This window comes from Phalacrocorax carbo, chromosome 2 (assembly GCF_963921805.1).
Source record: "Phalacrocorax carbo chromosome 2, bPhaCar2.1, whole genome shotgun sequence".
Classification (NCBI taxonomy): Eukaryota; Metazoa; Chordata; class Aves; order Suliformes; family Phalacrocoracidae; genus Phalacrocorax; species Phalacrocorax carbo.
In genome coordinates this window covers 48,448,333-48,520,421 of record NC_087514.1, presented here as the reverse complement: position 1 = coordinate 48,520,421, position 72,089 = coordinate 48,448,333, and the positions used below count along the sequence as shown (strand labels likewise).

Below are 72,089 nucleotides of genomic sequence, written 5' to 3'. Positions count from 1 at the left end.
AATCCAAAACACAGCACTCTACCAGCTACAGTGAAGAAAATTAACTCTATCCCAGCCAAAACCAGGACAGAAACATTAGTGAAAACTGAGATGTGTTTCAAGATACACTACCAGTTACTGCCAAAAAAGTCACAATGGGATTGCAATACAGAAGAGGCCATGCTGGCTAAAAGAAGGCATGGGAGCAGAAACAAGTCGTTCAAAAAGTAATATGGGTGAAAGGAGGATAGGGAGTAGAATGAACATTATACATTATATACTGGCTTCTAGTAAACGAAGATGAAGGAAGAGAAAAGAGCCTAAAATGAAGAAAACAGAGACTGCAAACCTGTGAGTCTATCTGGGTCTTAAGATGGGTACTATTACAGTAATTAAAGACTGTATCAAAATTAGCTTAAGGCTAAAAATACCATGGCTGCTAGTTAATGGGGTTTCCAGGAAGGCAGACCTTGTCAACAATCACAGAATCTGCTTGTAAGCAGAAGGGCCCTGAGGTTGGCATTTTGGCCTGGCACAATGTGATATAACAATTAGTGCCATAGATATGAGCAGAAAACTTCTGCTGATGGCAGTTTTCAGAAGATGCGGACCGGAAGGGTCATAAAGGGGATGCTTCTGAAAGAAGGCTTGATCTGATTAGATAGCCGGTATCCAAGTATGTGGGTGTTTGTATTTTTATATATATTTGTGCATACATGTACACACACAAACATGCACATATTTTTAAATCCAGCCATATGAAAAGACTAGCAGAAGTTTGGAGAAAATCCACAGAAATAACTCAGAGTTCTCAGAAGTTGGATGAGGTGAAGAAACTGTATGTTTTGATCTCAGGCATAGAAAGTTTATTTATACAGTAATTCCAGCTGCATGAATTACTATATATAATGCCAAAAAATTGCCAGTAAATGTCTATTGTATAGCAATCAAAACAAAATTTAATGAAATTGACACTCATGTTAGTAGTATTTGTCTTTGGTTATCAGCTGCCTGTATATCTTAGAATTAAAAAATTTTGGTGCTTTTTCTTGAAAGGAACAGGTTATTAAAGATATAAAAAAATGTAAAACTTTAGCACGTTACCTTGAATCATCTAGCTAATTAATTGCCAATAACCCCATTAAAAGTCAATATGTGTGTTAATAATAAGCAGAGTATTAAGGAGCAAGAGGTTTTATTCTGATGGAAATGTAATTATAGGCAGGGATATGTTTAGAAGACGAATATATAACTCTGGATTATAATCTGAGATCTTCACTGATTTAAACCTAGGATAAGAAAGTGTTGCAAGTCATTTGAGTTAAGATTAGCCTGCCGAAGAAAGGTAATTTTGGCTTAAGTTTTGACCATGGAGGTCAGATACAAGGAAAGTACCAGCCCAGTCACACATGAGGCTACACAGCCTCTATAGGAAAATTTCCTAGCAAAGGCTTTCAACTATAGAGATTTTCTTCATGTGCACATGAAATCCATCCTTCAGGTAGTGGAGTCACACACCTATCAAGAGGGGTTGTCACAGCCAAAAATCATTCAAGAATAATGGCCTCTGTGTAGGATAAGAACTTTCCAAAGATATGGGCTTAACATAAAACCAATTCATCCTCCTTCTCTCCTACCATTTAATGCAAGTTTTAAAAATTCTCTGGGGCAAGTGCAACTTTTCAGTACGCATATAGGCACTATTTTCTGTGGTATCATCAACCAGCTTGTTGGATGAAGTTCATCTGAGTCCTACTGCAGTGAAATCATCGTTGTAGTAGTAAATTAAGAAACTAAAAGGGGAGGGAAGTGAAATATAGAAAAAATCCAATGAAAGGAGAAAGAAAGGAGGTATTTTCACAGTAGATTAATGAAGGCAGAGCAAGAAAAGTCAAGCCTAAATGGAAGTTTAAATCAACCTTTGTTTATAGGAAAATGTGGATCCATGCACAGAAAAGGACACCACCTACCTTCAAGGATTTATCTTCGTTGCCAACCATTGCTCTAATGCTAAAGGCAGTACTCAAAGACATTGGTGAAGGAGTTGAAAACCAAGTACGGTTGCACTGCAGAAATACAGATAGACATGTCTTCCTAAAGATGAAAAAGTGGATGGTTCATACATACTGTGTTTAGGATTTCAAGATCAACATTACATTTACCAGAAATTTTGCTGTCATTCTGAAAGCTCTCTAGGACCAAGCGTCAGGTAAAAAGCATATTCTTAACCACTTTTGGGGTGCAGAGGCTTTGATGAATGCAAGTGCTATGCTAGTATCATATCTAGCATACTAGATATGCTAGTATCTAGCATGCAAGTGCTATGCTAGATACAGATGTGTAACGAACATAAATCAGAAAAGACTGGAAATCAAAGTACAATTTTAAGGTCTTAGGTGTGTGGAGGTAAAAGTGCCAAAACCTGATGTAATTCTTTAATACAGTATATGGATCGGAGAACACACGGTCCTGAATCTGAAACAGTCTGAGGTCAACTGAAGTCTTGCCATTAATTTCTCTGGCTCAGGATAAGACCAATGTCTTCTAACAGCTAAATATTAATTTGGCAAGTAAAAAAAGCAGCCCCCATTATACTTGGCTGTCCCTGTCTACATCTCTTGCCTTGGGGACATGTTTATACATGCGTAATTTTACTCCATGTATTAGCCAATGTAAATTAGGACTGCATTATTTTTGATTGATAGATTTCTGTGCCTCATCCCAAAATCATGAAAGTGATTATAATTGTATTCAATTTTATTTTATTTTTGTAAGTCAGAAAATTATTGTCCCGATTTTATTTAGAGACGGTTGTTTCAATACAAACTCCCAGCCAGTCAGAGACTTTTAACTGCATACTTCTCCCAGACCTTGATCAGCTTAAAAAAACCCAACAGACTTGTTTTTCCCCCTGAAGTCTTTCATTTTCTGATCTGTGTTGGAAAAGGTGAGGGGGTTTTCATACCAACACCACATCAACAGGTTTCTGCATCTCTTTCACGGTATAGGGAATGGGCGTCTCTCTTCATTGCAGTCAACTGCTGTTGTATGAACAAACAGTGCACATAAAGGCTCCCAAGAGAATAGAATCAGTCCATAATGTTTTAGTTTCCAATGTTGCGGCCATCAAGAAAAAACAAAAAACTAGCAAAATTATAAACAAAAAAAGTCCTAGGATTCTTCTTAGTGCTAATATAATACTTCTCAAAAACATTACTTTGCCTCCTTTGTGCAGCTTATTTGCTCTGCATTTACAGGTGATTTGTCATTAGTTCTGGGGTCACATGACATGTAATCCAGAGTTACTTTAAAAGTTATGGATGCTTTTTGTTTATAAACAACAGAATATCCTGTGAAGATTGGTTCAGACATCTTCTAAGATGAGCACTGTTTCTTGAGTTTTTTTCTAGAACACCCTGGATAAAGCAAAACAACATCTCTGATGGTCCTCACCCTTTCATAACTATTGTCTTTCAGGTCTACAAAGACAATGACAGTCTTCCAGTTCGTATTACCGGTCATTTCCCTCCTTCTTTTGTGATCTTAAGGCAAGACAGGATGCTCTGCAGACTGGTGCCATGTTTCACACAGAATAAAGGGAGCAAAACATTGAGTCTTACCAGGGAAGGAGGAAAAATGTCCCAGCTGTGGGGTCAAACTGCTCATCTAAACTGTAGCCAGGAAAACCAGTTATATTTCTGCAAAGAGAGGCTAATGCCAGAACAACAATTAGTGTTATGAGAAAAGGAAGATCTGCTCTGAAACAGCCTCTCTCCTTGCAGGAGCTGAAAGGGAATTATTCTCGGACCAGCTTCAGCTGTCCTCCTTCTATGCTCTATATGCAGCAGAGCAACACCATTTATTATTTTGCTGTCTAGCTCAATATTTTGTGGCATGACAGAAGGGTCAAGAACATTTTTTTCCTCACAAATTTGTTTTCCTGAAGAATAGGGACCCTAGGATTAGGGCATTTTGCACTCACACTGTAATAACCTTTAAGAAGTAAGTTACCATTACAAAACAGCTTCTAAATGATATCCTGCAATGCTGGAAAATGTATTTTTACATAAAAATCGGTGCATCAGAAGGAGACAGAGTAAGAGGGAATACGTATAACATCAGGATCTGTAGGATGTGCCCCTTTGCCACTGAGCTGCTGAGATTGGAAGAGACTTCTGAGGCCCTCTAGTCCAACCTCCTGTTCCAAACAGGGCCAACTTCGAAGTTAGAGCAGCTTGCTCACACCTTGTCCAGTTTGGCTTTGAAAGTCTCCAAGGGTAGAGACTCCAATGACATACTGGTCAACCTCTTGCAGTGATGAACCCCTTTGATGGTGAAGAATTTTTTTCCTTATATCCTACTGGAATTTCCCTAGCGCCTTGCTGCAATGTGTGCTCATTGCACCTTGTCATTTCCTTTTATACTTCCAAGAAGAGTCTGTCTTCACTATAACCCCTCCTTAGGTCGCTGAACGCTGCACTTAAAACCACCTCTCTTTAATTTTCTTCTCTTTAGGATGGACAAACCCAGGGTGGTAGTACAACACCCAGCTTGACATTATAAGCCTTACATGGAGTTAGCAGCTCAGACTCAATACCAGGGTATCAAGGCCACCTACATTATAGATTAGAGCTGGCTTGCATCCTTGTGGTGCAGTCTGCAGGCAGAGCAGGCTCATACCAGCCTGCAGTCCCTCAGGTTGGCAGAGCTGTAAGGATACTACTGAGTTTCTAAGAAATATTTAATCTGGTGGCACTCACTAGAACAGAGAACAGTAATAACTAGTTTTACCAGCTGAGCAGCATTAGCAGGGAGTTAGGGAGTTAGAGTCTAAGCTGCTGGAACTGAGCCCAGACACTCACCTCCTGTAACACTGCTTCAATTTAAAAGGAACTACCATGAATCTTCATAACACTATAACACTGTAGAAAATAAAAAAATCCATTATCATTATGGAGCTGTATTTCTGTAGCAGCTGGATCCCCGCCCCCCCCATTTTAGATGAAGACCAAACGAGCACAGAAGAAAAAGTTGGTCCCCTATCAAACACCTTGCAAGTACTGTATGTTCTAAATCATGTTATAAATGAGAAGAAAATATGTGTTCATCTTCCTTGAAGAGAAAGGTCAGCACATTATAAAATACTGAGACCGATGTGTCAAGAATACTTTGACATTAGAAAACAGGTTACTGATCACTGAAGAGACTAGTTGGTTTTTGTTATTGCTAAAAAAAAGGTTATCATTGCTGCAGGACAAATCAGATAACATCCCTCCTGACTTGTAATACAAGCAATTAAGCAGAACATGTAATTCATCACCTTTCATTCAAAGAAGGACTAACTAGATTCCATCTAATTTTAAAACTTCAGTAGCAACAAATTGTGTAGCTTGATTTTCCTATCACCTCTTTAATCATATCACTACTGCAGGCTTTTCTTGAGGTTATCAGAGGGGGTTAGGTATGATTCTCATCATACGCTTTATTTCCAATTAATTTAATTCAGTTGAAATACTTCCCCACTGTGGTCTGCCATACTTGATAGAGTTTCTGGCACTCCAAGATTTTGTATGTCAAGATTTGCTAATTTCCTAAAACTTTTGTAATATTCAAGGCATAATCAAACTTTTAGGAATGGAGAATGGACAAAGTACCAGGCCGTTGGCTTTTGTAGCTACCATTTTCTATGAAGCTGTGGAGGTGAGTATGCACTGGTGTGGAAAAAATCCACTATTTTTTTCTATCTTGAATTTCATATAGTAAAATGAAATAAGGCAGCATCGTTTCTACACCTGCCCCTCTTTCTGAATCAGTCACTATAGCATTTGATGAATGTGCCACGTAGGTTTGTTGCTTAAGATAGCATAGTATCTCCCAGAGAAATGTCTCCCAAAATTTTCTGTGATCAAGCATAGGTCACTATGTCTGTGTAATTACAGACACTGTACCATAGCAACTTTGGGACGTTCTTCCTGGACTAACTTGACTTGCTTGATGTGTGTTTTTGCACAGACTTAACACTTTTGTTTAGCAGCAAAACATTATGGATCATTCTGTCGCCTTTAACTGACACTAAGACTGCAGTTATGTCTGCAGGTTTGAAGAGTTTATCTATCTCAGCCTATCATCTCTGCCAGGTTCCACATGAATGATTGTTGGATAGACTCTTTGTTTCAGGATGACTGATGTTGAGGGAAGTCATTACATGCATGAGTGCTTCCTCTAAGTGTTTGGTTGGAGGCTTAGTCACAGTGTGTTGGTTCTGGAAGGCATGATTATTAATGGCAACACATCATAAAAATTGGCTTACTAATATGATACAGTGACATAATCATGAAACAGCTATGTCACACATAGCGGATACACACAGATCTCAAATACTTCATCCACTCTTCAGCTGCAGAACATCAAACCCAGCATCAGACTAGAGCTACTTCACGTCAGTACATGAAGATGTGGACTAAACACATTCTTCCTGTGTATTTTCTCTCCCACATATTTTTCCTTCTTCTTCTCACTGCTGCTCTGAATCAATAAATTAATTTCACTTCAAAAATACCACAATTAAAATCTCCTGACTTGATCTATCAAATGCAAGTGCACAGAGCCAATAGTGAATATATCCAAGAGCCAGGAAAGCATTTCCAGCATGCTTTCAGGTATCTGAACACCCATATGCATCTTCACTCTCAGAAATATGTATTTGCTGACATACACAAAAGCTTGTGTCTGCTGCAGTCAGGGTTCCTACACTATTTTCCTAGTCATTGTATTATTACTACATTACTGCACCTGTCTGTTAAGGTGACTAAAATCCTTCTAAAGAAAGGAAAAGAAAGGAAAAGAGAGGCTGGGCTGAGGACTTCACTGTTTGGATTTATTTGAGGAAACATCCCTTTGTAAAGCTGACATGCATATTTCCATCCTCAGCAGACCAGTGCGTGCATTAGGCAGCTAGAGTCCCTTGCTGACCCCATTCAAGCTTCAGGCAGATGAACCAGGCCTGCAGAGGTGTAATTTTCTCATGTTCCCCATCCCAAAATAGCAACAGAAGCACCATTCTTAAGTGGTGTTCTTCCCTTCTTGCCAATGTTATCTACAAAAGTAGCACCATTTGAATGTAAAACTAGTAGGAAAGAAACACTTGAGAATTTAATACGACTACAGTTGCCTAAATATTCCCCAGGCTAAGTAGCGAGATCGGGCCAAGTTGCTATCCATTACTAAGAGATGCAACAAGGGTTTTAAGGCAAAAGTACCTCAGTATTCCTTCTGCCAAAAGAGTGCTTTCCATAATCACTGACTTCAGTGGGTTTGTCCAAAACTTCCCACTGGAGCTCATTTCAGTGTACCAACCCCACACCTTTGCCAGATATTCCCTCCAGGTAAGGAGAATAACACCTCAAAGCAGCACAATGAAATCTCATAGTGCTCATTACTTCAGAGCCTTTAAGCTGCTGCTAGTACTGTAAGGAAAATACCTTATTACTGCACTTCTTGTGATGCATTAAACAACCAAAAGACTGACTGAGATGTTTGGTTCCTCTTTTGTGAAAGGACACCCCCATCCTGTCTCAGACACCAACACCTCACTTGCCTGTGCTAGCAACCCTTCCTCTCACTGCTCATTTCCCTCAGTCTAGAGAATCCTCCAAGGCCCATGGCGGGATTGTTGTTATGACAGCCAATGTCCCTGCCTCCAAAAGCAACTCTCAGACTTGAATATTTATGAATTTGACTGCAAAATATGTTACTGTGTTTATAGGCTACGGGGCACTGGAGAAATCAGTCCTAATTACTCCATTTTGTGAATAAAAAAAATGTTCTTTCATATTATTATGGAGTCATATTCCAGAGGCTCTGTGAAGCCTTGTACTTGATTAGAGACTGGTGTCTCCCAAGCGATCCCTCAATGGGATCTGCCCTACAAATTCTTTTGAACATTGTTGAATGATTTCAAGTTTTAAAGAGACAAAAATGACCTTGTTTGTCTTCAGTGTGAATGACAGACAACACTGCCAAGTGAGGAATGGATGGCAGTGTTTTGCTTTAACTCTGAGAACTCACTGCCACTCAATATGATACATCGAATGATAGATGCTATGGCAGCGAAATCAGAGAGTACATCCCTTGCTCCCAGACACATGTACTCTGCCATAACACCTGCCTATGAATGTATAACTTCCTATAGATTTGTCCCTGTAGCTACAACGATTTTAACGTTATTCATTAAAATAAGAGCTTTTGATATATTCTCAAACTTGAGACCATTGTCCAAATGCTATGCTACCAGTATCCACTAAGGAACGTTTAAATGCAAGAATATGGAAGCAGTTTTTGTAGAGAGTATACATGGTAAAATACTGAGTCATGGCAGAACCATACAAATACAGCAGAGTTTGGGTGCTGACAGAAGTCATTTACCCTGACTGACAAATAGAGCTGTCACTTACTGACATTAAGGAAAGAGGCCTGTTATTTCAAGCCAGGAATATGTGTATTCTAGGGCAAAACTAGCAGCCCAGTCATCAAAGAATGATGGGAAAGACAGTCCTGGAAGTTGCTACCTTAAATCTAATAAGAAAAGTGAAGAATTGAGTTTGTGAGGAAAACATAGAATCATAGAATGTCCTGAGTTGGAAGGGACCCACAAGGATCATCAAGTCCAACTCCTGTCCCTGCAAAGGACAACCCCAAATTCACACCAGATCTCTGAGGGCGTTGTCCAAGTGCTTCCTGAACAGCGTCAGGCTTGGTGCCGTGACTGCCTCCCTGGGGAGCCTGTGCCAGTGCTCCACCACCCTCTGGGTGAAGAACCTTTTCCTAATAGCCAACATAAACCTCCCCTGTCACATCTTGCTGCCATTCCCTCGGGTCCTGTGATCAGTCACCAGAGAGAAGAGATCAGCACCTGCCCCTCCTCCTCCCCTTATGAGGAAGCTGCAGACTGTGATGAGGTCTCCCCTCAGTCTCCTCTTCTCCAGGCTGAACAAACCAAATTACTTTATCTCCTCCTCATACAGTTTCTCCTCTAAACCCTTCACCAACCTCGTGGGTCTCCTCTGGACACCCTCTATATCCTTTATATCCTTAATATACTGTGGCGCCCAACACTGCACACAGCACTCAAGGTGAGGCCGTACCGGCACAGAGTAGAGTGGGACAATCACCTCCCTCAACTGGCTACCAATACAGTGTTTGATGCATCCCAGGACTTGGTTGGGCCTCTTGGCTGTCAGGGCACACTGTTGGCTCATGTTCAATTTGCCGTCAACCAGAACACCCAGGTCCCTCTCTGTGAAGCTGCTCTCCATCCTCTCGTTACCCAGTCTGTATGTACATCCAGGGTTGCCGTGCCCCAGGTGTAAAACCCAGCTCTTGCCCTTGTTAAACTTCATACAGTTGGTGATTGCCCAGCTCGCCAGTCTGTCCAGATCCCTCTGCTGGGCCTCTCTGCCCTCAAGAGTGTCAACAGTTTTTCCCAGTTTTGTGTTACCAGAAAACTTAATTAGTATTCCTTCAAGTCCTGCATCCAAGTCATTTACAAAGAGATTTAAGAATACCGGCCCCGAGATGGATCCCTGTGGAACCCTGCTAGTCACTGGCTGCCAGCCCGATGTCACCCCATTTACTATGACCCCTTGAGCCTGACCCATCAGCCAATTGCTCACCCATTGCATTACGTGTTTATCCAGCTGTCTGCTGGACATTTGTCCAGGAGGATACTGTAAGAGACAGTATTGAAAGTTTACTGAAATCCAAAAAGATCACATCAACTGGCTTTCCTTGGTCAGCTAGGTGGGTGACCTTGTCATAGATGGAAATCAAATTTGTTAGGCAGGCCTTTCCCCTCATGAACGCATGCTGGCTGGGACCAATGACTGCTTTGTCTTTCAGGTGTTTTCCAATATCTCCCAGAATAATCTCCTCTATAATTTGCCAGGCACAGAAGTGAGACTGACAGGCCTGTAGTTACCAGGGTCACCCCGTTGCCCTTCTGAAGATTGGGACATTCGCCAGCTTCCAATCTACTGGGACCTCTCCAGATTCCCAAGAGCATTGAAAAATAATTGAGAGAGGTCTCACTATGACATTGGCCAACTCTTTAGGTACCCTCAGATGAATCCCATCAGACTCCATCAACTTATAGGGATCCAGCTGGAGCAGCAAGTCCTGCACAAGTTCGGGGTTTATTAGGAGTTTATCATTCCCACAGCCATGGTTCTGTAGCCCAGGGCTCTGGCAGTCCCTGAGCCCACCAACAGTGTTGAAGACTGACGTGAAGAAAGCATTAAATATCTCTGCCTTATCTATGTCCCTGCTTGTGAGGTGACCGTTCTCAATGAGCAATGGGCCAATGTTATTTCTAGTCTGCCTTTTGCCATTGATGTGTTTTTAAAAGCCCTTCTTATTGTTCTTCATGGTACTGGCCAGCCCCAACTCTAACTGAGCTTTGGCTGCATGTTTTTCCTCCCTGCGGTAATGGTAAATAATTTACTAATGATAAAGACTGTGAGATTATTGGGTGTCCTTGGTCATAGCCAGTTTAGTCATATAATGGAATGGTCACATTTTAAAACTGGAAGGTGCTCTACATAAATGCAAAGGTGAGTTTGTGCAAGATTGGCAAATCCTGTTGCAGGCATTGTAGTGATTTCATTTAAATCTGAGCTAACATACAGAATTTTTTATGCAGAATAGATCTTGAGGGGTGGTTTGACTTTTTTTAATCTCTTAAGGAATCAGATGGAAAAAGAGAAAGGAAAAACAGGAAGAAAATAAGCTTTGACACAAAACACAACCATCCTTTTTAATCTGTTAGTTAGATCAGGGAAATTGGAGTTTGGGAAGGTGTAGTGTGCCAAATCAGCCTTGCTCTGACCCCTCAGCCTCATAAAAAATCTGAGGTGGGAGGGAGGGAAAAGAGAGTTGGTGACACTTTTCTTGTCTTTTTTAGCTTGCTATAGTTGAACAAAATCCTACCTAGCCAAGCTTTCTACATGTAATCTTCCAGCTCACTTGCAAGTATTCTGATTAGTTAGGAAAGATTCATGCAAAGAATTGCCTATTTTCCTCAAATGCATTTCTGCTAAGTCACTCAGCCTCACTGTTAGGAGTGTTTCAGGGCAGCTCAGTAAAATCTCTTCTCATGTAGAATGCACTGCCTCGAGTCAGCCTGAACAATTCCTTTCTTTTTCAGTACTCAGATGTTTTGACTGTGTTAATCCATGAGCAGTATATATATATAAAAAAAAAAATCTACCTTGCCCCAGAGAATTTACTTGCTCCTATTTCCTTACACCAACCACTGCCATACTATGGTAGATTACGCTATTCTTCTCATATTAAAAGTTCTGATATAGAAGAAGAGCTAGGCAGGATCCAACCACCCATTTTTAACAAATACTCTAAAATTCATGTGGGACATGGAAAAGAAAAAAAATCATACCTATATTTACCTTGATAATTCCCTTGCCTGTGAAAGGCTCACTTTTACACCTGATTTTTTTTTTAAACTTTTATCTGTGTACTGTATCTGCTTATTATGCTTCTAGTAGAGTCTGAGTCCTATATCTTCTTATCCCTGGAAAAGGTCAATGGGACTTTAAGACGAACTGATTCTCTGTTCACTTCAGCTTGTACATCAGAACTCTCAGACAAAGGCACAGTGCAACAAACATGATGGAAATTAGAAGACTTCCTATGTTCCTTGCCAGCTACTGCTCTTTTGAAAAATTCCAATTAGATATTCTACAGCCGTATATTTTTCAAATTGAAGTACCTTATGGAGGATTGTCAACTTCAATTAACTTCAAGGTTAAAAGTCCAGCAGTTTACCAGTGAAAAAGTGTTTTCAAGATATCTTTCATACTCCACCTTCTTTCCTGCTAAGGTACTTGGCAGGGTACTGAATTGCTGAGAGACTGGAAGCTTTCCAAATTTTTATTTCCACGTAAACCAACCATTTGAACTGCCTTGGACCTGAAGCCCTCATAATTTTCTAGTCCCCAACTAGTTATTGGGAATGCATTCTGGAAAACTACCATGAAGGGAAATTAATGTCCTACTTGCTCCATCTTTTATTTTCATCTCTGATACGCATATCTGTTCTTGAACAAGCCATCTGTAGGCCTCCTACATATTAATGTTAAGTATCAAGCTATAAGCTGTTTCAAACTACCTAGCAGAATGCTAAAGAGGTAGATTGGCTGTTTTCATGGTCTTGATAATATATTTAAATGTAAAGTGGTTGGATAAAAAACATCAGGAAACCCATATGAAATAGCTCTCCATTTGAAGACAGTCCATTAAAATCATGCTATAAGGGAACATTAAGCATAAGGAAAAAGTAGAATAACTAGCAAAAAGCAACTAGGACAAAACTCAGCCCAGACTGATTGATATGCAAATGTCCCAGACTGGAGACTTTATTCATGGCCACTGACCTTTTGGATAAAATATGTTTTAGTGGATATCAAAGTATGTGTGTTTCATTCTTTGTGGAAAAAAAAAGTACAAGTTTGACTATTGAAATGAATCAGTAGCCTCTAGATTTAACTGTGATGTTTTAAAACAGTAATGCACATATTTTATAAAGATAATGAGAAAATTTAACTGGTGGCATGATACCAGCTCACTCTTTTTTCAGACTTCAGAGGAGTCAAGAACTCAGTTAACATCTCCACAGAGCTGATAGCTTTCCCAATACCATGTCATCCGTAACTGCTGTACAACCTGTGTATGAAATTACTCAAAACATAAAAATATTTTGACAGGTCTTTCCATATTTGAAATACCTTCCCAGTTTGCTATAAATTCACCATTTCTTTTTGAGCACTATATTCTTCCATACTGTGATCATAAGCTTTGGTGAGTACCTTTTTTATATAGATTGCCTGCTTTTAAGAATGCCTCCTTCTAAGAATGTAATGGAAGATACTGCCAAAAACTCTACTAACTCAAGCCACAGTCCCTCAGTCACATTTTTCTAATTCACCAGGCCAGGCACCTTGTCAGGAAATGAAACTGTTTTATTATGTTCTATTCTCAATAAACCCATTTTATCATCTTGTAAAGTTTAATAACTTGAGCAGAATCTTTCCAGCGATGAAAGTTCAGCTGCCTAAAAAGCAGAAAGCTATGGACCTTCTGCCTTTTAAAAATGCAGAATGTTGATCTTTTTCCAGTCTTCCAAGACCTTCCCTGTCCTCTGTTAATTCTCCAGATAAGTGCTAGTGTTCACAAACTATATTGGTTGCTTCTTTTAGTTAGCATAATAAAATGCTTTTCAATATTACTTTGCCAATAAACTGTAACACATCTACATTAGCTAAATGAACTTGATTCTGCTCTTTAGCCTCCTGTGAACATACCTCCCTTCTATAGCCATTTAGTTAAAAGTATCTGCATTAATTTTTTGTGAAGAATGAAGCGAAGATATCATTTAATTCTTTGCTTCCCCTCTTACCTGTTCTTTTCTTTTGCTCCTCACACTTTTACAGGATTGAGGGATTTATCCCATGAGGGAACTAGGGGACCTGCATGCAATTCCCCTCTACAACCTTCCACCAGTGTTTTAGCCTAGATACATATTTAGCTAACCGTGAAAGAAACAGTGTCTGAGGAAATTATTTTTCACTACATGAGAACATCCAATGTTCAGTATGTTAAACTTACAATGTAGTTGGGACATCTATTATCTTCTAACTTCAACATTTAACAAGGTATTGAGAAAAGTCTGCTTTATAAAGAGCTTAGTGGCCTGGGAGGGGAATCATAGAATCATAGAATGGTTTGGGTTGGAAGAGACCTTAAAGATCATCTAGTTCCAACCCCTCTGCCATGGGCAGGGACACCTTCCACTAGATCAGGTTGCTCAGAGCCTTGTCCAACCTGGCCTTGAACACTTCCAGGAATGGGACACCCACTACTTCTCTGGGCACCCTGATCCAGTGCCTCATTGCCCTCATAGTGAATATTTTCTCCCTTATATCTAATCTAAATCGACCCTCTTTCCATTTAAAGCCATTACCCTTTGTCCTATCACATTTGTAAAAATGCCCATATTGCTTTTTGAGCAAGGCATAAGGGAAACCTGGATGCATGGTGTCTCACAGAGCATGCAAAGTGCCACATGTCGGAGCATTTGCTCTTGCATTAAGGTGCACCAGTAGGGATGTTAGATGGTCTGGACGCTCCCAGAACCGCTCAGCCTGGCCACCTGCAAGTTCTACATGGGCATTTGGGTGAGTAACCATCAAAAAAATAAGGGCAGGTGATGGATGGATCTGAGGCCATATTGTGAAGGCTGCCTTTGCACTCCCAAGGCTGCCACTGAATAGTAGCAGAGAGGTACTCACTGGACCTCAAGTCAGAGGCTGTATCTATGCTAAGGCCAATTTCCTTCTGCAGTGGTATCAGTACACAAAGTGCTGGTGGGGCAGACGTTATATCAGCAAAGCTGAATTTTATATTAGTAAAACCATCCCATGTCTTCCAAGTGATAATCTTCAGTGCAGGTCTTAAGAGAGATCAAAGTCATCTAGCACAAATGGTTTCCAAATTAAGGTTACAAAGATGTAAGAGTAGAGTTACGCATTGTCCGTGCCACAGGAGTGGTTCAACAGCTGCAGTTTCATCAAAGTTAGGTACTTCACCTTTTGCTACCATATCACCTCAGGTGGTGTGCGCTTCTATTCCATCTCCCTCTGCTAAGTTTTCCCAGAAGATGCAAATACCTGTGTGTATTGTGAACAATTTCACACAGACAGTGAATTCTTCAGTAAGAACTTTAAAATGTATTTTTATTATTATACTAATTTAGTACCTGGTAGAAAATTCCACATGATTACAAAGCATTTTGAGAATGATGTTGTAGATCATTGTCTGGTTTTATGTACTCCAAAGACAATTAAAAGCTATTACTTCAGGGCACAACACAGTGCAAGAGGGAGGCCACCAGCTTTCCTAAGGAGACGCATATGCAAACATGCTTTTTTAGAGCAGCTGGGCTCCAGCTATCCTACCTAGAGTAATAGCCCACCTGGTGTAAATCCAATTCCATGCTGCAGAAATTATTGGAGAATTTCTTAACATGCACCATGCAAGCCACATTGTGCATGGCATTACCATAGTTCCTCTCTGGCATCAGGCTCTTGGGAACTTGCTGTCACGGAAGAGAAAGTCTCCAGAGTCCATTTATGCAATTTCCTCCATAAGGCTGCTTAAAATATGAAAGTAAAAATTTCCTAACTTCTAAAAAAACTTTAAAATTTTGAAAATTACATTTTCTTCTGTTGGCAACTGTAGCTGTACGCTTCTACGGGAGAACTTATCTTGGGCCGCATATCCCTGGGACACAGGGCTCTACCCACCCTGGGGACAGTGATGCACAGACATCAATATGATGGATGCAAAATGTCCGTCTATTTAGCTGCGTCACACGCTTATATAGCTCTTGCACTTCCTGTTCCTGCCACTCCTATGGGGAGGAGTCTATCTTTCCGTCACATCCCGTAATCTTCCGGTCGCCGATCCCTGTCTATTCCCCTACAGGCAACAATATGCACAAAGGTTTTTATTAAAATGTCTATGTTAGAAAATACTTAATGTTTTGATTACAGGCAAATAGAAACTGAATATTTACAAGTTTTTAACTTTCATATTTCAATAAAAAACATGACTGAAGACAATAATTTTGCAAAATAATGTTGTCAAATTATTTTGGTTGCTTTAAACATTGGCCAATCAAGCCTATTGGCCAGGAGTCCTGCAAAGGGCAGAGCCTGCCAACATAATTCAGACAAGCTGCCAAGATGCTCCAGGCTCCCTCCAAGCTAAAGAAGATCAGCACAGTCAGAGGGCTAAAAACACAGCCCTCCCTTCCTTAGTTAAGCAGATCCTGATGCCAGAGCCTTGCACCATTCCTGCATACTGGACTAAAGGATTATAATGGATTGGTGAAAATACACATCTCTGAGCCCTCTCTTCTGCCCTACTTTACTGCCAGAGGAATCAGGATGGCCTAAAGACAATATGGAATAATAGGGAGAAAGGTCCCTTCTCTTTATTTGCTTGTAAAATGACATAGAATCATAGAATGGTTTGGGTTAGAAGGGACCTTTAGAGGTCATCTAGTCCAACACCCCTGCAGTGAGCAGGGACATCCCCAACTAGATCAGGTTGCTCAGAGCCCCGTCCAACCTGGCCTTGAATGTTTCTAGGGATGGGGCATCTACCACCTCTCTGGGCAACCTGTGCCAGGGTTTCACCACCCTCATTGTAAAAAATTTTTTCCTTATATCCAGTCTAAATCTACCCTCCTTTAGTTTAAAACCACTGCCCCTTGACTTGTCACAACGGGCCTTGCTAAAGCAATTGCCCCCACCTTTCCTATAGTCCCCCTTTAAGTACTGGAAGGCTGCAATAAGGTCTCCCCACAGCCTTCTCCAGGTTCAACGACCCCAACTCTCTCAGCCTGTCCTCACAGAAGAGGTGCTCCAGCCCTAGGATGATTTTTGTGGCCCTCCTCTGGACCCGCTCCAACAGGTCCATGACCTTCCTGTGCTGAGGACCCCAGAGCTGGACACAGCACTCCAGGTGGGCTCTCACCAGAGCGGAGCAGAGGGGCAGAATCACCTCCCTCGACCTGCTGGCCATGCTGCTTTTGATGCAGCCCAGGATAGGGTTGGCTTTCTGGGCTGTGAGCACACATTGCTGGCTCACGTCCAGTTTTTTGTCCACCAGTACCCCCAAGTCCCTCTCCGCAGGGCTGCTCTGAATCCCTTCATACCCCAGACTGTGTTGATACCACAGGTTGCCCCGAGTCCGGTGCACGACCTTGCACTTGGCCTTGTTGAACCTCATGAGATTCTGACAGGCCCACCTCTCCAGCTTGTCCAGGTCTCTCTGGATGACATCCCATCCTTCTGGTATGTCAACTGCACTGCTCAGCTTGGTGTCATCTGCAAACTTGCTGAGGGTAGACACGATCCTGCTAAGTCATTGATGAAAATGCTAAACAGCACTGGTCCCCGTATGGACCCCTGAGGGACACCACTCATCACCAGTCTCCATCTGGACATCGAGCCGTTAACCACTACCCTCTGGATATGTCCATCCAACCATTTCCATGGTGTGGAAAACAGGATTTTGCAGAGTTTTGAACTGTGGGGGTGATTTAATCTCCAGTGGGCCTATGATAACCTTTGAAATCTCCAGAGTAAATTGTCACTCTGTACATAAAATCTACTCACATACCCAAGAACTACACACTGAATTCATGCTTATTTAATGTAGCAGCCTGAAATAGTCACTCCACACAGAGGTAACCAGTTCAGGAACATGTTTTAGACTGCAGTCCTTGCCAAGATAAAATTCCTGTTGATCTCCTTGCAGATCTCGCATATTCCTTCTTTATATATGAGAACCTGCCCAATAGGATGGAGGTTTTAAATCCTCCATCCATGTCAGAAAACAAGACATTATCTTCACTTCTCTAACAAACACTGAATAGTGAGTCATATTTCCAAAGGAATTCCCTGAGGAAAAACACAGCCTTCTACCTTTTATTCTTTAAGACTAGATAAACAGTGAATACATAACGAAACTGTTTGCTATTTTTGGTCTTGCTGCAGTTTTTAATGTCACTCATAGATCACTCGCAGCTCTACATTTTGCTTCGCCTTTCTAACCAGTCGTTACCACCCTCATATGTTGTAGCTTATACAGTTTTTTACAGTCAGGTGATAATTATGTTCACTGTGGAAACAACCACTAGAAACATTCAGAGGATGCACAGTGTTACAGCAAAAGGAAATAATGGTTTCGTAACATAAGCCACAATGAGGCATCCTATGTCAGACTGTACAGTGAAAACGTTGTTTCCTTTCAGTGCTTTTTTTCCTTTTTTAGCTAAATCCATTGAATACTGGTACGAGAAATCTGGCACCAATGAATGCATCTGGGCCAACACAGCAATATTCCAGTGCAGAGTGAGTTGCAAGAGCAAGACCACAGATGCAGGTGAATAGTTGATAATTGAAAAGCAGAACAAAATCAGCTCCCATTAGCTGGGCTGGGCAGGGTCCAAACTGAAAAGAAAATAGGAGCTAATGGTGTATCTTCTGGGAAATCATTCTGCCTTATGGTTTGATTAACACCTTGGTTTCATTGGCCTGGTGAAACTGGGTTTAGCTGGGGGTGCTGTTTTTTCTGATCTGCCGAGCAGGCAGTGCTCTGGTGCGGACACTGTGAGAGTATAAAGTTTCTGGGTGATTCTTTCTGCCTCAGAAAGCAGCCAGCTGGTGAGGTGAGTGAAATTCACCCAGAAAATCCACATTCAGAGCAGATGGTGCAATGTCACTGCTTCAAGAAAACTGGAAAAAAAACCCTGCATGACAAAACTGTCATGCAGTTTTGATACCACAGATATCCTGACTCAGGACTGTGGATTTTGCAGGAAAAAATGAAGCGAGAAAATCCACTTGTAATTGGGAGTGGAACTTGATCCAACACAGGTCAAAACTGAAAAGAGTAAATTATTTTTGGGAGGAGAAGCCAGCTGAGATATGTCACCTACATCAAGTTGTACAGAATGCTTCCCAATACCTTGGGCCTGGACCAAACTTTCCCTGCAAAAGTATTTAAATGGGATTTTTTGTATTCCAGCTTTCTGGCTCTGCCTCTCTACTGGAGGTGCACCCAGGGCATATTGAAGGAACCCCCTCCCCAGGTTTGGGTCTGTTTGGCGTGGGCCTGACATAAATGGCTATTTAAAACTCAACTGTGGTGAACTGCAGTGGGGGAACCATGGACTGGACAGTGAATAAAAAGCAAAGCATTTTTAAGCTAGTATTTTAAAACAGCATAGATATTTCTGTTGTACACTTCTCTACATCAGAGAGTACACTGGCTGTGACCACAGTCCTTAGAGAAGCTGGCTGTGTTCATGCATGTAGAATTGGAAAAATTGTCTGTAGAAAAAATGTCATTTTCCCTGAACAGCAGGTAATCAGCATTCAGCAACAGCCTTGTCTCAGCATGAAGCCTGATAGGAAGCATAGCAGAGAAATAAGATAATTGAAAAGGAAAATGTTTCAGCACTCAGGACGACTTCTGCCAGTCTCTCTGAACTAAATCTCAACAACTGACTGGCAGACAGTGTCTGCCAGTGTCTTTCTGTCAATGGAATAGGTTGGCCCTGACCCTCTTCAGAAAGTGAGACACATCAAACAAAAGACAACAAGACTCATCCTCATTTCAGCTCACAGCTATTAATTTTATGGTATGACTCCTCCAAATAACAGATGCATAGCCAGAGCTGTTTCCAGATTCCAAGTGATGGGAGACCAATTTCCAGCACCTTGACTCCTCTAATTACACTGACAAGTCTCCTGAAATCTCTGCTGTGGTCCTTCATCTGAAACAAAAATGCAGATGATTCTCAATAGTGTCTGTTGAGCTGAGAGGAATGAGAGGATTAATTAGTTGCAGTTCATAAACAATAAGATTAAAATCCATGAGTAACTGCAAAGTGTAATTGGCAATAACGATGCAATCACCACAGTGCAAGGAGGACAGGATTGGTCCTAGATATTTTACATCTGGAACAAAATATATTGTTGCATTAAGACGATGGACCAGGAAGAAGCCCAGGACACCAGCTGGCTCTTCAGCTCTGCTGGCTTGGGCAGCTGCTTGCTTCTCCTCAAGGCTTGCACACTGGCAGAAGAGCTGTTCTCCAGCATAGGAGCATTGCCTCTAAATCTCCAGATGTCCAATGGTCTCCATGCATCTTACCAAAGGGCTGCACCAGGGCATCCTTCAGCTCGCTGGAGAGGTTTATGGCTAGCTGTGGTCTTGGGGCCTGTGAGGTGTCCTGCAGAGGAGGGGATGTGCAACAGATAGTGCAGTTTTAAGCCTTCCCCTGCCAGCCCCCCAGGAGTGGTGCGGGATGCAGGCTGCTGGATGGTGAGGTCACCGTGCCGCTGCCCCCACCACCCTCCCAGGTGCCCTCAGCAGCTGGGCACCACCCTAGAACAAAGGGCTGGTCTGGTTTGACACCTTCTGAATGGTACCAAAACACCTTATGATTCCAGACTGAGAACATCAAAGGTTTTCACTTCAAAATTGCTGTATTGAACAGTTTTCCTATTTCCAGCAGTTCCCCCCCAACACACACACTCCCCCAAACCACTCAATGCTCTCACATATCTCACAGCTGCATTTTGCAATTCACTGAAAAACATATCCCACACATTATGGTCTTTTTTTTTTTTTTTGGTGGGTGAAGTGCCCTTATGCTGTCCCTTTCAGGGATGTAATACTTTGATTTTGTCCCATCAGTGCACTGCTTCCGCTGCCTGAGCATGCAGAACTGGTCCAAAATATAGGTCCTGCTTGCTTATGCAGTTGACTGTATCCAAAAAGTCTATTTCTAGCCTTCCTTGGGGCACTAAACTTGTAGCATGGTAATCACAGCTTTCCTATCCAAAAAGCCTCTCTTCCTGTTTTTTTTTTTCCAGATGTCCTTTACCCATGACATGACAAGAGGAACATCACTGAGTACTTTGTTAAAAGCCCATCTCTAGGAAAAGGCATATTTCTCTTACAGAGGGACCACAGTATGAGAAGCAGGTACTGCAGTAATGCCTTTACTGCTTCTCTCTACAGAGAGTATTTTTGTCTGAAGGGGAAAAAAAGAGGATATCCCAGTCTCCCTTCCAAACCCATTGCAAGAACATGTCCTCTTGGTAGATGTGCTGGAGAAAAACTGTCTTGGTACCTTGCTAAAATAAAGCCAGAGAGTTAACAGGAAAAAAAAATGAAACACATAGCATGTGCTTCTGGCGTCCACAGACCAGCTCAATTCCGATAGCGATTGGAAAAGCAAAAGCCATCAATCACAAAGGTTTGACATTGGACACAGAAACTGGGCAGTTCACAGCTTTCTACTGCTCTGTTGGGTGTAATGAGTGCCAGGTGCCTACTGCAGAGCTCCCCAGGGGTGCTCTGAGTGCTGGGGAGTGGGGAGGAGGGAAAAAAGGATCAGGAAAAGGAATAGAAAGCTGAGGGAAGGCAGAGCACAGCAGAGAGGAATGAAAGAGCACAGCAGGAAAGGAGAGAGTGTAAAGGAGGAAAAGTGCCACAGGAGGAGCAAGAAGGTGGCAGAAAAGTTATGAAGAGCTATTTCCAGCTCTTCTGTCTGAGATGGGATGTAACCAGCTAGTTCATTTGCTTTCCACAACCTCTGACAGACCCTCCTTTCACTGCAAGGACATCACTGCCCAGCACATGAAATGGCTTAAACAGCAAGCATAATGCTCCCAAAATATGTTATATCAACAGCCTACAGCACACATTGCCTGTCCACTGTGGCTACAGAGCAAAGCCAAGAGCAGCACGAGCCTCTCCAGACTGCATCCAGGCAAGCTCCTCAGCCCTCCTGTGGCAGTGAGAAAAGACTTGGTGTCTCCCACCTGGTTTGAAATCCTTTGCATACACAGGAGAAAGGATTTCCCACCCCAACACTTACCATCTTCTGTAAGACAAAGCCATAAATTAATGCAAGAGGCAAATACAGAAGGGAAGCAAAGGTGCTGTGATCATGGAGTGCAGGCACACACACTTCCAGTTCCTGCTGTTCTGGCCCAAGGAACAACCATCCCCAGCTCAGAGCCACCAGTTCTGTCCTGCTCTCCTCAGCTCAGCCAGCTGCGCCCCTTGCTCCCTTCAGTCCAAGCAAAGAGGGAATATTTTTGCACACTTTCAGAACTAGGTCTCTGCTAAGCTGTGTGTGTGCGATGAAGTCAGTTATCTGTTAGCATGTGAGCTGTGCCTAACTGCATCACCAAGTGTGAACGACTTTCAGTCCCTTCCAGTCAAGAACAGTCTCAGATCAGTGACGTTTCTGAGCAACTGAGTTTTAGAGAAACACTGTTTCCCCTTCAGAAAGCATAGCAGGCAGGCGAGGCCCGCTACATCTTCCATGCTATGCTACACTAGCAATCTTACTGGTTTGCCTTGCCTTTTCTGCCACTTGCACCATAAATGTCATATTCAGTGTACTTAAATACATTGTCAGCAACAAAAATGATAAGTTCTTTTGCCAAGTGAGAATAACTTTTATTGGTTTATCTTCAAAAATAAATATTTTGTTTAAATGTTTTGTTTAAAATTCCAATAATCCTTTGACTCTTTCACCAGAACTTAATACATAATAATAAAGAGCCCCTGCAATTGATGGCATTTGATTTACGCATACACATACTAGCAGTAACTTGCAACTAACCCTGATGAACCACAGGTGGAAAAATCCAAAAATTGGCAGACTTGAAAATTTTTTTCGAGATTGTGGTTGCTACAGAAAAAGCTACCCACACAAGAGGGAAAACTTTCCCCACCACATAGTGGGAACAGGCCTGAGTGCACTGTCATTCTTAATGTCTAATATATGTGGAATTCTCTGCGAAGACACAATGTTTCTCCCATTAACTTATAAAAGGAGCTGGCATGGATTCTACAGTCATTTTTAAAACATTAAATTTTCTACTCAAAGTTGAATGTCACCTTCTACGTAAATGCTTTTCTCTATATTCAGAGCTGACAGACAGGTTCAGACTGTCCAATGCCAATTTGAAGGGACCTAAAAAGACAGAGTGTTTTTTTCATCATATTAACAAAAAGACATTATGTAAATATATGTTCACATATTTTCCACTTTAAAAAAATGTAGCATCTAGTGCAAGTCAGCCTTGGCTTCCACTATAGAGAATGCTAAACTGAAAGTGACTATAAATCCAGGCATGGAGACTCCAAACTTTCTTACTTTCCTAACATGCGTATGTAGAGCTCTTAGAAAAATTATATTTGTGGTTTAGACTAATAGCTCATGGCATTATCTCACCATACAGCTAACAAGCAGTACAGCTCAAAAAGCAGTCACAGCACAAAAACACCCATCATTTTTCTGATAATTTTAAAGAGCTGCATGTTATGGCTGGGATTTCAAACATCTGTGTGGAAGCTGGGCATACACCCCTCCACATGACGCAGATTATAATTTCTTGTCTTTTGATAGTGTGACGGTTTTAGGCTTTGCAATGACATGCCAGTTAAAACCCCCAAACATATGCCTTTGTCAGTGAGTCCTCCAGAGATTTTTTCACATACTCAGCTTTGTGTATTGACATCAATGGGACTTTGAGCAGGAAGGACCAGATGACCTCTGAACGTAGCTTCCACTCCTATTTTTCATTGATTTACCATCTGAAAAGGTCAGCATTGCCTAAAGGTCCTCAAAACCCGATCCCATCTCATCTGAAGTCAGAGACAGCAGTCGCAGTAATTGCAGCCCCGCAGAACAAGGGTCCTGTTTGTGCTGTGCTGCTGACCTATGGGTCTTGGGAAGCCTTTGAGAAAACATGCATTGAAAGGACTTTCTGAGCATTCAAAGTCCAGCTGCCTTTTCTGATTGCTTTTTTAGAGTTCTTGAAGAGACACTGTATTTTTTGCCTTGGGGAGGTTTTCTTTTCTGTAATGCCATGTAAATGTTTTGTACTCTTCATTAGGGCATGTATTTTAAACATATATGCATCATGGAAATCCAGTAAAAAGTATCTTAATGATTGTTCGTATACAAAAACATTGAGGATAGAAGGAGGCTTGGGGCAGCAGGGGTGGGGGTGGGGGGCAGAGCGGTTGGTGAGGGCAGTTTAGAAACAGGACAGAAAACTCTTATGTCCCAAGTAAATATGCCAAATGCACTCCATAACAACTGAAAATCCTGTAAAGTGGCTAACTGGAGACTTTCATAGAGTGTAACATGGCTGTCCCTTTTGCAGTCAGGTACATTTTCTTCAAGTCACCACAGAAATAGCAGCAAAATGTGTTGCTGATGAATAATTATTGTTATAAAGACACCGATATTCTCCTAAGGCTTTGGTAGTGTCTCCTGGGAAGGAGAGGATGAACTGGTCCTGCAGATGGCAAAGTCCTTGGGGGAAGATTGCCTTATCACCCAAAGTAACCCCAGCTGGAAAACAAAGCTATAATCACTTTTAATAACCAAGCTATAGTAATTTTGGCTTTAGCCTGGCCAAAATGAGAGCCTGGCACTTCCAGTGTACCCTTGCTCTCACAGCAGCAGCAGAGGATATGATGCTTCCTGCTGCCAAGTGTGAAACAGAGCAGCAGTTCAACCAAATTCTCCCTAACCAGTAGAAGCAACCATTTCAAAAGCCCATTCTCCAACACCCCTTAATTTTCTTTTCCTTCCTTTTCCAAGGAGAAAAGAAGGAGGCCAACACAAGGGAAAGAAGAGCTCTGCCTATTCTTAGTCTGCAGCGTTGTCCTTGTAAGCCAAATTCAAGAATTCCTGGAGGATTGGAATCTTCACATGGGGTATTTTTCACAGGTTTCAGTGATTTGCATCAGCAGAGACTCTTGCCCCTTACGGTATTTCTGGCCCAGGTCTTCACGCTTCTGATTCCAAGGTCGTATACAGGAAACTAGGAATAATAAATAATGCCCTAGGGCAAGTTCTAAAATTACACCAAAATGTAGGTAAAAGTTACATCCTATCTTGAGCTATCAGGAATATTTTGATTTCATTCATGTGGAATGAGGTCAGAACCTGCCTGTCATCTCAAAGCAAGGAACAAAATCACCTATACCTATACCTATGCAGTCATTCAAGATCAATTCTTGGAGAACAGGCATTTCAGTTAGCATGTATCTTTTCAGTTGCTATAACAATTAAACCAGCACGATCTTGTCCTTTTAAAACTCTACATTGAGTTATTTCTTTTGAACAGACAGAATATAAAACGTACATAGTCTGAAAAGAGTAATAATGCTGTATGGAAAACCTGTCAATTGTTAGTGCATTCTTTTGAAAACAGAGTAAAAGGATGTTACAAAATGCAGAGAGGATTTGTCTGACATAGTTCATGATGTGACCACAGTTAGCACAATGCATTTAAGTTGGTATGGCAAGAGTTATATAGCATTTGTAGCATGCCCATGCTGTAACATGTGTCCCATCAAAGAAGGTGAGAAAAAACAGGAAAATAGTCTAGAAAACAGGGTAGTAGGAGGACTCTTTAGAAAAAGCCACGTTCATAAATCCAGTGTAACGACAGTAATGTCAGAGGGCTTCATGCAAGCAGCTCTAGAGGTCTGTAAATGTACTATGCACAGGTACTGCTTCCAAGGTGATTTCCAAAGTATTGATTTCAGTGCTTTTCTCTCCCTGCGCAACTACCTTTACTGGCTTCTTACTGGCCTGTATCACTTTTGCTTGGAGGTTGCTTTCCAAGGACACAGCTTCTTGAGGAGGGCATTCCATAGCACTTAGCATCTCCTGACAGCATTTTGGATAGCTTTGAAAGCATCTGAGAGTATCGCTGCGCTTTTCATGAGGGAAATAAGAACATTCTTCCACAATTGGCAGAGAATTACAGCTGGATTGATTTTTGTCCTTAAATGTTCTCATGCTGGTGTTCAAAGGTGATCTGTAGTTCTGTGGTGCCTTGACACAAAAACAAGTCCTGATGCATAACTGTCGAAGAACTGTGAAATCTTCGGTGATGGTGTTTCGGAAATTGGGCTTCAGGAGGAGATAGATAACTGGATTGTAGAATGTGGAAGACTTTGCAAAGACAGCGGGCACAGCAAAGGCTAATGGAGGAATCTTATCTATTGATCCAAAAGCTGCCCACATGGCAATAGTGGCATAAGGGCTCCAGGCAGCAAAAAATCCAATGCACACGGCAACACTCAGCTTGCAGAGAAAAAGAGAAAACAGTGAGTTAAAAAATTGCATACATGAAAAAAATAGCCACCAAAATAGTGTGTACCACCTGACTGAAACCCCTTGTTAAAAGTCTTCCCAAGTCGTCCATCATACCTCAACTGCTCTCCAATTGCATATTTTTCTAGCATCTTAATTCTGTCTGAAACTTACTTCAACCTGAAACTTTCAAAGTTAAAATGTATCAGCTCCTACATTTCTCTTCCTCTTCACTAAAGTGCTGTAAAAACTCTTTTTAGACCAAAAAGGAAGCCAACCTAAAGAAAAAGATACCATTCTGGGGGTACACTTGTCTGGATTGCAAAGCTATTCCTATCTACTGTCTAATTCATGAGTCATACCATTTTTCCTGGCTACCGAATGTCTTCCATAACTGTACTGTTGGTGCTCAACTGCAGCCACACACAGGCATCTGACAGCAGAAAACCACATTAATCCTGAAGGTGAATCAGATTAATGAATTGAAGTTAACTCCTACTGCACAAATGTTTCTCCTGATAAACTCTATGAAGAAGGCTTTGGTAGGCCTTTAAAAAAACCAACCAAACAAACAAAAAAAACCCCAAACCCAACCAAACACCAGAGAAAAAGAACAGGTTGGGTTTTTTTAATAAATTATCACACACCTATGTAAAATGCAAGGATAAATATCAGATCTGAAATAAACATAAACCTTGAGAAATCTAAAGTAAACTGTAAGCATCAACATGTATAGGAAGATTAACCTGTGGGGCATCATTCTAAGCACTGTTTATAACTTAAGTGCACATATATTTTAAAGACACAAACAAGAATATTCATGACTTGAGGAAGCTTCACAAGTCCATGCTTGCTGAAAGTATTTATTTCCAAATAAGGAAGACAGTATCAGTTTAGAGTAGTACTGGATCCAAGGGACAGAAGAAAATACATAAGGAAAGTACTTCTGTTATCAGCTGCTAATTGTGCCACCTGCCTGAGCTGCGCTCTGCAAGTGGCATTACAGAGCTGCTAACTAGCTCAGTTAGCTGCAAATCTACCACTTTTCTCAGTGAGGCTCTCGCTATAGATTCAAGGTTGCAAAAATCATGGGGTTTTTTTATTAAGATAGATGACATTGTTGTGTTCAGACTGAGAATGAAAGAGGCCCCAAGCACTAACACCAGAGGAACATACATTAGACTCTTTTAAGGCATAAAGATCTCCTCCAAATGCTATTATTTTCTCCCTGAGTTTAATAGTCTCACAAATTTTATTTTGCAAGAAGACATGCATGGTGATTGCCAAGAAATATATACCATGAATTTTATGAGGAGCGTCTGTGGCATTTAACAGTTTTTCCTGTTAGGCTAAAATCTGTTAATGAATTTGCATATGTCTCTAGAAAGCCATCCACTGTAATAATAGTGGCACAGGAGAAACTTCACATTTATGGGTGATAACCATTTAGAGCTCTAACCTGTTAGAACTCACAGGAAGCCCAAAGTTAAAGTCATTCGACAGAACTGAGAAAAAAGGTATTTTGACAGAATAAGACTAGTCAAGAAATGATGAAGAGGCAAATCCACAAGATGGGGTGAACTTAATTTTTCTCTTTGTTTCCATAGCATTCTATTTCTTTACATCAGCTGAATGTCTGGCTCTATCTATGGATATGCTGGTGCCATATGCATGGGCTTTATAATCTTCAACTGTCCATGGCCAGTATTCAACACTGAAACTAAAAGCGGTCTCCGTGACAAGTAATATGCCTCAGCCCTTCAGAATCACACTAAAAAGAAATGGACATCAGAATAAATTGATGCATTTTCCAGATGGCTTATTTAGGTAGCGATTAATCTTTGGAATTGCAATAGGCTTTACATTGTTCCTATGAAAAGATATTTGGTACATATTTTCAAGGAGCTCTCAGCCAACTTCCCAAACTGCATCAATACAGTTTCTAGAGCAAGGAGGGGATTAAGCTTGCATAACCTGAGCTATCCAAAGATTTATATGCTAAATCTAAGCCAGTCTAGGTTCTTCATAATGTCAAAGGAAAGAGACACATCTCTCCTAAAAGCAATTAATAACATTGAAAGATCTATGTCTAAAACAGATGTGACAGATTGCTCTCAGGTCTTTGTCACTGACAATTTTGAGGAGGTACTTAAGACAACTAACTTTTAGTGGAACACAATTAGGTAAAAGGAACCCCCTTTGAGAAATTTAAGCATATCAACTGTGCATATATGTACATGAATGTAGAAAGAGACTTTGTTATAATTATTTATATTGTCATGCCACATTTTGAAGTCTGGAGTTTAATACAACAGAGCTTGAAAGGACTTAACACTCTCTGTGTATGTTAAGAAGTTTTAAGCCACGTGCTTGATGAAGTATCTCCATCTCCTTAAGATCAACCAAATGACCAACATGATTCCAAGAAGACAGGTTTGAGGAGTGGGCTAACCAGTGATGCCAACACAAGATGGCAAATAACATCAAGATTTTTATATGCACAGCAAAGGAAGAGAATTTTAATGAGGTGGATATGGGGCAACCTTGTGAGCACTCACAAGGAATTCACCAAAGGGCCAAACCAAAGGACATCTTTGCATTTTTGTGGGCAAAGAACAACAGCATAAGGACAACAAATGGGGGAACATTGCATAGGCACACTATGCCTTCAAAGATGTGTCCTTTAGCACACACTCTTAGACACATGGTGTATTTGTGTAATCATAAATTAGCTACCTCTGAAATACTACACCTGCAAGTTGCAGTGGTCAGTTTTCCTAAAATGATCAGAAAAAGATTATTGAATGTACACTGTTCCAGTGAAAATACAAAGGCCACAAAGCATAACGAGTAAGATGTAATAAGGGGTTTCAATTATCTGCATATAAATTGTCAAAGATAGTAAAGTTTTGAAAGCAAAAAAATCTTTTCCACAAGCTCTTTCACTATAAGGAACAGAGTACTTGTGAGTGAGCATTCCTTTTTTCCTGCTGGTTCATATCTCATTTTTGCCAATGATTTTTAAAAACTTTCTTAATTCAGTGCACAATATAATAGCCAAAGGTTACCTAAAAAATGTAAGTAGCAGGACAGAAACAAAGTGACATTGGTCCTGTGATTCGAGCCTCAATAACCAACTAGAATTCTGTGAATATGTAGGTTATTTCCAATGATGAGTTCATTTTACCCCAGAAACCTGTGTTCTGTATGACTGATCTGTACATTTGTTCTTTCATTTCATTTCAATAACTCACAAAGGCCACACATCAGCTACATACGCCAAGGGGAACTGTTCTTAAGTGAATATGACTTTCTATGAGACTATGAGACGGGTCAACTATCCCATTTCATTACATCACTGTGTGATTGATTCAAATACCTCTATGCTATACTTGACAGACAGATGTCAGTTCTGGCCCTGGATTTCCTCCTGTGAAGGTGATATCACCTGAGGCAGCAGTCACCTGTGCATCATTACACAATGAGACCCAGCAAGGACAACAGGCATGCTGAACTGCAGCTGAGCCTTTTCATAATTTCACTCTAGACTTGAGCCCAGCATCTCTCATTAAAGCAAAGAAGAGACATATTGCCTAATTTTAGCCTCAGACTATAATACACAGCATAGAAACAGCAAAATCAGCCTGTACAGAACAAAAGGAAATCCAGCATAATGTTGTGTGGCTGATTAAGGAACAATGTGATTTAGCTAAACTGCTAAATAAAATAAGATCAGGGACCGCTGCCTGGACCTAGCACAGACTAGTCACCTCCACACTGCATCGTGTTGGGCCTTGGGTCTCACCAGCATTCCCTTGTCGTGTCTTGGTGGGCTTAAGACATAATTATTGGGGATTCCGTGTACTTTTTTTCAGTTCAAAGTGCATGAAACAAACTATTTGTTGCATGCCCTAGGAAGGGGTGTTAGGATCACGTTAGAGTACAGATGCTGCTGGGATAATACTAGCAAAGTGTACAAGGGGGAACTGGTACAAGACAAATATGCCACAGTCTTGCCCATATCACCTTTTAGGAACAGTCCCTGGTTTGCGCTATCCCCTGGCCTATGCCCAGGCATGGGTAAAACCACACAAGGGAGCACGCTAACAACTAAGCAACAGGGCAATCAGTGGGCCGGCGCTTATGAGCTTTGGCCTTATTTTCTTTGATGTTGCAGAAATTACCACCATTTCCTGCTACAACTCCCCAGAATCTTATGCTTTTGTGTGCTACCTTTTGCTTCCTAATTCGATGGGCAGACTTTGGGTTCCCAGTTTTCACCTGCACTCCTACAGCATCTAACAATACCAGCTCCTTTGCATTCTACTGACATTTTTTTCCACGACAGAATAATTTTCATATACTCTAAAATTGAAGGAAACAGATATGCACCTTACACCTGTGATACTAGGCTGCTCTAAGGATTCAAGACTGGTTTACATCAACCAGTATTTCAAATAACAAGTGAAGATCTCAATACAGGTAAAAAAATTATGAATGTTAAGATATTAGGCGTCATTGCTGATCATTTTCGTACCTTGCCATAGCCCAGCACAGAGCTATAACTGCCACCTTCTAATAGATACCATGTTTAGATAACAGTATAATAATTACATAGTCGCTTTGCCTTTTAATTATAAACTACATAAATACTGGATTATCCATATATCTGCCATGTAGTGTGTAATTTCAGCAAGCTTTAATGGACACCATGTAGATGCTTTAGATTATTCATTCCTCATGTCACTATTTTAGCACCTGCCTACAATTTTGGACTTGACAGCTGACAGTGTGTAATTATCTGCAAATTCCACTAAATCAGTACAACCTGCTGATCTTCAGCCAGCCTGAAGAATTCCTGTTTAGGTCTCCAAATATAATGCAGTAGCTTCAATGTAACAGCCAACATCTATGTTTAAAAATTTAATCTACAAAAGAATAATATTGTCCAGAAATATGCACAGAATTTGAGAATTTATTGTGAGAGTTGTGTAATATTTTTTTCACTACACTCTACCCTCGCTGTAACAAATTCCCATGGGACTCGGGTGAATGTTTGCTATATCAACATGTAGCAAGCAAGATTTAGCAAATTCTTCTATCTGCATAATAAACTAACTAAAAAATATCCACTTTCAAACAATCGTTACATACCTGTATAGAGACTAGCACATGATTGCTTAAGATTGTCAGGATTGTCAAGAATATCGGTAAGAAGTAGCAATGTACAGAAGATGCAGAAAGAAGAGTCTCTGGTCAAGTTCAGGAAAGATACTTTTGAGTTAGGCCGTGGGCTTATAAAACCCTGTGCCCCCTATGGATCTTTTAGGAAGAACAGAATGATTGTAGCCTGTAAGCACAGATGAGGTCAACCTGCATGCTGCCAGGGCCAGTCCATCCAACCCTGAGGCCAATGCTAGGAACAGGCAGGGAAGCCTCATTTCAGTGTATTCAGCATCTTGCAGGTCTGGACTTGAAGGATCTCTTTGTACAACAGAGAACCTTGCCGGCACATGGATGTTCCTGGTACAAAATTATTAATAAAGGATACTTCACTGTAATAATAAAGAGGGTTTAGAATAGAAAGTTAGAAGTACATTTTCTGCTTCTTAAGAAATATATTGCAAGAAGTTTTTGAATAGAAAGTCTTGAGCATTAATGAATTAGAAGAATCAAGCCCTCCTGAGACGATGTCATTTAAATCAACAGGACTGCATATTGTCCTTCCTATGAATTATAAATGGTCCATCATTTGTCTCTTCTGTAGAACCTTTACCTTCCTTTGGCATGCAAATTCATTCCTGTCTGCAAAACAGAAAAGAAAATTTGCAGAAAGTGCTTAACGTTTTTCAGTTTATGTATGCAATATGCTTATTGCAGCACAGCCTTAAAAGATTTTCATTTCCCAGAGGCTACAAAGAAGGAGAAATGGGCTCTCAGAAGGCAATTAGATAAGGCTATGACAGAGCCAATAAAATTATATTTTCTTCTTTCACTTTTAAAGGAATTACTATGGGTGAAGCTATTCTGCTGAGAATATGAAGTTTTTCCTACAAATTGTTTCTGACAGGGTAAATGCAACTATTTTCAAAATCTGGAGACTTAGTCCAAACGAATGCTTATAAGCAGCAAATTAATTCCACTGGTTTGGTTTTTTTTATGCCTCAAGGGACTATTACAACCTCTACTTTTCTCTTCTGCAAAATAATAAGCCAGTGAGCCAATGCATTGCTAAAATAGAGGAAGAAGTAAAAGAAATTAGAAATTCACGGGCTAAGCTTTGAAAATTCATGGCATGAATTTTACTCCTCCCTTCATTCAACAGCACACAAAGGAGTAAAAAAAGTAAAAACAGTAAACTGCTGTTACAGTACTGTGGTTCAGAAAAAACCACCTGATTCTTACTGGTTTCTGCTCTAAAACAAGTCAATGGGCCTCTTTCCAATGATTACTCTGCTCTCAAGACCTTGGAACAGACCTCTGGCAGCATATTTTAAGCAATCTGGCAGTATTTTGTTCACTTATTCTTTTGTATATACTTAGAGACAGCACCTCACTGTATACATTCAGCTTAATGGTGCCGAGTTGTGTAAGATAAAGGTAATTCTTCTTCAACTGTCTTGCTAAAATATGGCAAAAAAAGTTTTTTTAATGCTGTCTGTTGCCCAAAATTTTTTGGTAGCTGTCTATTTATTTTAAAGTGAGCCCTATGATTAGCACACAGCTTACAAAAAATATGCATAAATGGATATGTCCTCTCCTGTACTCAGGCATTACTAAATATTGCCTGTGGCTCTAAGTAGAAAGAGTGCTCTAATGTAGCATAAACATTTTATTTACAATGGGTACATCAGCTATGTATCTCTAGTGCAATCCATTCTCCTTGCATCATGGACTACATCGGTTGTCATGATCATTATACGCATCCCAATGAATGAAATACAAAAGTAAACACAATCTCAGCTTGTCCTGCCCTAGGGTCATCTAAACCAGACAGACAGGTGAGGAAGATCTAGGCTCCCTCGGAGGAGCATTTCCAGTGCTAGATTTAGGGCCAGATTTCCTTGTGTGGGTTTACGCCTACAGAGCGTATTCAAAGCTGCTTTCTGCCCTTCCTTGTATCCTCAGCACAACTTTTTCTATGTCTCATGATTTGCAAAAGCAAAGTTTTATTCACAGTCAGCATCCACAGGTACACATGCATCACACACAGGGCAAAATCCCAGTGAGCCTCAATGATCCATGGGAGCCACCCTGTCCCAGGAGTGCCCAGCACCCATGCCTCTCTCCTGACATGCCAGGGGAATTCCTAAATTTCACTGAGGATCTCACCAGTGTATTTTGGGCCAGAGGCCTGCTCAAGCAGCTATAACAGCTTTATTCTCAGAAACCAAAGAGCACCCTTGATGCAGCCCTTCATCACCTGAGATCTGCTAGTTTAACCACCACCATCTGCTAAGATGCTACCTGTCCCCCACAGTGGCTCACAAAGATGAAGACAGGTTCCCACAAATCACCTGTTCCTTCTCCTTACTGAATTTATGTTAGTTAGGTAACATTGACCCCAAACTCTGCCTCTGGATCCTTGAAGACTGCAAGATTCACACACCCTGTCTCATGGACGAGACTCTGTCAAGGCTTATCTACCTCTTTCTTCAAAAGCCTGCAACAGCAGAAACCTCTATTATAAAACTGCAGAACGTCTCTCTGCGCAAACTTTGCTGAGAATTCAGGTCGCCGTAAGTACCATACCAAAGCCTGGAGACAGAAATATGCAAGAGGCGGAGGCTAACGGGCAAAGCACCAGGCAAAGCAAGAGTGGGTCCTGAATTTGAGTCTTGCAGCTGACTACACTGGAGGCCTTCGTTTGACAGTTCAACCTTGCTCCAGTTCTCATTGGCAAGGAAAATATTGGCCATAACGTCCTATCTTACAGAGTTTTACTGTACACAGAAATCATGGAACTAGTCAGCTAAAGACTGGTAGTTTACTGACCTGTAAAGCTAAGGCATATTACAATCGTATCTTGCAAAATATACCAAAGCAATGATGGCAAAGTCTGAAAAGCAACAGACAAGAACAACCAATGCTATAATTCCTACACCAGGTGGCAAGGAATTAAAATGGTATGCATCAGGCTGTAACAGAAGTCTGATGAACTTGAGACTACTGGAGGCTATCTCAGACCCTTCATCTGTCCGCTTTTTCCTCTGTAAACCTTTTCCAGATTAAAAAAATGAAAAAAAGGTATTTTTGCCCAAGACGCCTGGCAACTTTGTAGGACCTGCACATCTGGAAAGCCTAGGATATAGCCGTGGTCACTGTAAATGAGCTAGTCAATTGAGACCACACAAAAATGAAGACAACGTTACTGAAAGGTCTAAAGCATTATGGAAGAGTTTTTCTGATCTGAGCCATGCTCACATAAGAATCTAAAAGCACTTCTTTGTAAACTTGTTGCTATTATAAACATTTATGCTGCACAAAAGTAAAAGCCAGCCATAAATGTGATGATCCGTATTAAAGGAACAGAATCTCAATTTCACTTTCTTCCCAAATGGAATGTCTGTATTCTTCCACAGCAAGCCTTGACAGTAAGAAACATTCAATATGTTCTTTATCAGTCAACCAGATTCTCCCACACTTGCCAAAAAGTTGATTGTCTTCACCTCAAATTAATAAATATTATACAGTCAATAGTGTAATGTAACTGTAAGTTTGACATTGGCTGTGTATTCATGCAGATTCTCTCCTTTAACATGCATTTAGAAACAGCACATCTAATCTCCGAAGGGCTTTGAAATGCTTGCAGCAAATTGCAATGTTGTTGTGCCTTACAACTAAAGCATCTGTTTAAGTTGGACAAAATCAAGAAAGGCATTGAACAGCTGGAATTCTTTCACTTCAGGAGCAGATTTACCCATCATAATGAATTATTCAGATTTACCATCTTCTATTCTAAACTGTAGGTCTTCTTTGAAGAGTAACCTTTATCCAATTTGATTTCCATTATATTTCCTGTTATGCACACCTGTAATTAGCCATGGCTTTCAAGATTGCTCGTACCAGTGTATATATAATACTTCCAGTTTTGGAGCTGGTGGTAAAATTTCTATTAATTTAACAAAAAGTAATTGAATGAGGATTAAAAAACCCAAGCACTATGTCTGTGCATTGCAGAAGCCCAATTTAAGAACAATTAACCTGTATAGTCTGCAGATTTGTGTTGTTTCTCTGGAAGTCATTGTATTCCATACTAAGAACAAAATCATTTCTTTCAATAAACAATAGTATAAGAGAGATGTGAATTATTCAATCTTCTCCTTTTCAGCCAAACAATACTTTGGTGTTTTAAATCAGATACCTCAGAAGTATCACAAATTACAGCCACAAAGAAATACAAGTTGAATACCAGTTTTGTTCAAGGTCATATATGAAGTCTGAATCAGAATAAAAACTGAACACAATCTCCCAGGCCAAAGGCTTACCCCTCATGATTTAAATTCAATGTACTGCAGACAATTCAGAGATGATATTTGGACAAATACTTGATGAGACATGAAGTTACACTTATGGTGGGTTTTCTCCTGCAACGTCTAGGGGGAGCTAGGGTGTGTTTCTGAAATGGCTTAATCCCAGGGAATTCCTGGAGAAGAGGCAATTTTCTACATCTCTACTTGCATTCATAATAATTATCTGTCTTATCTATATGCTCAGAGCATATTTTCTTCAGAAGCTAGCAAACCCATGCACCTGTGAAGAGATCACATGAGAACAATAGTGTCCTCTGTATGCATTATAATTGATTTTTATAGCACTATATAATAATAAAAGCAATACCAGTACTTAGCCAACCTTGCAAATTCACAAGCACAAAAGCACTATACAGCTTCCATTACATTTTCTAGAAGTCTTGCTACTGTCATTCTAAAAGAGCACAGACAAAACACTACAGACAGATCTTTTAAAATGGGAATTAGATTAGTGACAGCGAACGTTATCTGTATTTTATTGTTCTTTTTTCATAAAAATATTCAATTACTAATAAACAAATAGACTAAAGTGGGCCTAAATTGAACACTATGGCCTGGTTATGTTAATACAGTTTAGCAAAACTTTAGTACAGATTAAAGCAAACTGCAGGAACTTGGGAAACCTCTACACTTACAGAGGAACCTGAAGCATTTTATTGGAGCCTCAAGGCATAGGCAGCTGCCAAGTAAGAGCTTCCATAATCACAATTCTGAGCTTAGCTGGATTCTTAAGTGTTTAAGTCCCACTTTAAGTGCCCAAATAATTTTCCAGATTTAGGTTTTGAAGACTGAAGCAATGTCCAAACACTTCAGCTGAAGCTGGATCAGACAGTGGAGGCACAGGTCAAACCTGACCAGGACTCCTAAGTTATGGTAACCTGATGTTAGAGGCAGGATGGAGAAGGCTGGAGGAAGAAGGGTCTATAAATTATCTCTAATGTGACAGGTGCTACAAGGTGGGCTGTATTGCAGCTCAAATCTAGCAGGAAGAGCTACAGTTCAACAAATAATCATTCCAACTACACTGCAAAACAGACATCTTTGGGGGTTAATTGTTTTAGCAGAGTTTCTTGGCCATTAACCAAAACAAAAATGTCCCTACTCTGCTCTCAGCTTTTATGAGTTTGACTTAAACCATCCTCTTGGCAGATATCTCCAAGGGATTATCATGTATAACTAGCTCTGGTTTGTATTATTATTGTTTCAGGGTAAGATACTCTGCAGATAAGCAGTCTGAGTAACTCAAAGAATTTACAGCCTAACAGTGAAGGTCAGAGCAATTTTGATGGGAAGAAATCAGGGAACAAAAAGAAGAAATATTTGCCAGTACGTGATAAGCAGTCCTGGTAGTGTTCCAGCAGCCCAACCAATGTCAACTTCTATGAGATACCAGCATGAATTTTTGAGTTAACATCACAAAGGAAATTTTGAAGGAGGTATTGTTTTCATTTTGCCAGTGTTTATTAGAAGGAACTTATAAGAATAACAAGTAGCACTGAACATGTATGCACATTTCTGAGTGTTATGAGCATACAGTGCAACCAGCACCTTGGTCTCACTGAACAGGAGTATAGAAATTAATTAAGATAAGCTATGAAGATTCTTAAAAGTTAATTAAAGAGTTAAAGGATGTGGTCAAATGGAAGACTTAAGAAAATGAATGACTACTGAATATCCAGGAGTGGGGCAGGAATATACTTAAGAGCTTTAGTTGGCAAATGTTCCATCTAAGAGTTATTACAAAAAAGGAGTAGGTAAGATGGACGTAACTCTTTAGTTCTTAAACTGCTTGGATAAGGAAGGTATTTAGGTTACAAGTCCTTGCATTAGACAGAAGGATGGTGTTTCCCACAGTGGTCAAAACCAAGATACTCAAAGGCAGAGACTGGGCAAATTAAGATGTCTAGTGAAGCAACACTGCACTTGGTAATCTGAAGGGAGATGTAAGAGAGAGACCAAGTTTGTTAACATGAAAAAGACAAAACAGATATTCCATATAGAAGCAGATCTGTGAGGTGTCCAATTGTATTTGCAAATGAGAGTGTCCATATTCCTGAACAGAGAAAGAAGATACGGACCAAAGATCACTTCAAACAGAAAACTGAGAGGTGATGAGGAAGATACTTAGAAGGACATGCCAAACAAATAACTAGAGAAATGAGACAAGGATTCACTGAAAAAAAAAAAAAAAAAAAGAAAAAACCAAAGATTTTCTCAGTGGAGATAATTAACAGAGTCAAGAGGTAACACTCAGGTCTTTCAAGAGGTACATTATCTAGGGAGTGAAGCACACCCAATGCTAGCTGCAAAGTTCCTCTTCTCATTTTTTGGATTATTAAAAAAATTGATGCTGATCTTCTCCTGGAAATGACAGGGACATAGTCTGGCAGCAGGAAACAATTTCCACAACAAATACTGTGACCACAGGTTTAATTTTACTGCATAAGCTAGTGAAACACAAACCTTCGAAGTTTTGGTTCGAAAAGTATTTACAGAGATACACTTTTCTGTGACCTTGGTCCCTTGTTCAGTTATAAAGAGAATTTGATGTCTACACTACTGTTTAAAATTTCTAATGATATAAAGCTTAAGGCTGGATCTCCTCAGATGTCTGTAGCTGGGCAAACAGAATTCACTCACTCAAAACCAGACTGGCTTTTATAAGCAGTGGCTCAAGAGCATGAGACCAAAATTCACTTCTACATAGTGCTCCAATTTTTAGACTTCCTTTTGATCAAAAGTCTGAAATCTTAATTTTCACAAGTTACGATGCTTTGTGAGCTCAATTATCACCCTCCAGAAACAACAGATCTACTATTTGCATGTTTAGCAACTCATTGCCATGCAGTAAATCTGCATGAGACAATACTGTTGCCTGAAATGAAAATGCAGTAAGAACCATTTTTATTTTCCATCTTTATTCCCGCCTCAGGAACTTTCTTGGTCCTTACATGGTGCTGCCCAGCTGTGCCAAAAAAGCCTTGCCAAAAACTAACTTTCAAATACCTTGACAGTAATGGTTTGTGCATTGCTCATCTTGGCAGGGCCGGAGACGTGCTGTTCCACTGCTTTCCTGGATTCTTTCACAGTGACCAGAATAAGAGAATAGGAAGTGACAATTACTCCACAGGGGAGAATAAAACAGAAGACAAAGAGGACTACACTGTAAGACATGGCCACGGTGTTTACATTGGTGGAACGCCAGTCAATGCAGCAGGCTGTGCCATAGGGCTCCGCTCCGTATTCTCCCCAGTGAGCTAGGGGAGAACAGGCAAAAATTGCTGCATAAGTCCAAGCACAGGCTATCAAGATTTGTCCGTGTTCTCTCCTGAACCTGTTCCCTGGAAGACACAAAACAAGATCAGCATGGTTGCCATGTCTGCATGGAGTTTCCCAAATACAGGCAGCTGAGCAGGGTAATTAAGAGTAACTTTAATAAGTGTTCAAAATACTATAGCATATTGAAGGTTTGTAAGAATAGGGCATGGTTCACAACAATTTGCAGAAACTTAGGTAGCTGAATTCTCTGATACATGTAGGATACTTAGGACAACATAAATCTCTATGAATAAATCTCTATCAAAATGTAGCAATAAACCCTGAAAAAATAGTTTATTCAGGCCAGCCTTGCTTTCAGATTGGGAACTCTTATTCCATGTTTCCAAATTATCACCCTGATTTAAAAGACCTGAATAGTAATCAACTGCATATATCTAGCCCTATAGTTAGTTATCAATGATCACAGAAATAAGAATTGTTTGACTGGATGTAAAAGACCTCCTCTATAAAAATACTTTTTAGGATATGCAACCCAGATAATGGTGGTCTATGTTCACACGAAAAATTGAGTCACTTAAGACAGAGGCATTAGCTTACCATAAGCTGGAAAACAAATTTTGAGGCAGCACACAGTGCTTAGTAATGTCAGTGTTGAGAGACTGCAGATCCCAAACAGCACCCCACAAAAGGCATAGAACAAGCAGATCTGTTTCCCATACAGCCACCTGGCAAATAACCAAGAAAGTCAATTTTTGGATGCTATCGTTCTTTCTTAAATGTAATACAAAATGATAGAAATATATTTAGAGTTGTAGCCTTAAAAATTCAATAAAACCGCATGATTAAGTTATTTGTTGATCAATGATCATCTACAAAAGATATTCTAATTTGAAAAATGTACAGCCAGTAAAGTAATCATGTCCTGCTTTATTTTTATGATTCACATTTAAGCCTTTTTATTTTTATAAAACAAAGCAGTATATCTTAACGATAATCATTCTGAAATGAAAAATTGAAATGCTTGTTACCAGTAGGTCTAGGACATAAAATAATACAGCTTATTACTATTTCTGATTCTTAATATATATTTTTAAACCTAGTTTTCATCAAAATCAACACTTTCTCTTGTGAAGGTTCTCCAGAAGAACAAAAGTTTTATCTGAAACACTATACCGCCTCCCTTTCTATTCAGACAATGGCATTATTTGCAGTAGCAGTTATCAAAAGCCCTATTCTAGATTTTGAAGACATCATCTCCATTAGTCAATATATTTAGCAATATTTTAACACAGACAGTAATGTGGTAAAAACTAATTACTGGATCTTTTTCTCTTACTTTTTGTTTTGATGCCAAAATGAGGGAAAACTAGATGGGAAAAGGACAGAGATATATTTTTTCACACATCAGACCAAATACAGTTTCTTCATTTTGGTTAACTGAAAAGAAAAAATTACCCAGCAGTTATGTTGGGTGAGGTGTTCTCTGTCTTTTGTTAAATATATTCCACTTAATTACACTATTAATCTCACATTCTTAGGTTTCTCAGTAAAGTGCTTTGGGAAGGCAAATCAGCACTGCATATTCACATCTGTACACGAGGGACATTCTGCAACAACTGGGATAGACCAAAATATTACAAATACCATCCTATCTCAAATCATGCAGAACAGCTCCTGACAACCAGTTCTGATCTTCCTTCACCTTTTCTGTCTAGTGCCCTTCTCTCAAACACTTCCATACCGCCTGGGTTGCACAAATACTATATGAGGTCTAGTAATGAGTCTTTTAAGCCTCCCAAACTTTAAAGGAAGATCACAAAAAATAGATTTTGCACAACGATATGAGGTTGAATTCATGTAGAAAAAGAGAAGTAGGGAAGGTAGAAGTTCTAAATTCAGAGTGTTGGCCTAAATATTAATCCAGAACATTATGTTTCTATTCATCATCTCTACCACTAATTTTGGAGATCATAAGTAAATTCACAGTTTTCTTTTCATGGTACCAAACTTCATGGTCCAACTGAAAAAAAAACCCCAAATCATTTCACCATTACTTGAGTAATACTACCCATGAAGAATAAAAGCAGTAGGATGTGGATGTTTGGAAAAAAAATCTTCTCAGCCCTGCAGAAATCAAAAAGATAGTGACCTCAAATGGACATGAACACTAATTAACACCAGCAGTCCACAAAGCTGATGTCACAGAGCACATTTCTCTCAATCCTTCCAATTAATTTCCACTTCTACGGCAAGCAAAGTGGCAGAGTAATTTGGTCTTCACCACTGACACAGACCTCCAAAGGATGTTAAACATCATGTGCATAGTGAACAAACCTGTGTGAAAGGCTGGAGGTTACAGCTAGAGGGTACAATGTCAGAGTCATACCAAGATCACTGATGGCAAGGTTAATAATGAAGTGTTCTGCTGGTTTCAACATATTCTTTTTCTTGCAGGAGACATATAGGAGAATACTGTTCCCACACAAAGAGCATATTCCTGCAGAGAAACACACAACATGAAGAAAAAGTTACTATATGCCATCTTTTTTTTTTTCCCTGCACAAAAATAAAGTGCTGTCATCATAGCTGGCACTTATCAGATAAGCTTGTCACTTTTTCATATTTGCCATTTTCTCTCATTTATATTTAAATTTTATTTTTTTAAAAAAATTTATTTCTCCTGGTTTCTTCCTGTTTTGTCCATCAGGCTATCTGCAAAGATCTAATGAATCATTTTAGAATCATAGAATCATTAAGGTTGGAAAAGACCTCTAGGATCATCAAGTCCAACTGTAAAACCAACACTACCATGTCTCCTAAACCATGCCCTGAAGTGCCACATCTACACATTTTTTTAACTCCTCCAGGGATGGTGACTCTACCACCTCTCTGGGCAGCCTCTTCCAATGCCTGACCACTCTTTCAGTAAAGACATTTTTCCTAATATCCAATCTAAACCTCCCCTGACTCAGCTTGAGGCCATTTACTCTTGTAACTTGGGAGAAGAGACCAGCACCCACCTCACTACAACCTCCTTTCAGGTAGTTGTAGAGGGCAATAAGGTCTCCCCTCAGCCTCCTTTTCTCCAGGCTAAACAAACCCAGTTCCCTCAACCTGTCCTCATAAGACCTGCTCTCCAGACCTTTCACCAGCTTCGTTGCCCTTCTCTGGACACACTTCAGCAACTCAGTATCCTTCTTGTACTGAGGAGCCCAAAACTGAACACGGTATTCAAGGTGCAGCCTCACCAGTGCTGAGTACAGGGGCATGATCACTGCCCTGCTCCTACTGGCCACACTATTCCTGATACAAGCCAGTATGATGTTGGCCTTCTTGGCCACCTGGCCACGCTGCTGGCTCATGTTCAGCCGGCTGTTGACCAGCATCCCCAGGTCCTTCTCCACTAGGCAGCCCCCCAGCCACTCCTCCCCAAGCCTGTAACATTGCATGGGGTTGTTGTGACCCAAATGCAGGACCCGGCACTTGGCCTTGTTAAGCTTCATACAATTGGCCTTGGCCCATCAATCCAACCTGTTCACATCCCTCTGCAGAGCCTTCCTACCCTCAAGCAGATGAACGCTCCCGCACAGCTTGGTGTCGTCCGGAGACTTACTGAGGGTGCACTCGATCCCCTCATCCAGATCATTGATAAATATGTTAAACAAGACTTGCCCCAAAACAGAGCCATTTATCCATTTTATCCATTAAATTAACTGACCTGCCAAAAAAAGATTTTTTTCCTGGAGAAAGCTGTCATTAATTAGGTCAGAGATAATACCCATCTGGCACTGCACACATTTTCCCAGTTCCAAGTCTAGAGCTCTCCATTCACTAACTCTTCTTCCTTTCTCTTTGAGGCATTTTCTTAGAGATGCCTGTTATAGTTCCTATTAATAATAGGTAATATAGCAAGAATGTTGAATTATGCATGAAAAAAGTGTAGTTAAGTAATGTCTCTACGGTGTGTAGATAGAACTGTTTCCTCTGGGAATGCCGCTTTTACTGTGACACCTGCCAAGAAACTTAAGAAGGCTGCAAGTAGTCTACTAGAAGACAAGGAATTTGCTCTTTGCCTTTAAAATAACAGGATCAAAACCTATGATGGATACACAAAGTTAGATAAGAATTAGAGGACCATCTGTTTAGAAGGTCAGGCAACAGTCAAAAACCAGAGCTCTAGGCAGCCTTTTATAGACACACAAGAACAACACTTTCAAACATAAAAGTTTCAGAGGGCAGTGAACACAACAATGTGTAATGAATGGGAGGGTCCCTTAATGAATGCCATGTGAAATCAAGCTGCTGAAGAAACACCAAGTGATTTGTGGACCTCACTGCCTGTTCCTGCATACGTTTGGAAAAAGCAACACTTTACCTATAGAATATAGGTAAATATTCTATTCTATAGAAATTGAGGTTAATAAGTTGCATAGAGAACGCAAACCAGCACTGGCTTTGGGTTATACCCATAAGAGAATATACTTAATTTAATCATACTCACATAGGAAAATAATACATAGTTTTCCCAAATGCTCAATTATGACATTTTCTCATACGGAAACAGAGATTAGCAAGTAATGTTAGACACTGACACTAAATCCCTTTCCACCACTCATCACCTTAAGCCCATTTAAGGTACTTGTCATTTAAAATCCTCTGGAGAGAGAAAAGATACTGTTCTTGAACGTTCTTCTCCTGCAAATGTGCAGCAATTTTGTTCGAAACATTCTTCTTCCAAGACTTCAAAAATACAACAATGAAAACACAGTAAAAGGCAATCATTTTGTTTGAAATTATTTTCATTTTCTTTCCATGTTTTAATATTTTTCAAGGTTTCATTTACATTTCAATCTGATTATCATTTGGTATCTCTAAAAGGATCATTATCTAAGCAGAATCAGGTTGGTTGAGGTCAAGGAACACAGATCATCAGACTATCAGGATATGCTCTCTCACTGTTCCTACTATAAGATTTATTATAACCAGAGCATAAAAACTGTAGCCACATCAGAGATACCAGTTATACCAAATATCTTCAGTGGCTATGCTACAGGAGAGTAAATCATCATGCTTTCCCTTAGTAAAAACTCAGTTTTATTTTTTGCTTTTATTTCCCATGGTGTCTGTTCTTGTCTGGATTACCAGCTCAAGTCCATATACAGCTTTTTAGTATGCACCAACTGACACCATAGTCATTTTGGGATCTACTTGACTGTATGGTCAAATCCGTCCCTGTTCATATACATTTCCATTGTGAAATTCCTGGAGGGAGAGGCGGGAAGAGGTTTTATCTGAAACAATTGTTTTCCTTTTTAAGCATATAATTTTTCTTTCAAATATTATGTGTAACTTTTACAAAATACCATGTACTGGAAACCTCTTTTCCATTTTTCTATTCTTCTTCCTATTAGCAAACACTGGAATAAACTGCTTAATTTATTAATGGAAAGTTTTTCACAGGAGGCTTGACAAATTTTGGTTAGGAATGGTATAAGAGCTCAGCAAATGCTCTAAATGCTCTGTCAGGATCACTCCAAACTCCATTTTCTATAGCCTTGTGAACATACTGCATCTGTTTTCTAAGCAGGGCTCTTCAACAGATTTGGCATGGTGGACAGAGTAGATACTGAAGATACATCCTGAAAAGAGACTCAGTGATCTGAGAGTGGCTGATTATCACAGGATCCAGAAAGAGAAAGTTAAAAAGAAAGTTATGAGGCAACACTATGCTGTATGACTAGCTGAACAAAGATGGGAGAGGAGAACACGGGACAGACATAGATGAAATTTTCACTGTTTTATCAGCAGTGTTGTCAGTAGAGAGGTCTGCATCTTATTTGTTGTTAATAACACCAAAACCAAAAATAAAGCTACACCATAAAATTTCAGCTCCATCTGGCAGGAATAAAACAACATGAGGTTTCTGATGAGAAATTACCCTATCATTAGTTGAATCAGCTCTGCGAATCCAGGAGTCTCTAAATTGATATGCCTTGTCCAGCCAGGCTATGAGTCTCCTCTCAAACTCAGCTATCCATATACAGCTACACTCTAAAAGAAATGGGCCTACATTCATTTATATTTTTCAAACAGAATGTTGAAAAGACATGTTAGTCTTTGAAACCATTAGGATGCCAATATTCACTGGCAGTCAATGAGGATAAAGGCACGGGTTCACTCTTTGTTGGTGCTATGTTTATTTTTTAATAATCCCATACTTCAGGGCTAGTATTGGTTGCCTTAGGGAAGGAAAATTCCAAGGACGATTTTTTTCCTGTTAGGGCATTCATTTGGCTTCTATGTTTTTCTTTTTCACCATCTTCTGAACCACCAGACATCAGTCATGCTTCCTGACTGAATTTAGCCAGGGTGGCCATTGCTCTACCACGTGTCTGGGTTGCCTTTCCTGGCCTCTGGCTCATGGTTATACTGACCAGTACCTTTAGGATTGGATCTGGATTTTTCTCATCAGTGAGACCTATGGAGAATAAATTTGCCTCCTCCCTAAGAGCATAGCCACCTCCCTAGAAACCTCACTTTCTAAGGCAGTGACTGGACGTTGGACATAAACCTGATCTTTCCTGGGCAAATTGTAATTATGGCTTTTGGTATTTTACTTCAGGCATTATAAGGAGTCAGGATATGTTGTTCTATGGTTTGCAATGATGTATGGAAGAGATGCTTTCCTGTTCAGACTTAACAATGATCACGCAGAGGCTAAGAACTGACAGGGCCTCAAAAACCAGCATTCCTGTCCACCTTTATATTCCTAATACTGAATAAAGTTTTTGTACCTAACATAAATGACAGATGAGAAACCTTGTAATGATTTTACTTCATGCTTTTTCCCCCTTTCTTATGAATGTAAAGTTCATCTGTGTCAGAAATAAACTTGACTTTTCCAGTCAAGTCTCCTTACCACATCAAATATGACCAAAGCTCTATAAACACGCGCACCATGAAATCATACTTACCAAATACCATATAGCACATTCCAACAACAATATCAGCTGATTCTGTTATTTTGGACTGAAATGTTGAGTTCCCAAAAGATGAGCCCATCTGAAAAAGAAAACAGGACGTGGTATTAGAAATTCAATATCCAAGCAGACACCTGTGAGCTCTCTGTAAGGCTATAAGCTGTTTGGTAGGGAAAGGACAGGTAGAATTTTATTTTATTTTATTTTCTGGATTAATAATTAATTTATCTAGATGGAGGATGCAAAGAGGATGGAGCCAGGCTCTTTTCAATCACGCCAAGCACTATGACAAGAGCCTCTGAACATCAGAAAGCTTTCACTGTGAGGGTGACCAAACACCGGCACAGGTTGCCCAGGGAGATTGTGGAGTCTCCATCCTTACTGGTATTAAAAAAAAAATCTCAACACGGTCCTGGGCAACAGGCTCCAGGTGGCCCTGCTTGAGGATGGGTGTTGGACCAGAAGGCCTCCAAAAGTCCCTTCCAACCTCAACCATTCTGTGATTTTGTGTAATTTACAGATGAAATTGCAGCCTAGAACTGATGCTGAGGTAAACCAATTTCTATTAATTGGAGGGACATATCTAAATATGAGAATGTCACAACATTACAAATGCAATTGGTGAGCAAGGGTGCATTAAATTTTGGAAACTTGACCTGGCTTATTCCAGGTTTATTCCAGAATATTACTCATCGTTTTACAACAAACAGAGGAACCAAGGTAGAAAATCTTAACAACGAGGAGTACAGAACTGCAAATATAAACATAAAACAAACAAAAAAACCCATCCAAAACCACCCTTCCCACCTCAAAAAAAAAAAGATAAATGTAGAATAACTAGTAAGTAAAGACAAGAATGTATTAAATACGTGTATGCATGCACTTAATTCTAAAACATATTTATACCATTTAACTCATAACTTTATGTAGGGGTGAGCCAGATAAAGTCTCTCTTTCTTTCTGCTTCCCACAAGCATTCCACCTTTATTTCCCATCCCTGCTCTCCACCTTTCTGAATCTGTCTCATCAAGTGTATTTGCAAACAGAAATCTGTGCTCCTTCAGCCCAGAAATTAGCAAAGTATGAGAAAGTAGGGCTGAATGTAAATCAACAGACTTTCCTCTGGTGTATAGCTCCTGCCAATTCCCTTAAACTACAACAGACTGAACTCTCTCAAATTTCAGAAAGTGGGTTATTAAATTTAAAAGAATGCATTTCAGGTATCGTATGTGTCAGCTCTGAACAGAACTACAGGTGCTCGTATAAAATCTTCAGCAAGGAGACATACTGTGTGACAAGTCAAGTCAATGGGATTTGCTCAGCTTTTCCCAGCAGAATCCTTTGTGAAGAGAGTTACACTAATGAAAAAGAGCTTCTGTCAACTGTCGTCACGTTGATCTGAGATGCATACTGACGTATTTCAGAAAGATGCCAGAGTTACCACTTACTGTCCTCTGCCATTCCTGTATTCAGGCATCCTGCTATGGGACCAGCCCTGTGACACAGTCCAGACCTTACTGCCCTTGTGGATGAGTGCAGGACCAAAGTGAGGACAGTAATGCGTGATAAAACTGCAATACATCTGCTAGAGCAAAACCCAGATATGGAGATGCTCTCACATACAGGGTTTAACACATCTTAAAATTTAAGGGCAAAGACTTCAGGTAGAGCTGTCTTCTAGCACAGTCAGAAAGAAAGCAAGAAAGTCTAGTAAAGGCTAACCTGTTTGTTTGTTTGTTTTTCCTCCTCTCACAGATGCTGTTGCTGTATTGTCTTAACCAGTATTAGAGAGATTAACTGCAGCTGTTCTTGGCAAAATGAAGTTACCACAAAAATATGACTGAAGCTCAGCAAAATTCTCCAGATATATTCACAGGCCTTTGCCTCGGAGAAAGGTAAATACATTTCCACTAACAGTCATTTCTTACTTTCTCTTTGTTGCAAAAGGAAAGCTCATGTCTCCTGCCTGATCACTCTGGACAGCAACAGGCCCTCACTCCATCCCCAGCACATCAGCAGCTCACAGTGAAGCAGCAGCACAGCTTTACACATTTGGCTTGAGGGCAACATGGGAAATGTCAAAGAAAAAGCACCTGGAGAAATTAAGTCATTGTAGCAAACAGCCTAAAGCTGCTGGTTCACATAGTACTTAAACACACTGTGTTTCAGCTAACTGGTGTGTATCCACATTAAATAATGATCTTGTAGCTGCATTTCTTTCTCTCAGTGTAATAAGGCAGAGTATCTAAATTCAGCTTGTCCATCTTCCCTACGGCTTCCTATAAACTGCCTATTCCCCCAGTGGTCTGTCACTTGTTTCTACATAAAACCCTCTTTCCTCAGTTGCTATAATCCAGGACACCTCCACTGAAACCAAAGGGGCTGCACGTTTGTTCACCAGGTGTTCACTCAGGAGGAATTTTAAGCCTAGTGCATAACACTAATAATATTTATATTTTAATCCTTTTGCCAATATTTGTTCCATTCATTAAGCAGAAGCAGTAACAGCAAGATTTCACATCAGAAGCTTCAGTACTAGCATTTTCCTTGTGGCCAGTGCTGTAGCATGTGACTGCCCTCAAGAGACAGTGACGAAAATAATGACCAGACATTCATCTGCTTCTTCCCTGAGGCAATCTATTCACAAGGAAAGGCTGAGCTCATTTCAGATGTGAGTGCTCCATTTTCAATGCTCTCTCTTAGCAAAAGAAATTTCATATTTGCTGAAAGGAAAGACATTCTAACCTAGAAAAGGCAATTCGTTAGTTGGTCATGAGTTCTGGAAATCTACTTGAGCTCCTGCTTTTCCAAAGCAGTCTCCTTGCTTGTCAGAATTAGACTCTCTTGGGTTTTATTGGTGTTGCCTTTGAAATAAATTTTGGGCAATGAAATCCCATTCTGAAAAAAGGGGAGTTTTATTCCAAGTGTCCAGTGCTGGCTGGACTCAGGCAGAGAAGCATTTAAGCCACAACTTCCATACTTCAGGAGAGTCATTCAGACATGACAAAACCAGGCTGGTACTCCCAGTATATGCAGTATCTCTCATCCAGAAAGCATCCAACCCTACTCCTAATATGGCTTTGATAAGAGTGGCCCCCACTTTTCTGAGTAAATAAAAAAGCTCTCACTCAGAAATGTCAAGACGATGGGGGTTTTGTGCTGATGACAATGTGGCTCTTGCTTGTCACATTTACTTTATGCCTGGTCCAGTAATACTACAATTTTCACCTGCCACTGTAAATGAAAATCACTTCAAGGTTGTCGCAGCCTATTTCACTCTTTCTGTTATGGAAACTGTAGTCCCTTAGAGCCTGCTCTACTCAGATCCTCTCTGACATATCTCCAGCACCAGAGGTTGTGTAAAGCCAGTGTACCAGCTCTGCGCTTTAACAAGAATTGTAAGAATAAGTGTTTCAGCCTTCTGTGTGTTATCAAAATAAGAAGATAAAAACAGATAAGGGAAGTAAAATGATCAAGCAAAAATAACTCAAGCCATGTTAGTAAAAAAGAATAAATGCCTTCATTAAACAACATTTCAATAATCACCTGAACAGTCAGTTCCAACAGTTCTTAATTTTAGTGACTGGAAATCTACATTTTTCTAAGCACTGTAAATATTTCTTGCTATTCTTTTACAGTTATTTTTAACTAAAATTCTGCCTTCTCGGGACCAGTGAAGCCATTTAATCATGAATTCCCAAGCTGCTAAGTCTCCAGAAACCTGCCACCTAAGCAGTTTCCAAGCATTTACCTTTCCGCAGACCTATGTAGTAACTTCAGAGTTAAGTAGAGTGATTAATTTCGCACATCAGTAGTCAACAGCTCTCAGTGGGTTATACAATGAAGGGCTTTAAAAAGAAACAAAATTTAATCAATATATCATTTAAAAGCAAAAGCATCACTTTTAGAAGAGATGGATAAAGTCATCTTCAAAGAGGAACTAGAAAAGAACTGCATGTCGATGTTTCAAAAACCACTCAACACTCTCTAACATGCTGTGCTTGCAAATAGCCAGTTTCACTGGTTTGTGGTTTTTTTTTTGTCTGTGCTGATGAACTACATAATTATATTTTTAAAATATATTTTACCTGTGTTTATCTGTAAAATACTTTCTCTGAGAAATCCTTTACCTGTATTTTTCTCATTCCTTCCCTCAACAGCTAGAACTTGCCAACACACAAGAAATGCATTTAAATTTAAATTGAATTTTTTAAAAAATTACAAAATTTATTTTAAAAATTTAAACTTTTGATAGTATGTTAATTACTATAAATGAGGTAACAACTAAGGTCTGAACATCTACATTCAAGGTATCAGTTTCAAAAAATTTGTTTAAAAGTCACACTCTTAGTTAAACTATTGTCATTGTGAACATTTGTCTCAAAACTCTCATATTCTCCCTTCAGATAGTCTTCTATTGACTTCAGTTCTTCCATCTTCCCCAAATAGCATTTTCCCTAAATATTCAATGCTTTGCTCTTTCCCTACACGATATATATTAGCTTAAAAAGGTAGGTAGAAAACGGCCGAGTAGGAAAAGTGTGCAGCAGACGGAGCAGCAGAGTAGGAGGAGGTAAAACCAATAAATGAATACACCCTAATAATTCAACATTAAATGTAAAGTATTTTTGATGACTGGTAGATACTATTTCATTTCAAATCAGGTTAGTGACATCAACATAAGACTAAGAAGGAGCTAGAAGCAGAACTATTTCCAAATACACTTTCAGTAATAATTATATTTTTATAATGAAGAAGCACTATATTTAGTCCTATACAAAGCTGTTTTTGAAATGGGTTCTGCACTCTTTAATCACCTCTATCCATTAAATATGTGACATAAAGGAAAACTACTATGCCCCAGTTTAAAAAACATCTCAGAAATCTTCCCTTTTTTAAAAAAAGGTTTACTCATCAGTAACTCTGACAAAAAGCCATCAAGCCAACAGAAGATACACACAGCAACTTTGATGATTTCACACCGCCTGAAAGAATCCTGAAATAAGGAGCACATAGAGGCCTCTACCAATAAACATGGAAACTTCCTTTTTTTCTGCCATGGTTATGCTTGGGAAGACTTTGGAAGTCATAATACTAACTGCTGTAAAAATGTATTGGACCACAGTCACTCATTCACTTGTATGAATAAATATTTTCTATATAGAGATTTCTACTCTCTCATTTTGTTCACTCCCATTGCCATTCCAGCATGCAATCCTGAAGTGATCTGGCTATGCACGCACGCATGGATGCACTGAGGTCCTATCGTTGTTCAACCTTATGGAGAATTCTCTTGGAAATTAATTTGTTTTTCACTCTGGTTATAAAAAGCCACATTTTTGGAGAACAAGACTGAAATCATGCTCATCTCCAACATCATGTCACTCCACCTTCTATAAATAACAATTGCTGGAAGGACTAATTAGAAGTCAAAGAGCATTGTGTCTTGTGTGCAGAAGCTTAACCATGAATGTACAAGGGCTAGTTCTGCAAGAAAAAACAAGGATACATTTCAAAAGCTATGATATTACAAATCAATAAATTACCTTGAATTACTTTTTTCTTAAAATGTTGAATGCCAGATAATACTTTTCTATTTGTCCTGCCAACCACATTAAAAGCATCCACATGAATCAAATACATTAAAATGAGAAAAGTTGTACAAAGCGAATAACAACCTATGTGCTTCTGAATGAAGCGTGACAGGAGAAATCCCTAAGCTCCAGTGTAGCAGTGCTGCTACTTTTACACCACACCACAGAAAGGGAGAGCAGCATGCAAAAAGGGACAATATTTGAGTAGATCTGATAAATTTAGTAAACAAGAACAGAATAAAATTTTAAAAAACCCAACCCTGTTTTGTACAGGGCTGTGACCAGAGTAATTATTTGTACAGTTCCACACCCAAAATCAAAGTTAGAATCTTCCCACAAATTTCTCTGTACTAAGAAGTTATCCCAGATTCAGAGCTATGAGAGACCTTATAAGGGACCTCTCATTAGAGATCACAGCAGGTCACACAACATGATCACCATCTGATACAAGCTATTGAACTTCATGAAATTAAGGCAATCATCCAGGCTTGACTTAAAACACAAGGTCCAGCACAATCCTTAGGAAGCCACTTAGAGAGTTATTTGGGGAAGGATGAGATGATGCTTTGTTTCTGCCATTTGTCTAGCCCAAATTTCTAATCACACCAGCCTCCACATCAGCACACACACACACAAAAAAAACAAAACAAAACAAAACAAAACAAAACAAAACAAAAATCAAAAGTAAGTGACCTTTTACCTTTCCTTGACAATTTAAATGGAATGAACTTCAGAGGCTTAGGACAGAGGCTGTTTCTGCTCCAGCAAATCAACTTCACTGACTGCAGTAGAAGATCTGTCACTCCAGGATTTTGCTTTTCACCTTCTGCAATAGCCCAATCCAATATCTAAAACTTCTCATCATTAGCACCAACTCTTAGGAGCTTTGTGGCTACCAGCCTTTGTTTTCAATATCCCACGATGCTGCCTTGTTATTAACTTTACACTTTAGATTTTCTTCAGGAGGAGAAATCTGATCAAAATATTGTAAATTCAGAGAACCACGGAATCTTTGATCCTTTGCCTCTGCTAGGGTTACTGATGGAAATGGTTACTGATTTTGAAATGGTTACATTTCAAAAAGCAGCCTTCTGGAAATACAGCTCTCTCTGCAGACCATTTAGGAAATGATCCCATCATGTTGGAGCATTCTGCCATTGCTTTCCAAACACAAAATGCTTTCTGCCCTTAATTTTCTTCATGTACAAACAGCAGCCCAAAATGCAAAATTATGGGGCATTCACTACCTGCTTCACATCTCCAGTCTTCGTAGTATCTCAGCAGCTACTAAAGACCATGGAAACATTTGCAGCTGATCAGAGCAGTGAGAGGAAGGGGCATGCACCATATTGACAGGCTACTACCTAAATTATTTTCACGTGGGGGTCCTGGGTGCCAAGGCTTCAGATCACACTCTCCCCCAGCCATGAAGTGGGTAATGCCATGCCCAAAGGACATGTAGCTCCTTGGTGTAGTTCCTCTTTGACCTCGTGATTCCTGCCTTGTAATGACTTTATTGCTTTTCACATGATGGTGTGTATTCAGTTTGCATGGCAACGTTTTGGTAGCGAGGGGGCTACAGGGGTGGCTTCTGTGAGAAGCTGCTGGAAGCATCCTCTATGTCCGATAGAGCAAGTGCCAGCTGGCTCCAGGATGGATGCTCTGCTGGCCAAGGCTGAGCCCATCAGTGATGGTGGTAGTGCTTATGGGATAACATATTTAAGAAGGAAGAAAAAAAAACCCTGTGCAACTGCAGCCAGAGAGAGGAGTGAGGATATGTGAGAGGAACAACCTTGCAGATACCAAGGTCAGTGAAGAAGGACAGGGAGGAGGTGCTCCAGGTGCCAGCGCAGAGATTCCCCTGCAACCTGTGGTGAAGACCACAGTGAGGCAGGCTGTCCCCCTGCAGCCCATGGTGGTCCACAGTGGAGCAGATATCCATCTGCAGCCCAAGGAAGGCCCCACGCCAGAGCAGGTGGATGTGCCCAAAGGAGGCTGTGACCCTGTGGGAAGCCCACACTGGAGCAGGCTCCTGGCAGGACCTGTGGACCCATGGAGAGAGGAGCCCATGCTGGAGCAGATTTGCTGGCAGGATTTGTGATCCCGTGGAGGACCCACACTGGAGCAGTCTTTTCCCAAAGGACTGCACCCCATGGAAAGGACCCATGCTGGAGTAGTTTGTGAAAAACTGCAGCCTGGGGAAGGACTCACATTGGAGAAGTTCATGGAGGTCTGTCTCCCATAGGAGACACCCTCGCCGGAGCAGGGGAAGAGTGTGAGGAGTCCTCCCCCTGAGGAGGAAGGAGCAGCAAGAGACAATGTGTGATGAACTGACCACAACCCCCATTCCCCATCCTCCTGCACCACTGGAGGGGAGGAGGTAGAGAATTCAGGAGTAAAGTTAAGCCTTGGAAGAAGGGACGGGTGGGGGAAGGTGTTCTAAGATTTGGTTTTATTTCTCATTATCCTACTCTGATTTGATTGGTAATAAATTAATTTTTCCCCACGTTGAGTTTGTTTTGCCTGTGACAGTAACCAGTGAATGATCTTTCCCTGTCCTTATCTTGACCCACAAGCCTTTCATTGTATTTTCTCTCCCCTGCCCAGCTGAGGATGAGGGAGTGATAGAGTGGTTTTGGTGGGCGCTTGTCATCCAGCCAGCATCAACCCACTGCACAGCAGCAGAAGTGAACAGCTAAGCTTAGATATGAACATGATAACTCCCCTGTCAAAATGAATATTTAGAAGCAAAGCAAGATACAAAATATGCATCATGCACTAAGTTACAGAGACTATGCCATGCACCTCAAAATCTTCTGTTGTCTCACTGACCAAGCTCTGAAATTTTCGGAAGTTGCAAAATATCATAAACTTCCATGCACATATCCCATCTTTTATAAAACAGCTATTATTCTTAGCAATACACTTCTCTTAGCCCTAAAATGCCATGCATTTTGTGGCACCACATTGAATTCTCCTTTCTGAACTACAGTGTAATGTGACCACAAGAGGGAAGTTCACTCCAAATTTAGTACCTTGGAGATACAAGCTCAAAAGCTTCTGTCACTGCAGTGACGGACGAAGGTGTCCTTCCACAACACCCCTGGTTGAAGCACCACTACATAGTGAATGACTTGGACTCTTCATTCAGTCTGAGGAAAAGCTTCTCCAGGGGACAAAATAGCAGATCTTGCAGCTTGCTTAGATTAAAATTGCATCAGGTTATTATAACCATTAATTTCACCAACAATTACTCTCGCCTGACACTGGAGCGTCGGTCTAGATGGGCTCACTCAGTGCATTAAAGCTGGACCCCCGTCATGCCCTCCCTTAGCACTGTTTAGCCTGCACAGCCTAGTCACTCATTTCTACCTCACTTATATGCATTCAGACTAAAACCCTGATGTCTGAGGGGACCGATGACCAGCCTTTCCGCCTGAGCAGGACACACAGTTTCTACTAGCAAGGTGAGCTGCCTGCCACAATATTACTGAATTCATATTAGATCTGATGCTTCCCAAGGGGTCGGATTTAAATGGTTGTACATAATATATTCCCTCACTTCCAGAAACACAGGTCTTATGCTTATGGGGTGCGCAGTGTGCACTCTCATTTCCTAAATGTAGCCCTTTCCAGAGGATGAGGTAACTCTCAGCAAAGGAAACCATTATTTGTAGCACATCATTTATTCATTCTATAAATCTGTTACATATACCAAAAGCCCTCAGATTCAACTACTGTAATTTGGTGACCTTCTAGTTAGAAAGCTGCAGTTGTTCAAAGCAAAGCATAAACAGCATTCAGTATTCAATTATAGGACAAGGTTTGTAAAACAGAATAAAATTTAATTATTGGGATGAGATGAAAAAGTAGAAAAGCAAAGCAAAAAGGGAAAAAATCATACAACTACTGTTTATATTCAGAACTTGGTTTCTGCTTTGACAATAGTCAAACTATTCCCACTGAGTACCTGAGAAAGTTCCTGAACATCATAAAAACCAAAAATATTAACTGTAAGTGCAGAATATTTACAAATAACATAATTCAAACTGTACACCTGGTTGAAAAATTTTGCATGGTTTAATTCCAATATTTCTGTAATTTTGCTTCTGTCTATGAATGGAAGATTTATTTACCAATCAATAAAGATAAACTTAGACATTCATAATACTCCACTGAACTTCATAACATACCCTGCAGTCGTGACCAAGGATAGGTTTGTGAAAGCTGGTCAAATCACAGGCAATGAATGGTGCAGATACAGAATAAAACAATGATAATTCAGTGAGAAGTTACAGCAGTAACTTGCTAATTTTGTCTCTCAAGAGGTCATAAAGAAGTCTATCTACTATACTGCCATGTCTGCTAAGCTGACACACATTTCCAAAGTTACAAAAATAAACTATCAGTATATACAGCAGAAATGTTATGGCTTGCTAGAAAGAGAACAAAGAATTGAGGGAGTGAAACAGTATCGATTTACGTTCACAGGACAAAAAGTCTCATTAATCCTGATTAGGTCACAGGTATCCAGGGAACTACAGGGTCCAACAGAATTTATTTCATCCTTACATAATGAAATGGTGCTTATAATTCACACACATACATGACAACACAGTTATCATTTATATTTTGACCTAGCAAACGAGGCTACATTGGAAGAGGAACAAGAAGCAGAAGCTGATGATAATAGTGACCTAATTACAATGGGCACGAAATCCTATCCTCAAACCCATTAAGTACGGCTATGTGAAATGTTTTTGATAAAATCTTATTAAATGTTCTAGTTGACCTCAACACTCTTTTATTTTTTGCAAAACACACATGGTTTTTCTACTGTCCTTGTTAATAAACAAAAAGCTCCCATGATAATACCTTAACAAAATATAATACCTTAATGAAATATGTTTAATTTAATAGCTCTTGATATATTGCTTCAAGATTTACTTCAATTATTTTTTTTAAGATTTGAAAGGTGAATACTTTATTTAATTGAAATTATTGAACAACTTGAACTTTTTCAGCTATTTTTTTCCATGACTGCAAAATTAACTGAAAAACCATTTATCAGCAAAGTTCTTACCTCAGTGTCTGTGATTCACACAGGTTACCCATTATACTCCATATGGTTTTATACTCTGTGGATGACTATATATTTGCAATTCTATTACTTGAAAAGTCTCTTTCCTCCCTGCAAGAAGGGCTTGCAGTAGCGGTGGACTGCTGTTCATTACTGTCACTGCTCTAGAGCAGACGGAACAGTTGCCAACATGTTTTGCGCAAGTGGTCCACGACTCTCAAATTCATTCCCCTACCAGTCTGCCAGCATCTCAACTGATTAGCCTCTTAGCAAGTTTTGGGGACTTAGAGATGCATTTTGATTGCTCTCCTTTTCCTCCAGACATTTATAGACTAGGCACGTTAAACAAGATGAGCTGCTGCTCGTTCCATCAAAATAACTAATGATGAGATCAATTATTTATAGTACTAAGGAGAATTAAATTAAATTACAGACACTTCCATAATATCGCATAGTCATAAGGACAGTAAAAATACCCAGAATTATTGCTAGGTACTGAGAAGTAAAATAAAAAATAAACTTTCACTTGCCCATTCAGTGCAGCTATTAACACTTGTTATGATAATTCAGCTAGTGAATTGGTCTGCATTTGCACAAATAATTTCAAGGCAGAACTTTCCATCGTCTACATTTGAGATAAAAAGCAGGCTTTGTACAGAAGCTATGGCTGAAGCATCATAAGCTCTTTATATCATATTACCTCATGCTAAAAGTAATAAACTGATAGGATGGGACAAAGAAGGAGGTTGGGTCTAGACAGGTCCTGTTCCTTTCCATTTTCTCTTCTTCAGGTAAAACTCCCCCCTAAAGTATGGTTATATCTCCCTTGCCTCATCGTTTCTTCTCCTCATTGTCTTTTTTTATTCTTGTAATCAATTTATAGTGTAAAGATTACTGGTGAAATTACATGTTTCATATACATATACATACTGGTGAAAAAACAGATTCCTACTCTGGAAATTACGAGTTTCAAAACTGCTTTATAGACCTTACTTGTATGCAGCCAGAGCAGGAGTTGAGAAATAAATGCTTCTTTTGTGTATTGCTCCCTTATGAATGGGAAAATAAAGCACTCTCAGACAAAACAACACCCAACCCAAAACTTGGGACAAAACTATGGGGAAAAAAATTATTAACCCTTTTACAGGAATGTTCCATGCTCAGAGTAAGAATGTCTTTTAACATCAACTTATATATAGGAACCAATTCCTCACCTGATTTAAATATGCGTAGCTCAAATACTGTCAACAGTGAAGGGACCACCAGCCTCCAGGCTCCCTCCTGAACTACAAAGTGTAAGCAAATTATAATTTCTGTTTGCAGAAACACAGAGATAAATGTGCCTCGTCAACATTTTCTAAAGGTTTACTATTCTCAGTATGAAATTTTACATCTTTCTTTTCCGATTTTTAACCTGAATTTGTCTAGCATCCACTATCAACTGCTAACTCACATTTTACTGTTTTCCACTGAAAAACCCTATGGTATGAGAAAACTACTCCCCAAATACATAGTTGCAAAGCATGACTAAATCATAGTCATCGCTTGGGTAAAATAAATTGAGTTTCTTAGTTATCTTATGGTGGAACATTTTTTTTTAATCACTCTTGAAGCATTCCCTGGCTCCTTCCCAACTGTTCAGCCTGCAATTCTCCTCCTGGGGTAAATAACTTCTAACCCCAAAATACCTTCATGAATGCACTATCTAACTTCTCCCACGTCATATTGCCCAGTTTGGCTATGCATAGCTAGTATTTCTTCTCAGTCACAGCATCACAGTGGAAAGTCATTGGTCAAACATAAGTTATTTCTGTTTCTAAGCCCTTTTTTTTTCCTAATATTTTGGGATGGTTTATGCTATGTGTGTGCCTTTGTATTTGACAGACCCAGCTATTTCTTTATAACAAGCAAAATTTTTTCTAAATCGTTGGAAAAAATGAAATCTGCTTAGCCAGTAGCAGAGCTATGGATAGATCCTGCTTATGATGCTTTTTTCTTTCGCTTCTGTTACTTTTCAGGTACTTCCAGGTAACCATTTTAGAAACCTAATGCATTCTATATTGATTTTTTTTTAATCAAGCTAGTGTTCTTCCTAGCAAAATCTCTACACATATCGCAGATTATGCTACTAAAGAACCAAGCCCCTATTAATGAAACAGTGCACTGAGCAAGAAATAAATACAAAGAAATAAATGTAAAAACCCTTGCAAAATTCTGACCAACTTCAACCAACATATATTTCTGTTGGAGTGTTTTCTTTTGTTTTCCACAAACATTAAAGCACTACAATGTCTGAAACAAATTCTTAGGAGAAGCAGCATATGAGCTGCTTCCTCAGACGGTTATTTCTATAGCTACAGCAGTTTACTTCAGCATATTCATTTACCTGCTTGCAGTAGGTCAGTGACAGACCTGGCCTATAAATGACTTACGCAAAGAGCATTTTGAATTGCCAGTTTAATTACTAAATTTTCATTTTATGTCATAAGATAACTATGCCCAATTAAGAATAGGAACAATGCTGCGTGAATTATATATGTAACCAGCACAACATGGACTGCACTTCCACTGTACATTGACCAAGAAGTATCAGCTGAAGAATTCTCCAAATTAATTTCAAGTAGGCATTTTATCCAAATATCTTGTAGTCTCCTAGCAAGAAGGAGAAAAAAATATCAAGTTTTCTTTTCTAATTATTTGCACTTTGCTGTATCACAAAATGCTAAAATTAAGGTTAAAAATATGCTGTTTATTCTACTGTTATTTCATTGGGATGCATCAAATTATGATGTTACTTGTTCATTTGAGCATTGTAATTAATGGCAGAAACCATTTGTTTGATACTGAGGCCTAAAATGATTCTCTTGGGGACATTATTTTCTCCTGTTCCTCTTCAGAGAAAAGGCAAATTACAGTTAAATTATTAAATAAATAACGCTAAATCTTAATCATGGAGCACATGAAAACACTTTCTGTTCTAATCAAGTGGTAGTCCATTAATGGCTGATCCATTAATGTCCGTTAATGACATGATCATTGAAGGAATTTTGCTTGAGGAAGAGTATTTTCCCATTTGATACACACAGTGCTTTACATCATACAAGAGGTGTATGATAACAATATATAAGGATATATACAAGAACAACAAAGCAATGAGCCCTTTAACAAAAGCATTCCCTCAGAGGTCTGATGGAGCTGGAAGAAGAAAGGGCATGTTTTAACTAGAAGAACAGTATATATAAAAGCTAAAACTGAAGCTGATTGAGTAATCTGTCATTTCTGGAAGTGAGATGAAACAATAGGAAGGCAAATAAATGCTCAAGATTGTCTGGGAGTTGCTTCATTGCTACGGCTGAGACATCTGCTGACTGACACCAAATTTATTCAGCAGATAAAGGAAGATATGTAATTACAATATTAGCAGAATGTAAAACGTTAGAAAAAAACCCCCAAACTTCTATAATTAATTTTTCAATTCATCAGCATTGCAATAATAGTATGGAAAATGCTAAATGCAGCTATGGCGCCAGCTCTAGTAAAAGTTAGTAGACACACTCAGTCTTTTTGCTGTTGATACAAAGGGGTGCTTACGTATCTCCTTGTAAAGCGATACACAGAAATAGAAACTACTATTGCACAACCAGCCAGGAAGGCTCCCCTAGAGAGCGACTGCACATACAAGGATATCAATCTGATAGTCTATGGAAAATTGGACGGAATGAAAATGTGAGGACAGCTGGAAAGCAGCCAGGTGTTGCATCATCTCTTGCACAGAGTACATGTTGAAAAGGCAGGCTTAGACTTTGGAAAGAAGAGGTCTGTCCTTCAGCTGCGCACAGTGCTCTGCGTGCACACTTCGCAAATATGCAGGGCCATACAACACACCCCCAACCCTGTCTCCCCTTCCTTCCTCCCATCTGGCCAAACGTCCATACCCAGCCAACCACGCAGCCCCAAGACAAGAAAAGTTTGGAAGTTAGGATGCAAGAGTGAAACATCACAGGAAAAACCAGTGAGGGACAACAAGGCACCTCCCCAGTGCTTTGCAGTGCCTGCCGTGGCTCAGGCCCCCCATCACCAAAACTCATACGCATGACATAGATGCAGCCCTGAAATGCCTCAAAAAAACCTTCTGCAATCTGTTCGTTGTTATATTGTGTGTGTTGTTTGATCTCTGTGGACTCCTAAAGGCAAACTAACAGCATTTAGATTTGTTTTTAATTATCAACTTTTATCACATAGAAATAGTTGGGTTTATTAAAGTGATTTGAGCTCAAAGACATTTTAGTTTAGGGAGTGCTAGACATGTTATCACCCCTTCCTTGCCTGGCACCTGCCTGGGCTAGCAAGGTGAATTAATGGTTCAATACATATTTGTCTGGCCTTCTACATAGCTTGCTTCTGTCAAAAAAAACCAAAACAAAATAAAACAAAAAAAAAAAAAAAAACACAAAAAACCAACCTATTTAGCAGCACAACAACTTCCTTCCAGGTGGCTTTGTGTGTGAATGACTGGGAATGTAAACACACACAGCGGTAAAATTCACTGACCTTAATCAGGGAAAGGGTAGGGGTAGGGGAAGAAAAAAAGGCCTGGTTTGGGTTTAAGAGTATAGAAGATTGGTTTCCAGCTCGCTGGCGCTCCAGCAGCATATTATGAAAAAGGTGTGGAGAAGAGATGAACTGAGACTCCCCACTCTAGGGCAGACCTAGTGAAAATGCTGACACTTTGGTAAATTGTGCTTACATTTATACTTAACACAGAATCAAGTTGATAGACTTCCAGGAGATCCCCCTTACAGACAGGCACTAGGAGACCTGACACTGGCCCTCATTTCAGCTGGTTGAGGGACACTCTGAAACTACGAGAAAGGCTCCATGTTACCAAAAGGTGCTTTAGGTACCTTTCTTATTTTCCTTTTGACACTTTCTAAATTTTGAAGTCCTGCACTTCCTATCATCCATATTGCAAGAGCAACTTTTTATTCAGAAAATTTCAGAAAACTAGAAAAATATTTCAGAAAACATCAGAACAAGATTATCAAAATAACAACTATTTCATCTCTGCTCACTGTTAAGCCAGAGTCCCATTTCCTTAATTGCTGTTCCTTTCAGTAGCAAAGACAGGGTAGAGGAACAGCTGAGGAATCAGTCTCTCTTCCTCTGAAGATCCTAATTTCAAAGTTGCAAACTGCTTTCTCTCCAGATTAGAATAATTTAGGTTGGAAAAAACCTTTGAGATCATCAAGTCCAGCCATACATTCACTTTAAAAATGAAAGTTTGAAATACTAGCTACTCAATAGAAAAAAACCTGAGGCATGGGTAGTTCATGTGTAAGAAAGCACCAGACGTTTATTTTTCAACACATCATAATGTTTCAATCTTGTTTGTGATATACCAAACCTAATCTGTGCTCTCACTGAGTTATCAGGAAGCCTTATAGCAGTTCTCATTCAGGTGCCTCCTGTCCCACTTCTCTGGCAGCTGACTTTAATGATCAGGACATGCCAGAGTTCAATTGCACGGTTCTCGTAACTCAGCGGGACAGTCATCTGATGACCAAGTCCCAAAGGGCAGGGGAGAGTAAAGCACCTGGATATCACCATGTGCTCAAACAAGGCTCTTCAGTTTGTGATAAAACATGAACAAATTTCAAATCAGGTTTCCATTTGAGTTGACCCTCTCCTAAACAGTCTTTGAAGCTTTATTTAAAGTTTCCAAATATACAAACCTTATTGTCGTTAAAATTAAAGTTTTCTTGCAAAAATACATTCTTTGGTTCCATAGAAAATTTCCAATAATCTCTATTTTTAGAAGTTTTATTTATTGTCTGACGAAATAAACAGACTGAACAGTCTAAAACACAAGGTTACGAACACAGGGAGCTGAACATATAGAAAAATCTGAGATCCACTACAAAAAATGCAGACGTATCTATAAGCAGCTATAGCTGTATTCAAAGGTCAAAACACACAAACATACCTTACTAAATTAAATACCTCTCTAACCTCTACTACTCTGAGCACCAATTTCACCATTCACATAGACCCACTAACTTCATCGATTCATTAATACTGAACTCATTAATAGGGGAAACTTTGAATCCTATCCCTACCTTTTCTCAAACGGCAGGCAGGCAGGCAGAGAGTTTATGAGGAACAAAACACAATCCCCTTCTGCTCCCCTGAAGGATAAAAATAATATTTTTTCCTCACAGCAGGGGTCTGTGTACCTATCAGAAAGGTGTCCAGCTCTGCTTATATTCACAGGTCTCAAAAGTAGATTGCTCAATGAACAGAGGTTCCTATACTAGTACTTGTAGAATGTAAATAACTCATTAAGAATATTTGCTAAAGAATAAAACTAGGCACAGGGTTTCAACCAATCTGGAAGGAAAGGGAACACAACCCTGCCTTGTGGATGTCTGACTTGACAGAAAACCCTGGTTAGGAGACCTGGGTCAGCTTTGTTGAGGTCCAAGACTCCCTCTGTGAGCTGACTGCAGTTTCTGTGGTGAAGCGCTTGAGTCCATTGCATCCAGTCCTGTCTGTGAGAAACCTGCAAGAAGTCTTTATATGCTTCAAGACAGAGAAACTGTAATTCAGTTTTAACCAAGTTGTGTTCTAGAGTTTCTATCATTTATTTTGTGAACTGATTTGTGCCATAGTCAGACTTTCCAGTTTTTGTCAGCATAGAGTTGGCAGTGCATCATGTGCATCCACAGACACACACAGACATTAGGAAATTAAGAGGGAACCATTTACAGTTTGTGCATTTAAAAAAGACTGCATAATGTGCACAATGTTTGAAAATACAAGCAAAAATTAACATTTTCATTTCCAAAGTGGTTAAGATATAGGCCTTTCTGAAGAATGCTCAGGCAACAAGAATATCATTCAATCCTAAACCACCAAATGGCAGACATCTTGCATCAAAGAAAGAGGTAAAACTACCTAAAAAGGGGAAGGTTCCATGGGTCAGCCAGCAGTCCAAAGCTGTGATCTCATTAGGATACATTATTAAAAAATTAAAAAGGAAATACAATTGATTTAGAGGTTGGCATCAGCTTCAGAAGGAATAAAAAAGATAAGCAAAGATGCTTTGAGCAAGGGAATAGTATTTCATAAAAGACAACATATACCACCATTGTTTCATGTGAACTGGGAAAAAAAATGTTTATTTTATTTATCCCTTGAATTAAACAGAGATATTCTTTCTTTTGCCTGTTAAAGACTCTCTGGATTGAAATGCTTTTTCTAAGTGAGGAAGTCAGGAATTTCATCATGCACAAGATAGTATTAGCTGCTACTGAATATGCTCGTCCTCTTCGTGAAACATGAAACTCAGACTCAACAGATTTTGAGGGCTGGCAAAGGAATGCTTTGCAGAAATTTGCAGGAATGCAGGCATAAATTAAATAATAGTATTAGGCCAGATTTTCAAAGTGAAAAGATTGCCTCCTTCAATTTGTAGATACTAATTGAATTAGGTCTGTCAGCTCTAAATCATTGCTTCTGTCTGAAAGAGACTCTAAAAATGATGCTTTGTGGGCCCACACTTAGAGATTAAGAGATAAGTGACACTCTGGAATGCTATTTATATCTATATAAAATCAAAGAAAATTGAACGTAAAAACTATCATATTAGAAATCCATATCTGTTATTAAAAAGTTTTAAAGGGCTGAAAGGCTCTACAAAATGTGCAGAATCAAATTTCAAACTGGCACTTTCAGACATGACAAGAAGGGTACCATGTTCACTCTGACGGCAGTGCTGGCAGCAAACAAGATGCAAAAGGCACTGTTGGAAAGAGACTCAGGTATCCTGAGAACAACCCATCACAGCTCTGTTCATAATTTCTAATATCTCCTCAAAAAGGCATTCTTCACCTTTATTTCTCCTGCTTTGCTTTGCTTTGCCTATTAACCTTAAATAACATTGCAGTATGGCACACAAAACATAACAAAAAGAGTTCCAATCCCAGAGAATTTACAGTAGGTCATACAATGGAACAGTGACATCACCTAAAGCATTTACAGATTATGAGAAGAAAAAAACATTATGAGAAGTTTATTGCAGTCACTAAATTAGGACTTAAGAACACTTGGAAAAGAATTTTGTATAGGTAACTAAATGATACAGAAAGCAAATGTGCTTATTACAAAGTTCTACAATCATTCTGCATAGCTAGAACAAGACCAAATTATTTATGATTGGGAAATAAATCCATTGCTGATCTTGAAAAGCCCTAGCAAGAACAAACTCAGCCTTGTGTTGAGCACAGACAATGCATGGTTCACTGCAGGCACATTAAAACCTAATACAGTCCAAAGACATAGCTGGTGGAAGCTGAATTACTTGCTAATAGTAGGTGCCCTTGGGACAAGGAAGGTTCCAAGTGATCACATAATTTACTGTTATTTTTTCCTTGCCACAATAACCAAAGAACTACTTGACCTAGATTCAGATAATCTAGGCACGCTATCAAGAAGCATATTACTCTATTGTTGAATAAATGAAGTAAATAACCAGCTGTGATTGTTAGTTTATCATTTGCAAGCCACCAGCAAAGTAAGCTGAATGTGCAAAAACTCAAGGTAATGTAACAACACAAAATACTGTGAATTCCTGCAGAAATTTTATTCTGCAATTACTGTTCCTCCAGGACAGCTCAAATCAAAATGAAGCAAGGGGAAATACAGTATGTACATGTTTAGAGCTGAGATGATTAAGGCACAGAAGAAGGTGGCTAACAAAGATGCCTTTTACACAGACAGCAGAAGTATCATTAGAACGTAATGTCACAGTATCTATTAACAGGTAAACAAGGAAAATATTTTCAGGAGATCTTCTGCTGACCTTTGCATTTGTAACAGCATCAAGTCCATGCTGCCTCACTGCCCATCAAAAACTCCAGTACCAGAGCAGAAAGTGTATCTTCAGAGAAAAACATCAAATAACAAAAACTAATTAGAATGTTTAACTAAAATTAAGAGGGGCACCACTCCTGAAAACCGTGATTAAAGCACTCACGACAACCAGAAGACATGATTCCTGAACTATTTCTACATCACACATCACATTACTTTTGTTTTCAATAGCAATTATTTCAATAGCTCTAAAACCCAAAGCAATATGCAAGAACAGAGACCAGTGTGGGCCCAACAGTACAGAGCAGATCATGGCAGTCCAATACGATTGATAGCTCTCAGAACAGCTGAAGTTCCCTTGTTTTGGCTGGTTATAACTGCTACTCTTATTCACTGGCTTCATACTGTAGTTTTGCTTAAGAGGAGAGGGGAAAGGATGTCTCCAGCAAATGAGACAGCATCTTCATTACACTGTTCTGACCTAGTTAACTGACTATTATTGCCATGGCTTCAAATTTATCCAGTGTAACTGCTAGAGCATTTATAATTTTGTTCTACTTGTTTCAATGACCAAAACAGTAACAAGACTCTTTATTTTATATAAATCTCTAGATGTTCTCAAGTACTCTATTTCCCATCTCATGTGTAAGGCAGAAAAGGACAGTCGGATTTCCTATTTCCATTTAGTTATTTGCTACAATACCTTTGGGAAGTAGCTATTTTCCTCATTATGGTTTAAATAAGAGCCCTATTTAAGAGCCCTTATTTGCTTTTCAGAATCCTTGCCAAGACAAAACCCAGTAATGACTGACCTGAAATACACTTTACTTCCACTATGTAAATTCAATGGAACCCTACATCAAAATAAGTACCGGGTTTGTGGCCCATAGGAGAATCTGAGAGAAGGCGGTTTTCCCCTTCAATGAGAATCTATTAATAAAGTCTGGTTTCAGGCTCAGGTGCTGCCATAGGAACCTCGTTGAGGGCCATGAAGTTCAGTGAGAGGAACTTATGTCTGAAAAGAGGACTAAATACCAGAGGTGACAATAAGAAATAGGTGGAAATAAGGTGCCTTGTTACCCTGTGGGAAACTATTGCTTCGGTTTCCTTTCTTCTTGTAGGTAGGATAAATACAGCAGAAATTTCTTATTCTCCCCCTGAGCTGCAGGCTTTCTGAAGTTATTCTGGTACTGTCACAGCACCCTCTAAGAAGCACTTTAAGAGATCTGTCAGTCTAATGGAACATCCTCATCTAAGATTTCTGTAGAAATATATCTGGTGTTTAATGTTAATTGCCAAATGAAAAAAGATACCTAGTCTGAAAACATCCTACAAGGAACCAGTTAATAACACAGATACTGCTTTCTTCATGAAAACGTTACATCTCTTGTACTTTACATCTTACAATACCCAGTTACACCTGACTCTGATATGCACACGACCCACATACATCCTCACAGAATGTGACAAAACATTTCTTAGAAATTAAGAGCTTTAATAGATAAGGAAATCTCTTCTCTGACTTCGTACTGCCAGTCTCTCATGAGGAGAAAGTTGCACTTCAAACCTACATCCTAGGCTGCAAAAGCGAGACAGGATGTTAGTGATCAAGCCCACCAGATCAGCTAGCTAACTAGCAAGGAGAGAGGCTAACGACTAAAGGGAAAGACCACATTGCCAAGCAGCAGTGGTGATACTGGAATGACAGGCTCCGGAATGGGCCACACTTGCCAGGTCTGAGCCAACTAGCCCCTGCCTGTGACACTGCAGTGTGAGCATCCGCTCTGATAATGCCACCACAAAGACCGCCGCCTCATGTTGACGGTCTCTTTGCAGACTGATGCTACAGGATGTTACATTTCTCCGAGGCAGTGGTGATAAACCTGATTAAGATACTGATTACCCTGATTAAGATACATACACCCCCTTTCTGATACCGAGGGTACCTAGGTAACTGCTTCAGACTAGATGCTGAAGTGTCACTTAGCTAAACCAAGGTAATATGAATTCACTCCTAATCACACAGTCTACTACTAAGACAGTTAGTATCATCCAAACCTGACCCCATGATTTTTGTGGCCTATGAGCTTACCAACTGTGCCAGGTTTATAAACCACAGCTCCTTAGCAGTTCTTCTACAATATTTTGCGGCAGGATATGTAGATGCTCCAACAGTTTGTCCAGTTATGGCATGCCCTTTCTCAGACTGAAGACCTGCCATGGAAAATTAACTTGTGAAAAAGGAGAAAGTGAGGAGAGCAATCAACCAAATTACTACACCATGAAGACTGAGCATATTACTGAGCAATATTTCTACTCAAGACCAAGAGAAGATAATCCGTTATGCAGTAGTGTTGCTAAAATATTTTTATAGTAGGAGTCAAAGTCAGAAGTATATGTAAGTATCTTTTTCTCTAAATATTAAGAGAAAAAGTAGTTGTGTGATGTGTCACTGACTTAGAAGAAAACCCTTTAAAGGGGAGCAATGGAGAAGTCTTCCCAGAGAACATGCTTTAATTACTTCTATCAGTAAAGTCATCCATAGCGAGACTCGACTCTGGTACAAGAATGCCTAAATTTTTTCATGTCACAAGAGCCCTTCCTTATCAGATTGTTCCCAAGAAGAAAAGCATGATGTAAACATAGCAGGAAATCCAAAGAGGCTGTTCAGGTGTCACCAAAATATTCCCTGCAGCTGCTGCTATCTGGCCCTTTCAGAACAGTGATTTAAGGAGCCACAGCTAGGGTCTGAAGTGCTGGGGAGTGATCCATGAACACCAAGAGGCTGAACAGGCTAAGAGGACAGTGAGAATAGGCCTGGCTGTGAATTTCACCTTCTCTCCAGATGTTGGTGCCTGTCTCAAGGCTGTGTTTTGCCCACGTGGAGCTCAAAGCCCAGATGTCTCTCCTGGGTAGGCACTACAACTGACGTACTGCATATTTAAGACTCCACGGGAAAAAGGTGAAGGTGAAGGAGCCTGCCTTCTGCACCCCTGCCGCACAGCTACAGGCAGGGTCACACTGCAATGTGCAGCTTAGGACCTGGGGACTTCTTGTCTTAACAGGACTCAGGTCAACATCTCCCATTTCTGAGGGAAGGACTAAAACCGCTGGGTTACAGCAAGGTAGAAGAAGGGTTACTCTGCTGAAGTTGAACCACAAGCAGGAAAGGAGAAGCTATGACCCACGGAGCAAGGAGCCTGGCTCTGTAACTAAGTGGTTGAGATATTTGCCTGAAAGAGATGAGGATGTAAGTTCAGCCTTTTTCCCACCTAATTCTTCTTCCCCTACCCTGATATCCATGCTATCTTCTTTATTTTTTCTTTCTATTTAGTTTATGTATTTCTAATTAAATTCAGTGCCACTCTGGGGTCTGTATAGATGGAAGATATTGTGTCAGACACCCTGACCCTAATAACAATCTAAATAAACATGATGAACAGAATGGATACAGCAAACACCACACGGCTCCCATATACAGAAGGGCATCACTGTAAGCCCAGTATTGTTATTGCCAGTAATGATAAAAGAAAGAGGCGGTTTTGCTTTTAAAAGTCCACCTCTCCTCCACCTATCTCAATATTCCCAAATCATTCTTGCTAAAGAGAACCTAAATTGCCTTCCCCTCAGGGACCAGGCATGATCTTCCAGCTGACTATAATGCCAACCGAGTTGCTGTATCACTTCTGCTATGAAAACAATCGAAAACAGATTGTAACTTAGAATTACCTGGTCCATGGTTTCCCCCAAGCTCAACAGATTATAATAAGCAGATTTCTCCAGTCCTGAGCAGTTCAAATGGAACAGGATGCAGAGGAAAAAGCCTACAGTCTTCCCACTCCATCCAGCTGAAGCAGTGGTAGACCAGACCGTGTCATGCCTCTTCCCCCCACCCACAGCACTAACATTTCCCAGAACCCTGAGCCAAGGAATAAGAAAATAAAAGGCACACAGGATCAACACCAAACAGTAACCTTAATAATATGGCTATGTATTTCATTACTAATTATGTTTCATTATTAGATTGCCATGTTTGAACCACCTGCATTTGTTCACTGTTAACTATATACTTCAGTGCCAGAAGGCTTCCTGGATATTGCTGTGCCATTTCACACACCACTGTGGCGTGCTTCATACTACACACTGTTTCCTGCTGTTATCAAAGAGTTTGCTTAAGTAAAACTGCAAAAATACTAGTAGCTTCTTGTCAAGGGCCAAGTGATGTGTGAAAAAATGACTTCTTACCACCCTGAAAGCGTAGCATCCTAGCTGCGTGTCAGGTCTTGCTGCTATGGCCCTTTACAAATATTTAGCTATTTTGTTATTAATTAATATTTATTTATTCAATTTTGTTTTTTCACATTTACCCTTAGAATAGATTTCCTTCATAAAATTTTATGTAACAGCACCTTCTGCTCCACTGTCACTTCTTTCCCATTGCACGTATATCTTTGCTTAACAGCACTGCTTTTTCAGGAAATCTTCTGTCATACTACAGCTGAACTAGCCAGACTAACATCTCTTTTCTTGTTGCTACTATGGCTTAGGCAGAAGGTCATGTCAAGGCAATAAAAAACTACTTTACTTTCTTTTCATTTACAATATGGGAGTGGGTAACTCATCCAGTGTAACCATTTTCCTGACTCATTGCTCTCTCTAGTCTGACACAATGCATGCCCTGGAGTTACAAAGCATCCAAGGTTTTATTTACACCTTTACATTTGATCTTTTATGCTAATTCTTTGATACCATGAATTATGTTAATATCCTGAAGGGGTTTCTTTGCATCAATATTTTCACCCTCCTACCCTGTGAATCAAGCCAGGCTTGCGTTTCTTATGGGAGTGACAAGTTTTTACTTTCCATGGGAGTTTCTAAAGTACTCTCCCAGGGCTCTGCTCCCTGTTTTCTAACAATCTTGGTCACTGAACCCAGTTACAGGGTGGAGGGGTTGGAACATTTGAATGAAACCACACTTACTCTTGAATGTAGCTTTATTATTTTGTAATTTTTGTTGAGGTATTGTGTAATCCTATTCTGTTGCTCAGCAATTCAGTTTTGGAAGGTGAGGGCAGCTAAGAGTCCTTCAGATTTGCAATGCTTGACCATTTTCCCAGCATATTAAGACATTAAGTAAGCTTGGCAAGTCTATACCAAACTTAGATTAAAATAATTTTTGTTCAAAGTCTGTAAAATGAACTATTTATTCAACAACATTTTCTTTCAAAAACAAGTACAGTTAAACAGAATTCAAATCAGCACAAACAGCCAGTTAGCATCAATTCCAGTGAGATTTTACTGTTTATCCTCTGAAACAATACATGGATTTAGAAAAAGTACAGAGGTTTTTATCTGAAACCCTTACTCCTTTTGCCGCACTTCAGGCACTACAATAAGAATGTGGGGGAGACAGGACTTTTGTAAGGTGGATTTCAAACCTCTGTCATCAGGCTGTATAAGCCTGGATATATTAGCCTGGATTTTCAAAGATTTTGTGTTCCTTTGTCTCCAGCAGTTACTGTAATGAATTAAAAATAACAAAAAACCCCAAACCCACCCATGTCCTATTCTATGAATAAGCAAACACAGAATTTAAAGAGCATTTTATACCAATAATGTTAAATATTCTTTTTTTGGACTATCCTTCTCTGAGGTGTATAATTCATGCTATCATTATGATTAATGGATTTTTGGTGATTTTGTGTGTATGAATTATTAATTTCCCTTAAGTAGAGGGTTTGATGTTCTTTTTGTAGAGCCCAGCAGTGACTACCACATTTATAAAAACTGCTGCCTATTCCTGAGCATCATCTACTGTCACATATCCTACTTCATGTTTTGTTAAACATAGAGATCTCAAGAAGGTTCCTTCCCTTCTCTTTAATGCCTTGAGAACAAAGATATAAGTAAAAGCAGAACCTTTGATCTAAACCAGGAGAATCAGAGCAAGGGTTGGTCATAACTCCAGCATTGGGGAACATCTGAATCTCCCAATGTCTGAAAGAGCATCTTCAAACTCAAAGGGTGAGATTCAGCCTTTTTTATCTCTTAGCAGGATAAGCCCACTTATGGGAGTAAGAGCTAAAGAGCTGGTGTTTCAGCTCCCACTACACTCAGTGGAGATCGCCACTGACGTCAATCATTAGATCTCTACTGCCTGCCAGAGGAGCTTATGTACCCAGCATGCATGTAGGCATTTCATTTGTTTTCATTTGGAGCTGCATCCCAACTTTGAGCATGAGCCCTCCTCTTCTGCTAGACCTGGAGAAGAGTTAACACTCTCCAGAACTGGTAGAGAGGATCTGTTTTCATCTTGGTTTCATCCTACCACAATTTCTGTTCTTGACGCAAATCCTATAGCAGAATGTTAAATCCTGACACAGGTCAATAACTAAGTTTTATGTGCAACAATCTGGGGAACTCCACAGACCCACAGGTTCACAAGTTCTTGCAAAGGGAATTGAGCATTTCAGCCACTGTTTAATCAGAAGACATGAATAGGGTTTATACAAACTGTGCCTTAGATAAAAAGATGAAGCTGGTAGCCTAGTAGTAGTGTATTTGAATAGTTCTTTACAAGACACTTGGAAGAAACAAGAGCTCTCTTAGCTTTTCTACACTATTAATCTTTAAAGTTATTATTGGAGAAATGCTATTGCCGTGTTTAAGTGCTCTGGGATCTCACTAGGAGTCTTTGGAACTAAAGCATAGTCCCAGTTTAAACTGATAGCAAGAGTGCTGCCAGGCTCAGAAGTATACCAGACACACAGCTTCTTGGGCTCTCCTGCATAAACACAGTGAAAGCTGGATTACACTGTCACACCTGTAAAATGACTGCTTATGAATTTCAGTTATAATAAGGTGAATTCCAGTGATAATAAGGATGTGCAAATAAGCAGTATCAATTTTAGGCAAGTTGCATATCTATTACCTTTTGGAAACAGAGACCCTGCTACAGCTGAATGCTGCATGCAGATGGAC

General features: G+C 39.8%; 1 protein-coding gene across 1 annotated transcript; it reads right to left on the bottom strand.

Moving 5' to 3' along the window:
- Nucleotides 1-24,824: 24,824 nt before the first annotated feature.
- Nucleotides 24,825-45,645, bottom strand: LOC104051513 (opsin-5-like). The gene is made up of 5 exons (XM_064445446.1): nt 45,558-45,645; nt 40,918-41,080; nt 39,181-39,308; nt 38,311-38,645; nt 24,825-25,762 (listed from the first exon to the last, which is right to left on the bottom strand). Exons 1-5 carry the CDS (start codon nt 45,643-45,645, stop codon nt 25,151-25,153), a joined length of 1,326 nt encoding a protein of 441 aa, XP_064301516.1. The 3' UTR covers nt 24,825-25,150.
- Nucleotides 45,646-72,089: the final 26,444 nt, after the last annotated feature.

What these genes read in the sequence shown, in the direction of transcription:
- LOC104051513 (XM_064445446.1), bottom strand. Translation starts at nt 45,645, where the DNA reads ATGGGCTCATCTTTTGGGAACTCAACATTTCAGTCCAAAATAACAGAA. An exon ending in AATTTGTTTTCCAGCTTATG is followed by an intron (nt 38,646 to 39,180) that starts GTAAGCTAATGC and finishes TGTGTCTTCCAG; the next exon opens with GGAACAGGTTCAGGAGAGAA. An exon ending in CACAAACCATTACTGTCAAG is followed by an intron (nt 25,763 to 38,310) that starts GTATTTGAAAGT and finishes TTTCTCTGCAAG; the next exon opens with CTGAGTGTTGCCGTGTGCAT.